At 39.0% G+C, this 72,089-nt stretch overlaps 1 protein-coding gene across 1 annotated transcript; it reads left to right on the top strand.

The window, feature by feature from the left end:
• Positions 1-28,891: 28,891 nt before the first annotated feature.
• Positions 28,892-30,289, top strand: LOC133801433 (non-specific lipid-transfer protein 1-like). Its single transcript, XM_062239638.1, has 2 exons — positions 28,892-29,354; positions 30,077-30,289. The coding sequence occupies exons 1-2, from the start codon at positions 29,008-29,010 to the stop codon at positions 30,084-30,086; spliced, it is 357 nt and encodes a 118-aa protein (XP_062095622.1). The 5' UTR covers positions 28,892-29,007; the 3' UTR covers positions 30,087-30,289.
• The last annotated feature ends 41,800 nt before the right edge of the window (positions 30,290-72,089 follow it).

Genomic DNA, 72,089 nt, shown 5'->3' with positions numbered 1-72,089 from the left:
ATTGTTTTTGTGAAATAGGTGAAAAAAGTATTCAAAGATTATCTTAATTAGATTTGTGATTATCTTGATCGACGGCATAGTGATGTATTCTGGTTGGAACTTTGCCAAGGTCAAGGAATGCCTTGGGAGTAAGAGTTTCCTTAGATAGGCATGGTAGTACATGTATTTGGGTTGAGTTCTACGTCTTTTTACAGATTAGAATCAATTGGTGAGTTGCTATGACACTTCAAAGATAGGAGGAAATGATGGTCTATGCATGATGTTGGTTAAAGGATCCGACCAGAACTAGAGTGGAGTTTCTAGTGGGCTTGATAGCCAGTTAATACTTGGAATTATTATCTCATGAAGGGTCAAAGAAAGACAGTTAAGGAAATCCTAGATAAAAGGAGTTAAAGGAAAAATCTTAATTGGGTTAGCTAAGGATTTTACAGTGTCATGTATAAGTTTATTGTGATATAAGGATCAAATCTGGACTCTGATGGGCACCGAAATTACATGGAAATTCTGGATGAATCTCGTACAACTCTCTTGATCTTTTCATCCAGATATCAGGAAAAAGGTACCATAATTTAAAGGTTTTGTATTGGAGGCCTAGGTGGAGAGGAATATAATGAATGAAGGACAAAACTCTTAACCTGTTAACAGGCCAGGACAAGGTATTAGAAACCGATAAGGCTATTGCAACCTTTGAGTGTGTTATAATAGGAGTAAGGAAAAATCGTGATGGGTATCGCAGAGAGGCTGCCAAGACTGTTGGGTAATTATGGACCAGCATCTGGGGAGAACTTGTTTTTATTAGTAAGGATAATTTATACAGCTGACCAGTAATCAGAACTCTAAGCGAGATGGATGGTAAGTCTCCATGGAATCCAGGGTTAATTTCATTGAATGAGGACTTTATTTTACTCTCAAGTCTTGGGAGGATTATGGAAGGCGATGAATCGATGATTGGAGTCTGGTGAATTTTATTATTTTCAGACTGATGGTAAATCAGAGAGAAAGGGGGGTCATCCAATTATTGGAAGAACATTTGATAAGATGGAGTATAATAAGGAATGTATATCATCCATTCGTTGGAATGAAATAAGTGAGATGTTGTATTTGGATCCTGAGGTAGTTCAGGGGATCATTGAAATTATTAAAAGGTTAGAGCATGGAAACTCACTTTTCAAAGTAAATGAAAAATCTTTACTGAAATGGGAAACATGAATATGAAGTTCCAAGTAGAAGATTGTATCTTCCTTGGGATATCACCAAGGATAAAGGGGTGAAGAGCTAGTTGGACCCCAGGGTATTAAGACCGTTTGGATTCGGAAAAGGATCAGTGAGGTTGTTTTAAGTTGATCACAGTTTTGGGCACTGTTAGCTGTACGCTGTGTATTTTGTATTCCATGTTGAGGACATGGGTTGGAGAAACTCATGTGTTGATTGATAGGAATTTGCAGTTAAAGATGGAGTTATTCCATGTGGAGTGACCAGTTCAGTTATGAGGTAGGAAAGAATAAGGTTTTAAGGAATAGGATTGTATCTTGAGTTAAGGTAACACTCTAGAAATAGTAAGGTCAAGGAATGACCGGGGTAACTGGAATCAGTTGTGCGGAATTTATATTCCGGGCAGTACAGATAAAATTTCGATGACGAAATTTCTGTAAGGAAAGGATAGTTGTAACGACCAAAATTTCCTAATAAGATTTAAGACCTTGATTAGGAGGCCGGGAGGGCCATAATTGATTTATTGTGCTATTATATAATTATATGCATGATTATGTGGGTCATATTATTATATGATGATAAAGGCATGCATGGGGTTATATACTCTGTTGTGAGGGTATTTTGGTAATTTGGCTCATTGAGAGCATGATTGCATACTTGTGTGTGTATTGGTAGGCTAATGTTGAGACCACATTATTATGTGGATATGTTTGCAGCTTGTGACTCAAGGCGATCATAATAAGCGGTTTAGCGGGAAAGTCACAGCGAGGATTTATACCCAGCACGGGGTGAGTCTGGGGATGTATCTGGGAATTTGGAGAATATATTGGAGACGATTTGATATTGAGAAATATACATGGTGATTAGTTGGGTATCGGAAAGTAAGCGGTAAATATTAAAGACACTAAAGGAATTAGCGTGAATTGGGAGTAATGACCAAATTGCCCCTAGAGTGATTTAAAGGTTTAGTTATTATAGGGAGGGAAAGGTGGTCATTTGGCTTATTAAAGGATAGGTTATATTCTGCTTTATAATTTTAGTGGAAGTTGTAGATAGACTCAGAAGCTTAAGGAAAAGAAAAGATGAAGGAAGGGGAGAAAAACAGAACACTTAGAGCTATTACTCTCTCTCTCTCTTCCGGCTAGGTCATCTCTTCACCATTGTTTGTGAGTTTTGGAGCTGGAATTCCAGAGTAAGCTCAGGATGGAGCTTAGGGCTAAAGACCTTGGTGAAGCTAGAAGAACTAGCAGGGTTTAGCCAGCCAATTGAGGTAAGTTTCAAGGTTTCCTGATGTGTTTTTCTGAGTTTTAATGAGATGGTTTCTAAGCTTGAGTTTTATATGGAATAAAGGGATATGAACTTGAGGGGTTGAAGGGCTTGAGGCTGGTTGGATGCTAGAGATAACCTAAGGTCATAATCCTCCATAGAAGGTAACAAGTTCTGGCTTTGATGTTCTAAGTTTATGGGTTTCTGGTTGAATCTTTTAGTTCTTGGGTTCAATTTTTGTTTTTCTAGTTTGATGATGCATGTGGTTAAGTCTTGTGTTATTGAGTTGTGTGGGGTGAGATATAGGTGGTGGTAGACTCAATTTGGTGTATAGTTGAGGGTTGGAAGGGTTCTAAGGGGTTTCGGTTTGAGGAAAATCGAAGAAGGGAAAACAGAGTGTTGCTGGTCTGTGACTAATGCTGTAGCGCTAGCCTTTGGTTGCTACAGCGCTAGGCTAGGGCTTTCTGGGCGTTTTGGTTTTGTTTGTAGTGCTATAGCGCCCTCCTTAGAGCGCTGTAGCGCTACCCTGTTTCCAGAAAGGGGTTTTTGAGTTTTTCCTTCGAGCGCTGTAGCACTACCCCGTTTGGTGGAATTAGGGCTTCCCGGGGGCTCGGGATTGGTCCCGAAGCTAGGTTTTGGATTTGAATTTTGGTGGTGATTATGACCTATGGCTGTGACTAGGTGCGCGCTAAGGTCCAGACGGGATCGTGCTTGAGGATCAATTGAACGAGCAAGCGAAATCTAAAGGTAAGAAAGTTGCACCTGATTATGTGGTTAGGTTGGGACTAAGTGTTCCCTATGTTTGTATGCATTGTTATGTGAATGTGATTTACCATGTGAACATTACAGAACTAAGAGCTCCCTATATTTTTAGATCATGTCATGAGATGGTATTATGCCATAGGACATGTGATAACCAGCCTAAGGGTGTCGGAATCAATATTTGCGCACAGGGTGCAGTTCAGCCACTGGTAGCTGAGGCAGCTTATTTATCAATGAGCTCGGTTAAGCTGGCTGGAGTCAGTGGGTATAACACTGGGGGCGGCCTAAGTGAGCCGAAGGCAGTGGGTTAAATAGAGGGTGCGACCTAAGGGCGCCGACCCTGAATATTATTTGATGGATGTGATAAACTGTTGATTATGAATGTGAATATTGTGTTATGGATATGATTTGTTGATTGTCTGGATGACAAATTGTTAATTTGTTGAGTGTTATCACTGATTGGATAAATGTTATGAATTGTCGAATTCCTGGTTATGCATTGTGGAATATTTGGCTATTGATGTTGATCTTGCTATGATATCATGCTTTCTTGCTGGGCCTCGACTCACGGGTGCTACGTGGTGCAGGTAAAGGTAAGGGTATGCTGAGTCAACCATGAGTTGGAGAGCTCTGGGGCGAGGTGTACATTGTTAGCTGCTCGGCCGCCACGGTCGAGGAATTGTATAGGGACGGAAACCTAAAATGTGTATTTTGCCATTAGAGTGGCTTGAACTATTTATAACTTTTGGAATTTACTGTAACTAAGTCATCTAAACCCTGTTTTGAGTTTCCTTGTATTAAACTGTCATTTTTAATGAAAATAGCCTGTTTGTGACCATAATCTTTTATTCCTAATCTGTTAATGACGTTGGATTCACATTTTGTTTAAATGACTTGGTTAGCAAGTCTTGTACTACTTTAAACACATAGTGTAACGGTCTTGGTTACCCAGGGCGTTACAATAATAAACATTGTCCAACGTAATAAATTTATTATTATCAAAATCTAGGCGAGGTTTTCCAACTTCAGCTATCGAGATCTCCTGACCACTTCCAACTCTCATGGTCACCTCTCCATGAGCCAGCTTCCTTGAAGTACTAAGAATCTGCGAAGAGAAAAAAACATGGTTAGTGGCTTCAGAATCAACTATCCAAGATGATAAATCACTTTCCACTAAGCAAGATTCTAAAACAAGTAAATCAAATTTACCATTCTTTATGTCTTTCAGTCATCCAGGCACTTAGGACAATTACTTTTCCAATGACCATCAACTCCGCAATGAAAGCATGCTCCATTCGGTGCCTTCTTTTTGGAGTTCTTTGTAGAATTATTCTTCTTGGAAGACTTGTTGGTCTTCTCTGGTTGTTTATCCTCTTTCTTATCCTTTCCTTGGCCACCCTTCCTCTTCCTAGAATTACCATTTGAAGTGGAAGACTTGGTTTCAGCAACATTTGCCTCCTCAACTGTAACGCCCTGGCTACCCCAGAACAGTTACGGTGAACAGTGAACCGAAAATTTGACTCGCTACCTGAGTCCTTTGGTTAAAAACGTGATCTAAGTGTTATTATTAGGTTAAGCTGAAAACCAGTAAAAAGGAAAGGATACATTTCATTAAGAAAATAAACTGCTCATGAGCCTTTCAAAATGTTTACAAGCTGTTCATAGTACAAAAGAGTTACTACTGTTTTAAATTTACAGACCCCGCCGGCCTAAGCGGCAAAAATAGGGTAAGCCCCTAGTCCCTCTGAGAACTCCCTGACTGTGGTGGTCAAGCGGCCCAATATGTACACAACATCGCCCAAGCTCTCCACTCAGGGTTGGGTGAGCTTCTCTTTTCCTTTACCTGCACCACATAGCACCCATGAGCCAAGGCCCAGCAAGAAAACACAATAAAGCATGATATAATATCAACAATAGTCATAATAATTGTTCAGGATCAACAGTCCAAGCAGATAGGTGACAATAGCCAAAAGTCACAATAATGGGTACAGCTCCCTCCTAGCCATGTGACGATAGGGTCACCAGGGCTTAACCGATAGTGGTTCTTTCATAAGTTTGATCAGGACAGGTGCATGGTGATTGGTCACCAACATAACCTTCCTCCCGACTCTAGAGTCGTAACTATGGACAGCGTCCCCTAGCCATGTGACAAACGGTCACCGGGGTCATATACCTTGGCTATGAACATCTGGTCTTAGACCAGGCAAGCGCTTATAAGTTCTTCGACCTTAGGGTCGGTCCAGCATTAATGCCATAGAGTCATTCAATGCATGTATCTCGACCTTAGGGTCGATCCCTGACTAGTCAGTTCCATAAACAGGTAATCAACATTCTCTAGCATTTAATATGCAATCCACGTCCACATATATCAACCAACATGCTTCAGTAACAAACCATGCATGTCATATACATATACAGGGTGCAACTGTGTCCATACACTGTTTTCTTACCTCTGGTTCGAGTGAGAATTATTATATGAACGACCCCTGAGAACGATCAACCTTTAAATTCCTTGACGGTCACCTGGTCATAACCAAAATATAGGATTCATCAATAAAAATGATAACTGAGGATTCCCAAACCAAAACCCAGCCTCTGAGACATCAAGCACTACCCAACCGGGTACTAAGTTCAACCCCGAGGCCTAAGGTCTGAATCCCCAAGCTAAAAACATGATTCTGGCCAAAATGACCTTAAGGGCCGCGACCCTCCCCTGCTGCGCTGCGGCACGCCCTCCAGACAGAGAGGGCCTTCCCTGCCAGATGCCAAGGGCCGCGGCGCACCACAGCCGCGGCGCGGCGCCCAGCCCAGACCAGCCATAAAGGCTGCACGCACCAGAAATTTTCCCCTGTGTTTTTCCTCTCAAACCAGCCCTTCAAACCAACCCAAAACCTCCTCCAAACACCCATTTTAATCTCTAAACACCACCCATAACTCACCCTCATCAAAACCCAAACTTATCATCAATTGAAACCTCTTCAAATCCAATCATCCAACAAGAATCAAAACTGAAAAACTAAAGAGAAAAAACAGAGCACAACCTGAATTAGTGACTAGTAATCACCTTGAAACCAGATTTGAACCTTCCTCAATAGCTAAACCAGGTCCACTAACTCAGCCCTTGGATTTCCTAGCTTGAAACCCCACCTAGAGCTCAAAAACACCAAAGGAAGAATGAAGAGAAGTGATGTACGGGGAAGAGGAAGAGAAACCCTGTTTTTGTTCTGTTTTAATCTATAACCTTCTACAGCCAACTAAAGGGTAGTATAAATCCTTTCAAATGACCAAAATACCCTTAAGTCACTTTAAGCCTCTAAACCACTCTAAGGGTAAAATTGGTACTTTCCACTTATCCCGTTAATCATAATTAACGCTTCCCAATTCCCGCTAATCTCAATATTCTCAAACACCAATATTTTATATCCCGTTACCCTAAAATCCCCGGTAACGCTCTAACCATAAAAAACACTCCAAGACTCACCCCGAGCCCCGAGCTCAAACCTGTTATGACAAAACCGATAAATCACAATAAAAGATCGTCTCATTCCGAAATACTCGAACCAATCCACATTATAATGTGGTCTCACAATATATCATTAACATACAAACAAATATACAGTTATACCCTCAACGGGCCAAATTACCAACACACCCCTGTAAACAAATGTGGACTCACATGCATGCATTTAACATCATATTATAATATAATTCTCATAAACATGCATAAACACATTTAATGGCATAATTAAACAATTATGGCCCTCCCGGCCTACTAATCCAGCCATTAAACCATATTAGGGAATCCGGGGCATTACATCAACCATAGTGGAAGTTTTGTTTAGAGATTCAAAAGTTTGCAACTCATTCACCACTTGGGTCATATTGTACTCCAACTTGTTCACAACATAGTTGGTAGTGAATGCCGCAAAAGCTGGTGTGAGAAATTCAAGTATCACACTTACTTGAGTTCTCTCATCAATGGTTGCACCATGAATTTCTGCATCATGCAATATGCAATATAGGACATGTTCTCTAACATAAACATTTTTCTTCATTTTCATATTCACGAAGCTTCCAGTAGCATCATGCCTGCTCTTATCAGACAGCTGGCCAAACATGCCTTGTAGAGATTCTCAAATCTCATAGGTTGTTTCAATAGTTTCAAACTTCTTTATGAGCACATCGCTCTTACTAGCAAGCACATAACATTTGGCCTTATTGATAGATAAGATCCAATTGTCATATTTCTCTCTTACAATTTTTGCAATAGTGAGATGTAGCGTCTTGGAATTTTACTTAGCTAGATAGTAGTAGTAGTAGTAGTAGTAGGAGCAGCAGCAGCAGCAGCAGCAGCAGCAGCAGCAGCAGTAGTAGTAGTAGTAGTAGTAGTAGTAGTAGCTGTAGGATTTTAGTTTTCGTGGATATTGGTCAAAGCCGTGATTTAGTTAGAAACTCGTAGAAATAGTTTTGGATTTTATAAGTTTAACCTATGGTTTAGAAATTTTAATTTTTAACATAAGGTTTGATTAATATAGATAGAATAATTAAGAACGTGACACTTGTCACATGTATGATTATTAAGGATTTAAGCATTTTTTATGAATAAATTAATAAAGGATAGATCTAGAAGGTCTAGAACCTTCCCTCATCTATTAGGATCACATTTTACTCAGTCAAAATGGTTTAAACAAATTCAAGTGTGCTGAAAGTGTGCAAAAACGTGTTTGAAATATCAGCGTTTGCCAATATATTGCCTACAATTTATACGGAAAACACGTCGACTTTGCACGAACGAAACCACGGAAGCTCAGGGCATCGGTAGGGGCGATATATTGCCTAGGGTAGGCGATATATCGACTCTTGGAGTTCAAATTTTTGACCGAGTTCTGGGCATCTGTTGAATCGAAAATTCAAATTTATTCAATTTATATTCATTTATTTATTCATTGAAATGGGAGTTAGTTTCACTCCTTGAACTTTATAAATAGGACCCTTCACTCAGCCATTCTCTTCTTCATTGAAGCACATTTCAGAGCCTTCAAGCTACTAAGTTCGTTCTAGAGAGAAACACTAGGCTTTTGGGGTTAAAAGCTTTCAAATTTAAGATTTTCTAAACATTATGTTGATGACATGCTTGTAAAGTCTCAACTTAACAAGAACCATGTTGATGATCTCGAAGAGTGCTTTGGCGTACTCAGGAAATACAACATGAAGCTAAATCCTCAGAAGTGCACTTTTGGGGTATCTTCGGGAAAATTTATGGGCTTTATTGTCAACTCTCGAGGGATCGAGGCTAATCCCGACAAAATAAAGGCCCTGATTGATATGCCTTCACCTCGGAAGCATAAATATGTCCAAAGCTTGACTGGCAGGATGGCCGCCCTGAGCAGATTCATCTCAAAGTCAGCGGATCGTGGCCTTCCATTCTTCAACTTATTGAAAGGAAGTAAGAAGTTTGAATGGACAGAGGAGTGCGAGATGGCCTTTCAGCAGCTCAAAAAGCACTTAGCTGAATCGCCCATCCTATCGAAGCCTGAGACGGGAGAAGTATTGTTCCTATACCTCTCAACTACCAAACACGCGATAAGCGCGGTGCTCGTTCGAGAAGAAGAGAAATTGTAGAAACCCGTCTATTACATCAGCAAAAGATTACTGGGGGCAGAGTCAAGATATCCATTGATGGAGAAGCTTGCCCTCAGCCTAATCCACTCATCTCGCAAGCTCCGCCCCTACTTTCAAGCACATCCCATCCATGTACTGACAGATCAACCACTTAGGCAAGTCCTGTCTAAACCAGAGGCGTCAGGTCGGCTCCTTAAATGGGCTGTTGAGCTCGGACAGTTCGAGATCACTTACCATCCAAGAACGACCATTAAGGCACAAGCCTTGGCAGACTTCATAGTGGAGTGCACTGGTATAGCCGACGACGAGGTAATAACCACAGCCCACGAGCTGTGGAAACTTTACTTCGACGGCTCGTCAAATGAAAATGGAGCGGGGGCAGGAGTTATTCTGATCACTCCTGCAGGGAGCAAATTTCACTCTGCTTTAAGATTTGGTTTTAAAGCATCTAATAATGAAGCTGAATACGAGGCTCTACTTGCGGGACTACGAATAGCAAAAGAGCTCAAGGCCAAAGCTATACATTGCTACAGCGACTCCCAGCTCGTGGTTAATCAAATCTTGGGGGAGTACCAGGCTCGTGGCACAAGAATGGCAGCTTATCTGGCGAAGGAAAAATCTGCATTAGAGTATTTCGAATTTTATGCAATCGAACAGGTTCCCCGAGAACAAAACTCAAATGCAGATGCCTTAGCTCGGCTCGCCACTTCCGCCGAAAATGAAGAGCTGAATGTTATACCCGTAGAACACCTATCAGCACCCAGCATTACTGAGCCAGACGAGGAAGATGTGTGTATGATTGAAACAGAACCAACCTGGATGAGTCCAATAGTTGATTATCTCGAGAATGGAATTCTTCCAAGAGATCGAAATCAAGCTCGAAGGTTGATGTATCAACTTCCTCGTTACACCATTCTGGATGGAAAGTTATACAGAAGAGGGTACTCCATGCCGCTGCTTAGATGTGTAACTCCTCCCGAAGCGAAGAAGATCATTGAAGAAATTCATGAAGGGTTCTGCGGAGACCATACCGGGGGGCATAGCCTGTCCAAGAAGATTATACGCCAAGGATATTTCTGGTCAACCATTAAAACGGACTCTTTCGAGTACGTGAAAAAGTGCGACAAATGCCAGAGATTCGCCACGATACCCCGAGCTCCACCTTCCGAACTGACCATGTTGACATCCCCATGGCCTTTCGCGGTATGGGGCATCGACCTCATAGGCTCACTCCCAACTGGCAAAGGCGGAGTAAAATATGCTGTGGTCGCCGTTGATTACTTCACAAAATGGACAGAGGTTGAACCATTGGCGACCATAACTTCGAAAAAGATCCTTGATTTCGTGGTAAAGAACATCGTATGCCGATATGGAGTACCAAGAAAGATTGTATCTGATAACGGAACCCAGTTCGATTGCGACTTATTTACCAACTTTTGTGACAAGAACGGTATAATAAAGAGTTTTTCATCAGTGGCTCACCCTCAAGCGAATGGTCAGGTCGAAGCCGTTAACAAAACCCTCAAGAGTTCTCTAAAGAAAAAGTTGGAGGAGGCAAAGGGACGATGGCCCGAGGAATTACCTCAAGTCCTTTGGGGATATAGAACTACAGCTCGGACATCAACGGGACATACCCCGTTCTCTCTAGCGTACGGATGCGAGGCAATGTTGCCCATCGAGGTCGAAATCCCAACGATTCGAACTCAAATTTACGATCAGGATTCAAATCACACTCGGCTCGAAGAAACCCTAGACTTGATCGAAGAAAAAAGGGAAGAGGCTTAGCTGAGAAATGCTGCTTACCAGCAACGAACCACAAGATATTTCAATAAAAGGGTTCGAGATCGAAAGTTCGGAGTGGGAGATCTGATATTGAGACGCGTATTCTTAGCAACCCGAGATCCAGCAGCTGGAGTGCTCGGGCCAAACTGGGAAGGACCATACCAGATAGAATCAGTCATCCGACCTGGCGTATACAAACTTGCGAGATTAGATGGGAGCCTGATACCACGAGCATGGAATGGCGAACACCTTAGACCATATTATCAATAGTGTAGGAAGTGTTGCCTGTAACCATGAATTTCTATCTGTACTAGTTTGTTTGTTTGTTTCTGAATTTCATCAAATAAAAGGTCAGCTTTGTTTCACATGTAATGTATTTTTATTTTTGCAATCTCTCTTAATTTAATAACCTATGGTCACACTCATAGGATATTAAGGGGGCATCATTGGTATACATACCACCAGCTTAAAAAATAAAAAATATATATAAAGTATTTGGATGTAACCAAGTACGCGATTTAGATAGTTCGGACATAACCGAATTATCAAAAACATAAAGTATTTGGATGTAACCAAGTACGCGATCTTAGATAGTTCGGACATAACCGAATTATCAAAAACAAAGTATTTGGATATGACCAAATACGCGAGCTTCGATAGTTCGGATATAACCGACCATCAAGAACCTAAAATATTTGGAGTTAACCAGATGTGCAAACACAACAGGTTTGGAACAAACCAGCCAAATTATCGATCGATGATAAATGGGAGCCTAAACCTATTGCGAAATATGTCGAGATCGAGGCTGGAATATCTTAAAGAAAAATAGTTTCGAACTCATAACCTCGGAGCCAAAATACTGAGGATGAGGAAAAGTGACTAAAAAGATAACCAAATCATTCATATTACATACCATATAAGTACTTTTCAGTTCATGGTTAAAGTAATATCCGACCTTGATAAATAACGAGGTCGGAAGCGGATAATTCGAATAAACTATGCATAAGTGCATCGAATTTCGAGCCTAAGTCCAAACTATGTTTGTATGAATAAATAAACATAACTAGTTCATCAATATAGAATATGCAAAATATTTCGAGCCAAGAAATGTAAAGCATATAAAAGAATAGTAAAGGAAATTGTATCAGCCCCTTGGGCATAAATTAAAATAATTATAGAAATAAGGGGACGCAGCCCCGATAACTAATCTCCCCGAGGCCAGATTCAAGGAAGAGGAGTCTCCTTGGCCTTCTCAGCATCAGTAACACTGGACCCACCAGGATGAATAGCATGACTATCCTCCTGAGCTTCCACCGAAACGGTGCCCGGAGCAGCACTTTCTCTCTCGAGCTGCTCAGCCTTTTCCTTCTCGAGCTGTTCAGCCTCTTCTTTCTCGAGTCGAGCGTTCCATCGCTCAAGAAGCGGCGCCTCGTGGGGACCCAAGAAGCTGGTGTCCAGCTCTTCGTTATAAGCCCACATCCGGTACATGGCTGAGTCGACCGCCTTTTCCTTCTTTTCTTTGTACTCGGTAGTAAGGCGAGCTTTGACATCCTCTATGAGGTCGAAGGTGGCGGTCTTGTCCTCCTTGAGCTTCTTATTGGTCTCCCGAAGCTGGGTGTTATCTTTCTTTTGCTCCTCGAGTTCAGTTTTCAGCTTTCCGAGCTCCTTGGCCATATCCTCACGCTCCTTAACCACTGCCTCGAGCTTAGCATTCGCCACCTTCAGATCATCGTTCGCTCTAAGATGGAGGTCCTTCGCCTCTTGGGCATGAGTCCTGCTCGAATGGATCTCGTTATTAAGCTCGTAGTTGAGCTAGGCCGTGAAGGCAAGAGCCTGAAAAAAGGAAGAAACCACCATTAGCCTCAAGACAGCATGGATATAAGCGAAAGAAATATGGAAAAATACTTACTGCAGCGGTGTGCTCGATACTCTTCTCGTAGAGAACAGTGCGGTCTCGGGTGCCAGTTAGACACTGCCACTGGGGAGCTTCAAAACTGCCGTAGCTCTGGCCGATCCAGGACATGACATCCGAAATCAGCGTAGATCCATGAGGTCCGGCAGCGTTATCCACCACATATGAGTCCATATGGGTGGAGATGGTTAGCTTCTGAGCTCGAGAAGCAGAAGGTCTCTTGGCGAGCTGAGCTAAAGACGTTTGACCCACCACAGGAGGTTGGGACTCAACCACGACAGGGGTACCAGCCAGCGAGGCCGGTGCCACCGCAGAGACGACGGCCTGCGAGGATGGCATCGTCGTGGGGGCGCTGATCTGGCCAGTCAACGCAGCAGCAGAGCTCGAAGCCGGCGGGGTAGGAGGAGGCGTTTTCTTAGATCTCTTGGAGCCTTTCCCCGGCTGGCTGGTTTTCAGTGACCTTGCCCTGGGGCGTTTGCTCCTCTTGGCACCCGCATTGTCAATAAGGGTGTCAAGATCGGAGTCCATCTCGCCTGCACAAGTCAGCACAGTGAGTCAGTAAAAGAGGTGTATAAGTTACTTCAGTATCACAGACGTATAGAGTGATGGTAGAAAAAACCTAACTAGAACTTTCCCCCGAGCTCGAGCTTGGGGACCATGAAATTCCCCCGTCTTCAGAAGACGCGGGGGGAGTGCCTTCCCTATAAGTTGGTGATAACCTCGAGAGGTCCCTATAATCATTGGTCCCATACTGCACAGCTATCCCATTCCACACCTCGTCCGTGGTGTACATAGTGTCCTATTTCCCGAGCCCACTATCAAACCTATGGACACAGTCGTCTACCCAACTCCATATGTAGAAGTGGTATCTATCCTCTGGGCACGAGACTAACCTATTGGGCCTGTGTTTTAGCAAAGTGGGGGACCACATTCTCGAAGTAGGAAGGGTTTTACCTTCATCTGAGTCCGAGCTCAAGGCGTCGTCGTTGGCTTCATTCCCAGAACGCGGACTCCTCAAGCGAACTGGGAGAGATGCCCTCTTTTCTCTCCTCGGAAGAAGGGTGCTTGTGGGCTGTGGCACCTCCTCCCAACGTTCGTATTTTTTGTTAGACCAGTCAGAGGTTGACTGGCCTTCTCCCAACAACCCACAGGCTCGGAGCTTGCCCTCTTGAAGAAGATACGAGAGAGACCTCCTGCCATAAGGAAGTCGGAGCAAGGCCTCTCTATGCTCCCTCATTGCCTTGGTGGGGGAGGGACGCTGAAAATTAGCTGAAAGGCGAAACACATTTCAGCTAAGTATGGTCTTAAGGGCTAAAATTCCGAGCTAAAAAAAAATATATAATAAAAGTAACAAGAGTACTTACGAATCCGCCTGAACGAACGATGTCGAGACAGGGACAGACCGTCTGTCCAGAAAAAAGCCTTTTTGGAGTCAGGAGGGTGGTTTGGAAGATCTTCAAAAATCTTCGTCTCTTTGGGGTAGCTCGAAAGATAAAAAAAAACCATCTCCTCCCCGATCTCGGGAGGGGTTACTCTTCAAACAAAAGAGATATAAAATCTCCTGGGGTGAAGGTCCTGTCCACCCCAGCTCGTGGAACAAGGACCTCAGGGCAGACAGCACCCTGTACGAATTGGTGTTGAGTTGGAAATGAGCCAACCCAACAAAATCAGTGAAGTCTCTGAAAAAGGACTTCAAGGGCAGCAGAGCTCCTGCCCTTATATGTTCCTGGCTCCAGGCCGCATATTTCACACTGACATCGCGGCCCCCAGGGGCGAAACAACTCCGTTCATGACTAGCCGGAGCTCGACACTTTAGGGTGTCCAACGAACCAAGGCCATGGAGGGCCAAAATGTCAGTTATTTGGTCGGTGGTGGTAACCGAGCTCTGGTAGAGCTCGGCTTCAAACATCTCTCTCCTAGGCTGCGAGGACGAAGGTTCCGCCATTAGAGAAAATTGGAGTTCCTCTGGATGATATGCAACCGTGACTTTTAACGCAGGGTCGAGGGGAATTGGCCTAGGTCCTGGGTTGGGCTCCGGATAGATGGCCTCCCGAAGAACTCTTCTCTTCTTTTCAATGACCTCGTCTATCTGACGGCGATAGTGGGCTCGAATGTCCTCTTGCTCGCACGCAAGCTCGTATTCTTTTATCCGACGCTGATTCCGGGCGAACAGCGATTCTGGGCTCAGAGATTTAGGCTCGTAAGGGATGGCTCGCAATAACCCCCACCGTCTTTCCAGATTCTGTGACATCTAACAAGAAAGAAAAAATGGTGAGGGCCATGCATGCAAGAATCACGAGCTCGATGGTATGAGCTCGGGGATTTAGGAACAAGAAATTAAATATTGAGACCCTTACTAAAGAGTCAGAGCGTGTGTTCCACGGGAAAGAAAAGGAGCGTGGAAGATTTTTTGAAAATCCCAAGATTCAAGGGAAAGAAAGGTGGCGGTTAACCAGAAAGGGTATTCTTGGGTTTCGTGCATTTGTCAAGGACAAGGGTTTTTACCCGAAAACTTAGTAGACAAGAAACATGGCCTAAAATTTTCAAAACCCAGAAAATTGAAACTTCGCTCAAACGTTAAAACTGGATATAAACCAGTGATGCGAAATCCAGCAGGGGAAGTCTAAGAAACTTGAAAGCCTATCGAAACGAAACCCCCTATCTTATTATGCTAAGAACGTAAACTAGCATACACAATAAGAACAGTAGGGATAAAAAAAAACTGAAAACAAAAATGGCATACTTACACAGTGATGATGATTGCAGAGAAATCGTCGATTGGAGAAGAGGTTGCAAGAAAGAACTCACTGACTCGAACAGAATAGGATTCCTGTGTTTCTTTGGCCGAGAAAACATGCACAGAGTAGAAACTGTGGCAAGAGGTTTCTGGGTATGTTTTTCTTCTTCTCTTGCTTACGAGGAACAAAAGTGAAGGAGAAGATGAAGCGGGGTCTTGTATATATAGGTGGGAAAACGGAATTAATCAGGAGCGTTGAATAAAATCCTCACTAGATCGAACGGATGGGGATCAATGACAAGAAGGCGCCGAAAAGTTGCCAGACGGACGATCGTGGGCGTGTTTCCAAGGTACTCAAGTACCTAAAGTGAGCAATACCTAGCTGACGCGTGTCCATGTTCGAAAGTGTATGACGGTGCGGGTCCCAGAGAAAGTAGTTCAAAAGTTTCCTTCTCTTAGGATTCGAACAAATACTTTTGAGGGGGCAAGATGTTATACCCAGATTTTGAGCCATGGTAAATATGACCTCGAAAGTTGGATTCGCAAAAAATGGTCTCGTAAGGATTGAAGTATGCTCCAGGATTGTATATCGAGCCTGCAAAGTACGATATATGACCTCGAATATATGAGCTCGAAACGATCTCGATCTCGAAAGGTAGCTCCGAGAACACACTCATCTTCGGGGACGACTTCGGATCGGGGGTCTCGAGCTAGATGTACGTACGATCTCGAAAGACACGTGATCTCGGGAGATGCCATTAGCTCGAACAATGACGTGAGACCTGAGATGCTAAAGCTTTAGAGATACGCGATAATCACCTTGAATATCAACAAGTATTATAAACAAGAGATGTAATATTCATTTATTGATGTAAATCCCCAAGAATTGTGGGATATTATTTAGTCAGTTAATGCGCCCCCTGATCTTCAGGGGACGTTTCCTTTTATATCTGATTAAAGGCATTTAACACCATTTATTTTATTCACAAACGAGTAACTACCCAAAATATGTGGGATAGTATTCTGCAGCCTTCTCTATAAATAGAGAGGCCATGCACCATTGTAAAGGACCGAAATTCTGATCCTTGAGAGAAAACTCTGGAGAATTCATGCTAAAGAATTTTTCAGAGATAATCTTAAGATTAATAACAGAGACTCGTGGACTAGGTAGATTTAACTGCTAAACCACGTAAAAAACCGTGTGTTTGATTTGTTTGTTTCGTTTGGCCATTGTCATTCATTGTTTTTGTGCTCTTCTTTTATCTGTTGACGAAAAACGGCGTCAACAATATTATATATAATCTGATATATATTATATATATAAACTAATATATATATTTAAACCGGTATATATATTTATATTTATATATTTTTTTTATGTTTAGAAATGTATATGTATATTTATATTTATGTTTTTTTTTCTGTTTTGTATTTTCTTATTTTTTATTTATTTATTTTTATTTTATTTATTTATTTATGTTTATATATGATTTAATTTTTAATTTTTATTTTATTTTATTTATTTTTATTTTCTGTTTTAAATTTTAGAAAAAGAGGTACAAGAAAAAATCAAATTTTATGTTGTGCATGATAGTAAAGTAAAAATCATTACATTAGATAATCTAATATAATCTCATAATTAGAAATTAATTTAATTAGTATTCGATTAATCTTAAGATTATGAGATTAGATTTGGTATTATAATAAGATTAAATTTTAGCAATTAAAAATCAAATTTTAAAATATTTTAGAAATTTTAAGTAAATATGCGTTTATGTTGTGCATGCTCTGGGAATATTCTGTATATTGATCTAGTAATATTATGTATATTTTTGTGTGTAGTTTGCAGGTTTTATAATTTTGGGATAGTTTAAAATATAGTTGTTATGCTGCCCAAATTTTGTTAGTCTTAGGAAAATTAACATTAATTACAAAAAATATAGCCGTTAACATTAATTTTTATTTTAATGCTTTGTATGTATTTGTTTCTCTTACTAACAACTATATTTAAGTTACTTTTATAATATATGTTTTTTGTATTTATTAATTTTTTTTGTAAAATTTAAAAAACAGATTTGAATATGTATTTTTTTTATTTTAATGTGTTATATGTATTTGTTTAATTTTGCTTGTAAATATTTATTATATTGTATTTTGCGATATATGTATTTTAGTTAAAGTATGAACTTAAAAAAACCAGATTAATAATGTATGTTTATATTTTTAAATTGTTTTATATTAAATGTGATATTTTTGTAAATATGTATTTAATAATTTTTTTTGTATTAATAAAAAAATCAGTTTTCGTATATGTTTTTTTGTGGTTAAATATTTGTATATATGTAAATTGATGTATTTGTTAATGTATATATATGTTTTGTATGATCTGGGAATATTCTGGGTATATATGTGTTTAATTTGTATGTTTTTCAATTTTTGGGATAGTTTGAAATATTGTCGTTATGCTGCCCAAATTTTGTTAGAGTTAGTAAAATTAATAAAAGTTTAATAATTAATTAAATAAAAATTTAAGTATAATTAAAAATTCATCAAAAAAAATAATTTTTAACTATAATTTAAATAAAATAAAATTACCAATCATAATAATTAATTTTAACATTAATATTAGATGTTTTATAGTTAAAAAAAATTAAAAATATAAATGATTTAATAAAATATAATTAAGTAAAATATAAATATAATAAAATTGTTATTGATTAAGTAAATAATCCAATACAAATTGAAGAATTTAATAAAAAATTACAAAATGAAATTAATGTATAATTAAATTAATTTTAAAATAAAAGTAATAAATAAGTAAATGTTAAAGTTGATTAGTCAAAGGACACGTGGTACTACATGATTTGTCCACATTGTTATTATTCTTAAAATAATTTTCAATTTATTTTTCAATTTAACAAAAAATAAAATTTACATTTTTTTAATAAAAAAATCAAACTTTTTTTCAATTTAAGATTAAGTATGAAAAATAATTTTTTTTTAAATTTAATTTTTTATTGTTAATATCCTCAAATTTTTTAATTTATTATTGTTATTATTAAAATCTTCCTATTTATCATTTTGTCTACTTTTTTTCAATTAAAGATTAAGTAATTTTGTTTAAAATCCAAGCAATAATTTAAGATTAAATATTTTTTTTACTTAATCTTAAATAATTGATTAAAAGCAACAAATTTGATTTTTTTTTTTTAAATGAGAAAAAATTATTTTTTGTTACTTTTAAATTGAAAAACAATAAATTTGATTTTTTTTTTTAAAAATGAAAAATATAATATGATATTTTTTATGAAAAATTATTTATAATAATGTGTACCAATCATGTGGTGCCACGTGTCATTTAAGTGTTAGTAAGTTGTAAGTTTGAGTAATTTAGCCGCAAATATCCCTATAAATAATTATTTTTGCCAGAGATAGGATATTATTATCAGTTAGTGATAATTAGGGAGACAAACAGTCATGAAATACTTTGACTATCATTTCCCTCATTTTAAGACAATTATTAATATTTTCTTAATTATTTCGATTAAAGATGGCGAGCGACAAGAGCTGGATGAGTGCGAGGAATCGTTGGTCTCTAAAGTATAGAAATGGTGTTAAGGAGTTCTTCAATATCGCCAAAAATTAGTTGAACGATCGGGGTTTGGTTCGCTGTCCGTGCAAGAAATGTGGGAATGTTAAGTTCCAGCCTATAAAAGCAATTTCGATGCATTTATTCAACAATGGCATCGTACAGTCCTACAAAATGTGGCATTACCATGGAGAGGCACTACCGTCTCCACCAGCTGTGGTACGAGATCATGATAGAGATGAGATAGCGGATATCCTAGAGGATGTTTACGCTGAAGATGACGTTCCCGCTGGAAACTATAATGATCCTCCCCAAGATGATCCTCAACATCGCGACAAGTATGACAATTTATTTAAGGAGATGTCAAGTGAACTGTACCCGGGTTGCCGAAAGTATTCCGCGTTGAACTTCTTGGTGAAGCTGATACATCTGAAAGTTATTAACAAGTGCAGCAATCATTACTTTGATGGTTTGCTGGAATTGTTAGTCGACGCTATGCCTGACGGAACAATTTTACCTAAGTCTAACTATGAGGCGAAGGCAAAGTTGCGGAGTATTGGATTGGGATATGAGTCCATCGATGCTTGCAAGCATGAATGTGCACTGTTTTTGAAGGAGAATGCGAATTTGGAATTCTGTCCGGTTTGTGGTGAGTGTCGCTGGCAAGATAATTGTGGGAACGGGAAGAAAGTGGCCCATAAGGTCATGCGGTACTTTCCGTTGACGCCGAGATTGAAAAGGTTGTACAGTTCCAGATATACTGCAGAGGATATGAGATGGCACTATTCTAAAAGGCCAAGGGAAGATGGTGTGATGAGGCACCCCGCTGATAGTAAGGTGTGGAAGCACCTTGATGAGTTGTACCCATCTTTCGCAGCCGAACCTCGAAATGTTAGGCTTGGGTTGGCTACAGATGGTTTCAATCCTTTTGGGAACATGAGCAACTCTTACAGCATGTTGCCTGTGATACTTGTCCCATACAACTTGCCGCCGTGGAAGTGCATGAAACCACAGTCATTAATGTTGTCTATTCTAATTCCAGGTCCTTCTTCACCTGGAAAAGATATTGATGTCTATATGAGACCTTTGCTTGACGAGTTGAAGGAGTTATGGGTGAATGGTGTCGAGACACAAGATGCATACAATAGTACCTTGTTCAATATGCGTGCAACAATCTTGTGGACCATTAACGACTACCCAGCTTATGCTATGATGTCTGGGTGGAGCACAAAAGGGTACAAGGCGTGTCCCACATGCAATGAAGAAACTCCCTCTGTAGGGATTAGAAGTAAAATTGCATACATTGGCCATAGGAGGTTTCTTGATATGGATCATGAATGGAGGAGCAAACGAGCACTATTCGACGGTAACAAGGAACTCATGCCACCACCGAAAGATTACTCCGGTGATGATGTGTTGAAGCAATTAGAGAATTTGCAGATTAGACATCCTGGGAAACACAAAGAATTTGGTGGTGTGAAACGCAAAAGGGCTCCGATTGAACTTAATTGGTCGAAAAAGAGCATATTTTTTGAGCTTGATTATTGGAAGGAGTTATTGTTGAGGCATAACTTGGACGTAATGCACATTGAGAAGAATATTTGCGACAGTGTCTTGGGAACTTTGTTGAACTTAGAGGGAAAATCTAAAGACACTGACAAGGCAAGACTTGATCTAGCAGACATGAAAATTAGGGAAAAACTCCACCTCCACAAAGAGGGAAACAAGTGGAAGAAACCGTACACCAGTTACACCCTCAGTGTTCCGGAGCGTCGAGTTTTTTGTGAATTTGTGAAGTCAATTGAATTCCCGGACAGTTTTGCTGCAAACCTTTCGAAGAATGTTAATGTCAATGATGGAAAAATAACTGGGCTGAAATCACACGATCGCCACGTGTTGTTTCAACAGTTGTTGCCCGCCGCAATTAGGTCGTTTTTGGTTCCTGAAGTTCGGAAGCCAATTATTGAGTTGTGCGGTTTTTTCAAAAAACTTTGTGCACTTTTGAATGTGAAAGACCTTGAGAAGATGGAGACAGACATTATCACCATTTTATGCAAGTTGGAAATGATATTTCCTCCAGCATTTTTCGACATTATGGTGCATTTGGTTTTGCATCTTCCGAAAGAGGCAATTCTTGGCGGTCCCGTGCACTTTAGGTGGATGTATCCCATTGAACGTTCGATGGCAGTTTATAAATAGTATGTAAGAAATCGTGCACGTCCGGAAGGTTCAATCGCAGAAGCTTACGTGGTGAACAAGGCCTTAACCTTTTGCTCAATGTACCTTCGGGGGGTTGAGACTCGATTCAATCGACCTGAGAGGAATGAAGATCGCGTTGAATCCCAACCAAATCGGGAATATTCTATTTATAAGGTTGTTGGTCGTCCATTTGGTAAGAAATCAAGTATGCTTCTCAATCCGCAGTTAAAGCAAAAGGCTGAGTGGTATATCTTGAACAATTGTGCCGAAATTAAGGAGTACCTTAGGTGTGTTTTCTAGTCTTTTTTCAATAATGATGTTTGGTTTATATACCGAGTAAAGGCCAAAATCATAATATTGTTGTCCATTTGTAGTGAGCATATGGATGAATTAAGAAGACGGGGGGGCTCGAATCTTGAAGTTCAATAAGAAACTGATTTTCCTCAGTGGTTCAAAGAAAGAGTATGTATATTAGTCAATTCTTTTCCGAAACCCCACTTAATCAATCCAAAACTAACTTTCAATGTTAATGTTGATAGGTGAACGGTTTGCATGAGTCAACACCTACTGAAGTGAATAATGAATTGTATGCTCTCGCAAGCAAATCAAGCTGCACCGTGTACTCATATCCAGGGATGATAGTGAATGGTGTGAAATTTGTGACTCGTGGTCGTGATATGAAGCTTAAAACACAAAATTGCGGAGTAATGGTGCCAAGTGAGGAAGGAGTGAACTACTATGGAGTTTTGGAAGAAGTAATTGAATTGTCCTACTTGATGGGTTACATTTTTGTCCTATTCAAGTGTAGATGGTTCAATACAAGTAGAATTTAAGTGGAATCCAATTTTACGAACGTATATGTGAAGGAAGAATGTTATAAAGATGATCCTTTCGTTCTCGCATCTCAAGCGAAGTTGGTGTATTATCTTCGAGATGTGAAAAATGGGGATGATTGGAGGCTCGTTAATGAATACATTCCGAGGAATGTATGGGATTTCTCAAATTCCGATGTTGATGATACTGAGACCACAAATGATATACCAATATTGCAAGAAGTTAATTCTTCTTCATTTCAGTTGTGGGTAGAACTTCCAATTTTTGATAATCTTCAGTATGATCGGGTTGATGTCAATGCCACTAAAGTGTACAACGTCGATGATTTGGTTGGCAAAGGTTCAAATGAATTTGTTGTCGATGATGAAGTTGAATTTGAAGACGACACGTTGGCCGAGTATGAAGACGATGAGGATGGCGATAATGTTCTAGTCGATAGTGATAGTGATGTTCGTAATGATGTTGTAGTTAGTGATGATGAGGACAGTGATATGTAATTTAAACAAATGTATGTAACTTTTTATTTAATTCAATGAAAACTTTCTTTATTATCATTAATTAATGATAGTATCAGAGATATAGGTACACACGCACCTATTGGATGCCTTGGGGATAGTCAATGTATTCATGTACTGGTACTCATTTTTTCAAGATATTTGATGAAATATTTTGAAAAAATGGGTAGTCGCACATGTCTGCTTACTATCTCCATGGGATCTACTAGGTCGGAATAGGGTAGGTTGGGAAAGACAATAAGTAATAAAATGTTAATTCAATAACAAAAAACAATAGTGATGCACCTAGTGGATGCCTTAAGGATAGTCAATGTATTCATGTACTGATACTCATTTTTTCAAGATGTTTAAGAAACATCTTGAAAAAATGGGTAGTCGCACATGTCTGCTTACTATCTCCAAGGGATCTACTAGGTCGGAATAGGGTAGGTTGGGAAAGACAATAAGTAATAAAATGTTAATTTTATAACAAAAAACAATAGTGATGCACCTAGTGGATGCCTTGGGGATAATTATTGTATTCATGTAGTGGTTCTCATTTTTTCAAGATGTTTGAGAAACATCTTGAAGAAATGAGAATTACTACATGACTGCTTACTATCTCCAAGGGATCCACTAGGTCGGAATAGGGTAAGTTGTGAAAGACAATAAGTAATAAAATATTAATTTTATAACAAAAAATAATAGTGATGCACCTAGTGGATGCATTGGGGATAACCAACGTATTCATGTACTGCTCCTCATTTTTTTTAAATGTTTGAGAAACATTTTTAAAAAATGAGGAGAAGTACATGACTCCTTACTATCTCCAAGGGATCCACTAGGTCGGAATAGGGTACATTTGGAAATACCATAATGAATAAATGTTAATTTTATAACAAAAAATAATAGACATACATAATTTGAATTAGTTAATTAATGAATATTTTAATGTAGAATGGTCAAACCATGTAATGACACAGGTGGTGGCTCCAAGAGAGGTAGGGGAGCTTATTACGGTGCCAATATCGAGAAGGAGCTGGCCACCAAAAAAGTTAGTCATTTGAAAGTACAGTTTGATGAACAAACTGGAAAAGCTATTCAAACGTACGGCAAGTGGTTCAACAATTCCATGGCTCGTTATTTGTGTAGCACCGTACCCCCAACTACACTAGCTTGGGAACAAGTAAAACCAGCTGATATCCAAGTTATTCGAAAGAGGCTATCTGTAAGCATTTTTTAAACCTTTAATAACTCACTATTAAATATTTTCTCTATCTTCATAATATTTTAACAAATTCTAAATTTAATTGTGATTTTAGGAAAAATTCATTTATCCAGAAGACAATCCAGTAATCAACGATGCCATGGTAAGACAAATGCAAAAACATTTGACTGATTGGCGCCACACGATGAAGAAACACTCGATAGATGTTGGAGGAGAGGTGGACAATGAGAGAGTGAAGTCAAAACCTTTTGTGTCGATTACTTCTTCTGATTGGGCAATTCTATGTGATTTTTGGGCTTCTGATTCTCACCAGGTATGTCGTAGATTTTACATTAATTTTTAATTATAAAATTACAATCTAGATTAATGAGTACTGTTTTCTGTTTGAAGGGTATATCGAAGAAAAATAAAGAAGCTCGAGCAAAAATGACCATACCAGGAGGACACGGTTCCAAATCCATCGTTGCCCATGTTTATGATCACGTAAATTATAATAACCTATATCCTTACATTTACGAAAATATTATAAATGTCACAATGTTTAAATAATTTGCTTTTTTAGATGGACCCATCTACTGGCGAGCTCCCGAGCATGATCGACACATTCGAGCACCTCCACAAGAAGAAGGATAAGTGGATTAGTGATGCAGCGGCGACAAAACATGTAATTTGCATAACCTTAACTAATTTATGATCATTTTACTTTAAAAAAGTTTAGTAAATAATTAATAAATATTAATTATTAATTGGTTGTTGTCAATTAGTAATTATTTATTATTTATTAATTAATTTTTTAACAATTAAATCTTTATAATCTATGTGCCAATATTTTTATGATTAATGATTGTGGACTAAGATAAAAAAAGAATGTAACTAATGTTGTCCCCGTATCAGGGAGCTTGTGGGCTAAAGTAAATTTGGTCATGAAAATCCATATCTTAATGAAAGACATGCAAATGTAGTTGATGTATATGTTTGGACACGTAAATTCCCCATTAATGGAATTAACCGCACTTACCGTATATATCAACAACATCTTCATGACTTTCATTCAAATATGGATTTTCATGACCAAATTTACTTTAGCCCACTTGCTCCCTGTTACGGGAACAAAATTAATTACATTCTTTTTCAATCACTGGTCTGCAGTCATTAATGATAGGATGTTGGCAGACAGATAATAAAGTTATATTTTATATGTCGTTATATTAAAAATTTATAAGTTAGGTTTTCAAATAATATTATATTGGAATTCGAGATACGTGCTTTTTATTGTGCAGACTGAGATGACCGAGCGTCGAGCATCGCAGAGTACGGCCCCTGTATCATCTGCTGCTTCTTGTGTCGGCGATAATGTCGACGGTCAGTTCCTGCCTGATATGGATATTGTCACGGATGTCCTTGGACCCCGCTCATGTTATAAGAAAGGGTTTGGGGGGTTGCCTAGGTTGAAGGCAATTGGCGCAAAGAGGGCAGCATCTTCGTCAACTTCTCAAATGTCCGGGCAATTGCCACCTAAAATGGACAGCCTTTTGCAGCAAACTGAGGACATTATGCTAGAAAATCATAACCTAAAAAAGCATAATACTAAACTTGAGAGTCTTCAACGGCGTCAAGAGCTCCTGCTCAATGCTTTATTGAAGCAGGTTGGTGAATTGGCTCCTGGTTTTACTGTTGACTTACCAGACCAAGATCTGGACGAGGATGATGATGCTGACGGGGGTCGGGATGATGAGGCGGGCAGTACTCATTTGTAGAAGTTTTTTTTATTTATTTAAAGTTTAATTTATGAGACATTTATTTTACTAAACTACTTTTATATTTTCATGTTTGGTGGAGACAATAAATATTAATAGTTGTAATTTTTTTTATTTATTTATTTATAAAATTTTAATTTTAATTTTATTTCTAATTAAATAATATTACTAAAAAATTAAATAATTATTAATATATTAAAATAAAAAATTATTAATTAATATTAATATATTGAAAATAAAATTAGTAATTTAATCAAAAATATTATTTAAAAAATACTTTTACCAGCGCAAAATTACGTCGAAAAAAGTTTCCATCCTCACGGCATATATACACCTTTCCCGGCGCAAAAATGCGCTACTAAAAGAGTCAACTTTTGACGGCGCATTTTTCCCCCGCTAAAAGTGTTTTCCACAACAACGTGACAAAAAAATTTGTCGGCGCATCCTTATTTTTCCCAGCGCATTTTTTCGTCGCCAAAAGATACCATTGCCGACGCATTACATTTGTGTCGACAAAAGTGAAATTAGCAACGGGGGTACGTCGCGGTCCTTTGCCGGCGCAAAATTGCGTCGGCAAAAACTACCTGGGTTTTGCCGGCGCAAAACCTCACTTTTGTCGGCGCAAATTTGCGCCGGCAAAAGTGCCGTTTTTTGTAGTGAAGGTTTCTACTAGGAAGACATTGAGTATTTTATAATTGTAATGAGAGCCTAGTTCATCTTGTACTTTGTGAGATTAGTGGATTAGGCAAAGGGAAATACCACATACAATCTGACCGAATTAAGTAAATCTTGGTGTGTTGTGTTCTTGTTCCCTTTATTCCTTCTTGTTATGTTTTTGAGCTCATTTGATTTATAATTACTAGATAGATTAAACCAATCTAATCCAGGAAGGTTTATTACATGAAACACTAAAAAGTAGGCAAGTCAAATAATTTCAATTAGCTTAAGGTAAGAAAAATATTATACTAGTACTACCTAATAAGAACACTCTAATCTTTCAAGCAATAAATTGGTTGGAGCATAACACTAAAATTGACCAAAATGAACAACATAATAGAGTAATTGAATGGACCAATAGGTAGTTCTGTATTCTAGTAGTAAGGAAAACAATCATTATAGATTACAAAAAAGGCCAACCATCAAAGTCAAGTTAACCCAAGAGATTGAAACTAAATAAAGATAAACAAATAGATTTTGTGTCCCAACTCCTAATTTGGAAGAAGTAAATAAATATTAAAACTCAAGTAAAAAGTATTTCTTTTAAATAAATATAAATACCCTTACACATATTATATGTGTGTTTCAGTGTATGTCTTAAATCTCGCTAAAAATCCAAAATTTCAACCACAGAGAAAAAAAATCATCAGCCAAATTTTTTCAAAGAATACAAAATGTACATGTTTTTATTTATTGTAAATCACTGAAAAAATGTCAGCTTGAACAGACAAAAAACTTAAAAATCATCGAAAACAATACTTGTGTTTTGAGTTGATATTTTGTGAGCATTTTTATCTTACCTTTTTCATCGTTTACCCAGAATCCAAACAAAGAAGAAGAAGAACAGGATTAAATAAAAAAAATAAAATTAAAACCCATATAAATAGCTACATATATATTTATATAAGCAAAAAAAAAAAAAACAAAGTAACCTGCTGGAACCGTAAACCAACAACCAGCAGAGACCCATGCTGAGAAGCATGCCGTCGCCGAGAGTGATGGAGCCGAGAACCCGCACCGCCGTCGAGAGTGCTGGAGTCGAGAACCAACGCCGGAGAAGATTTTCCTGTCACTGTTCCTATCAACGACGCCGAGAGTGCTGGAGCTGAGAACCCAAACTTGCTGGAGGCGTTCACCACCGTCATCGTCGCCGTTCACCCAGCTGCCGCCGAGCCGCCGTTCACCACCCAGCAGCCATAGATCGTGTGATGAATAAAGCCCCAAATGGCTGATGAGTTTTCTATTTTGTGTATTTTAACCTTATAATTTTGAAAAAAATGATAGTTTTTTTATGCTTTTTACTTAAAAATTTTAAGAACTTACTTTGGGAGTCCTTAATACTCTTTTAGGACTTGCTTCTAAAAGAATATTAAGGACTCCCAAAGCAAGTCCTTAAACTTTTTAAGTAAAATACTTATTTTTTAGCCTAGATTTTTTTAGGACTCACATATTCTTTTAGGACACTCATTGCGAGTCCTAAATTGTGTTTTTTCAGGACTCTCAATGAGTGTCCTAAAAACTCCATAAACATTTTTAAGGACTTGCATTTAGGTGCGTGTCCTAAAAAAGTGTCTCGTAAAGTATATTTTGTAGTAGTGAATAAAGTTCTATTATTTTATATATATATCCGAAAATAATATTTGTGTCTTTAAATTAGTCGAGTCTTTACAAACATAGAATAAATTATGATAAAATATAATATTTTGGTCATCTATCACAAATTATTATTTTTAATAAAAAAAATGAAGATTTTTTGTGGTTCTCCTTTTGTTTTATTAATACAAAGATATGGCATAAAATGTGAGGATAATATTTTCTTTGAAGCCAAAATAGACCAGGGCTGTGAAAATTTATGAAGTTTAGTTTTCATATAATTTGAGAACATTAAATTGTTGTGGGACCTGAATTTGAAAATTGTACCAATATAACATGCTTCAACGTAGTCTCAAGGTAGTACTTGTCTCATTCCCTCAACCGTAAGCAACCATGATTAAGCCATATAGGCATATATATAGTTGACTTATCATCACTAATTAAGAGGGTATCAAAATTATATTACTTTACAAACTAAAATCGAATTTCACCAAATATTAATCTTAATCATTAATATTTTTAATTGCAACAACACAATATTTAATTATATGATTGAGACTAATTATAAATCATGGTATATAATTTGAGTGTGTAAATTGAGACTATATCTATCATTTAGTTATATGATTAAGATATTACATATCAATTTGTGTAATTTGAGAGTACAAATTAAAAATGCATCTAATATTGGTGTTGTTTGGTAACACTTAAAAAAACAGTTTTTTATTTAATTAATTAAAAATTTGACAATTAAACATAAAATGTGTTTGGTAACTTTATTTTTATTTTTTATTTTTTTAAATTTTAATTAAAATTTTGAAAATCGAATTTTTTCACTACAAATTTTTTTAAACAGTTTTCAATTTTTCCTTTTTTTTTTCTTCTCTTCTTCAAATCAACACATCATATTATTAAACAAAAAATAAAAATAAAAGTTATCAAACGTGTTTATTATTTTTTGTTTTTAAAAACAAAAAACAAAAATAGTTACCAAACATATTTTTATTTTTTAAAAATAAAGAAACAAAAATAAATAATATTTCTATTTTTGTGTTTAAAAAATTCAAAAATAAAAATTTTACTTTTGCCCCAATTATTCTTTAATTAAAGCATAACTAACACCAACTAACCATTCCCAAAATTAATAACAACTACCCACACTTTATTTGCCTATAAAATATGAGGACAAGGTGGTATATATTCTCTCATAACTACCCACATCTTACTACATACACAAAGACATTGCTTCTTTTTGTACTAGTCCACAAAAATATATCTTAATTAATATATAACCATTACAAGAATGGCAAGTTGTTCAGTTGTGAAGATACTTTGCTTGGTGGTATTGGCCATGGTGGTGACATCACCAGTAACACAAGCTGCCATAACCTGTGGACAAGTGTCTAGCGCGGTTGCGCCATGCTTAAACTACCTAAAGGTTGGTGGGGTTGTCCCGGCAGCATGCTGCAACAGTGTTAGGTCGTTGAACAGTGCAACCAAGACCACAGCCGACCGTCAAGCTGCCTGCAAGTGCCTGCAATCGGCTGCCAGCAGCATCAAAGGACTCAACCTCAATTTTGCCTCTGCACTTCCCGGCAAGTGTGGCATCAACGTTCCTTACAAAATCAGCCCCTCCACTAACTGCAACAGGTGACATATACTATGTACCATGATTCTTTTTAACAAAATTATGGGTTTTTAAATTGAAATTTTTTGTACTATTCACTTTCATCACATCATTTTTTAAAAAAAATAAGTGTATAATTAATATATACAAATATATATATATAAACAATTTATGAACAAGAATTTAATTACTATTGTTTTGTAAATTGCTAACAATTAATTTTTTTAGGGCTTATATATCTGTTAAAATACGATGGGTTTATACCTTTTTGGACCCTGTATTTTGACAAATTACTTTTTGGATCCTATGTTTTATAAAATGGTTAAAATAGAATCTTAAACTCAATTTTGATGAAGAAAAAATTGAATATAACAACACAGTTTTTAAGCATAATAATTTTATTTGTCATCTGAATTGTTAGTTTGGTAAATTATTTGTGATTTTAGTTGAGAAAACATTAACCAAAATCGGGTTTAGGATTCCATTTTAACTATTTTACAAAACATAAGGTCCAAAAAGCAATTTGTCAAAACACAGGGTCCAAACAGGTAATGAAAAAAAACACAGGGTCCAAAAAAGTATAAACCCAAATACTATTTATTATTATAGTTGGTAATCCGGGAGTTACATAATGTACACTACTTAATTTCTTGTTAATTTTTTAACAATTGTGTATGGTGATTTATACGTACTATGCTCTCTAATAATTATGGTTTTCGCTTTTTTTTTTTTTTTTTTGATGCAGTGTCAAGTGAGCTTGATGGAGCATATCGTGATTTTCCAGCTTTATATTAGTATATAATATAAAATATGAGAATAAAAAAGTACTGTGGGTGTCTTATGACTATATAGCTCACATCCGTACTTTTATTTGGTCCTCTCCCTAGAGAGTCGCTTTTTATTTGTAGCTGTAATATCATGTTACGTTTTTATGATGAGTAAAGAAGTTATAATGGCATATTTATTTTTAAATACTTAGATGAATTTATATCCTGTGCGTGCTTTTAAAAGATTATATATGTGTATAAATATATATCCAAACATATTTATATGAGATTAATATCCTGAGAAAAGCGATTACGAGAATATGCATTATCTATAATCCTCCCTTTGATAATATTCTTAAGCTTTGAATAAAGTGACAGTTAATTGAAGTACTTTCTCTCTTGAGAAAAATTTATATATAAATGTTTTCGTGCCAAAAATTATTTTTTATACGTAATACTAGAGCTAACCTTCACAAGTCCAGGCACAAAGACGACACGACACAAAAAATATGAGTTTGGGTAAGACACAACACAAAGTTGCAAATTGGCACGACATGACATGACAAGCCTGAAGGCATGACACAAAAATACAAACAGACTAACCCAAAAGCACGAAATCATAAAAAGCCCTATATTTTGACATTAGTAATGCACAACCCAATTTATTCGAAGCTACGAAAATATAAGTTGTGCCGGGCTGGACCGACCTACATTTACAACTTTATGTAATAAACAACTGGTAAGATAATTAAAGTTTCAAAGTCAACTATTAAAAAGTTATCATAGTTAAAAAAAATTTTATCATTGTGTCAAAATATTGATGATATAATTTATATAATAAAAAAATTAACTTTTAAGCCAACACCTAATACATAATAAAAAAATATGTCATCTGGGCATTATGACGAGTTCATCCTTGTACTACTAATATATATTGTTGACCTAAATTTTTGTCAACTCAATAACAAGAAATAAAGGTGGTAGAAAAAATGATGAACACAAGATTTTTACGTGGTTGGGCTGTTAATGAGGCCTATTCCGCGAGTGACTTGTATTGCAGAAATCTCGCCGGAATCACAGGCTTCTAGGGTTACGACTTGGGCAGAGGATTGTCTTGGTCCAAGGTAATTAGGAGTCCAAAAAGTAGGGTTTAGGATCTTTACTAATGATCCCCTCATGTCCTATTTATAGTTGGCATGAGGGGTGAGTGAAAGGTTGTCAGCCTCTATTACAAAGCAAATTCTTCCCTTATTCTTTGGGGAATATTGAGAGTACAAAAAGGTATATTACATGTGTCATTTTACCACAGGATTATCAGGGTGGTGGTCTAGCCTAAAAAGTATGTGGTCCCGAAATCTCAATGAAAAAAGGCACCTGGGACCACCTCCGAGAAAAGTGGTCCCCCAAATCACCGAGAATCTGGCGGAACCATTATGGAAAGTTCTCAACCAATCGAGCAGTTACCATCAGAATGTCTGACCTTGGAAACCTTTTAAGAAGTCAATCGTCAGGAGCTTGTGGAGGAACCCAAGATCTCTCCTTAGGGACCAGGGAAGTGACAGTTCACTTATATTACGTTAGGTGGTCTCCCCTTCAAGGACTCTTCAGAAAACCTGCCTTACTCACTGCCATGTTTCACCAAGGGCAGACGTGGTCGGCAAGCCGAAAATGGCCTGGAACATTTGCCCCCAACTCTCTGGCGTACTATACAGTGGAGACTTCTCGGTACCTAACATGTGGCAGAAATTATTTGTTTGCTTAGTCGGTAACTTTAGGCTCAGTGGGACACGTGTCAGGCATGACATTCACCTCGAAAAGCTGCGATTGCATTTAATGTTGGAACACGTGGCATTCATTCAGTGGTTGGGTCTCTGCGAGAGCATTAAATGTTGAGGACACATGCCACCTTCTGACTAGTCGGGACTCTGCGACTTCCTTTGCCAGCCTATCCCAAGGAGTAGGTTGTCAACTCAACGGACGTCTTTAGATGGTACCTCTCTCTGCGAACCGTCGGATACTACTCGAGTACTTGCAATTGTAATCCGACTGTTGATTCAAATTTTGAAAAACCCTATTTAAAGTCGGGATTCTTCTCATTTTCCCCCTACGCCAAAATTTTTTAGCCTTCTTCTTCCCTGTTCGACTTTCGAATTTCTTTCCATTGTTTCCGACAAGAAAGCTACCTAGCCTGCTATTCTTCTTAGAGCCCATTGGTTACCTCAATAGACCTGCAAGGATATTTGAAATAGGCGGATACCGATTCATTCGAGTGAGGACTACCTACCACACTTATCGATGCTTCTTATTACGTAAGTTTCTCTTTTCCTTTATGAATAGCCTAGGGCATATAAGTATTCCTTAGGCTCAATAATCATTCGGTAGATGCTTATGATTTTTGTAGTTGGGCAATTTTTTAGGGTTTGTATCCCTCGGGCCGCCCATTTCGAATTAGAAAGCATCGTCTGTCCAATATCTCAAAAGGACCTATAAACCTGGGACTAAGCTTGCCTTTCTTCCCAAACCACTTCACACCTTTCATAGGAGATATCCTTAAGAAGACTTGATCTTCGACTTTGAATTCCACATCACGCCGCTTGGCATCCGCATAACTTTTCTGACGGCTTTGAGCAGCAAGCATACATTTTCTAATCAACGCTACTGCTTCCTGAGCCTCTCTAACAGCTTCAGGTCCAAGTCGTTGTCTTTCTCCTACCTTGTCCCAATGTAACGGCGATCGACATCTCCTTCCATAAAGAAGCTCATAAGGTGCCATCCCGATCGTTGACTGGTAGCTATTATTATAGGAGAATTCTATCAACGGCAAGTACTTACTCCATGATCCTCCGAAATCAAGTACACAAGCGCGCAACATATCTTCTAAAATCTGTATGGTACGCTCGGATTGACCGTCTGTCTGAGGATGAAATGTTGTACTTAGACTTAACTTGGTACCCATGGCTTGCTACAAACTTCCCCAAAATCTCGATGTAAACACCGATCCTCTATCAAATACTATTGTTTTAGGGATTCCATGAAGTTGTACTATTTCTTAAACATAAATGTCTGCGTATTGTTCTACTGTATAGGAAGTCTTGACAGGCAGAAAATGAGCTGACTTGGTTAATCTATCTATTACTACCCAATCCGAGTCGTGTTGCTTATTCGTTCGAGGCAAACCCGTCACGAAATCCATGGCTATGTCATCCCATTTCTATTTTGGAATGCTAAGTGGCTACAATAAGCCTGAAGGCCGCTGATGTTCTGCTTTCACTTGCTGGCATACCAAACATTTAGACACGTACTTTGCTATATCCTTCTTCATTCCTGGCCACCAATACATTGCCTTAAGATCGTGAGTCATCTTGGTCAACCTTGGATGAACTGAGTATGGGGTGCTTGGGACCCCGAGCATTAGGATTTAGTTGAGGTTACTTAAGCTTGAAGTAACCTGTTAGAAAGAAAACTACGTTCAAACACCTTTCTCTGGCACCCGTTATCCTTTTTGACCGTTCGTTGCAATTTCAAAGGAAGCTTGGGTTTTAGGAGTCAGAATCAAGCGAGGATCAAGGCATAGCGATCCTAGGAAAGATTAGAAGCTTCTTGACAGAAGGATTTAGCGAGAAATAACTTAATCAATGGTAATCCAAGCTTTAAGTTTTGAGTTTTAGAGTTTCTAGGCTTTGATTTGGATTTTGTGTGTTGATGAATCTTTGATTTGTTTGAGCCTCGGGATGTGATGATTTTGGATCATTGGTGTTGACCACGGTTTTGGCCAACGACGAGTAGACAATAAAACTACACTAAACCTTCAAGAGAAAAAACGACACTGACAATTTTTATAGTGGTTCAGCCCCAATGTGTTGGTAATAGCCTAATCCACTTAGAATTATGATTTATGGATCTACACTAAAGATTAGATGAACCTGAGTTAACTGAGTTTCTTCAGTGTAAATGAAAAGAATACAATATTTCTCTCAGAATACAAATACTCTCTTAGGAAAATCAAAATTCGAATCCCCTCCATGATGCCATGAGCTCTGTATTTATAGGCCCAGGATCGTACAAACTGAAATCCCTAATAATCGGGATATTTTCATTACTCTCATAATATTTAATTAATAATAACATTTAAAATACAACAATATGCGACTTTTTTGGGATAATCTGAGAGATTCCTGCGTAGGTATGACTGGTTCTAGACGAAGTCGTTGCTGGAATTTCGCTTGCATAACAATAATCTGCTTAATCGGTCAACTTCACTACTTGAAGAAAAATTGTTAGCCCAAACACTTGACCAGTCGGCCAAACACTTCACTGGTCAACCAAGCACTCTACCGGTCGATCATGCACTTCACTGGTCGGCCAAGCACTCCACCAGTCAGTCAAGCACTTGATTGATCGGCCATGCACCTCACTGGTCGGCCAAACACCTATCTGGTCGGCAGGAGCAGATGACTGGTCAATCAAGTATCATTTCCGGTCGGATAAATCACTTCCAAGCAAAGCTTTGACTCATCCATTTCTTGCCACGTCATCGTTTTCAAATTTTGGGGATAACATTTGCCCCCCAAGTTTATTATATGATATACTCACATAATAAACTTTCTTCTCCACTGCTGACGGCATAAAAAAAAAACTAACTTTACACATTCTCCCGCCTTTGCAACAAACCACGACGTCATACCAGACCACGATCACTGTAATTAACTGCTCCCAATCGTGGGGGAGAGAATATACCCAAGAGAATTCCAAGAGTCTAAGAATAAGTGACAATTTCTACTTTTCCCTTTAAATAGACCCATAAGTGTGCTCACAACTCACAAGCAAAAAGAAAACCAAAAAGGCTCCCAAACCTCTTCATTTCCCCTTGGCCGTGACCTCCCAAAGCTCCTCCCCCTCTTGGCCGAAAACCTCCAAGAACTCCAAGAAGGGCTCCAATTTTCTTCAAGCAAATCCAAGGGCTCCTCAAGAAATCAACATACTTGGGTAAGCTCTTCTTCCTCATCTCCATTTATGTTTTTTTTTCTTAAAGCTAAAAAAAAACTTGTAGGCCGAAACCCTCATTTAAAATACACCCTTGAATTTGTGTATGAATCTTTGATGAATGATGCATAGTGTGGCTGCTTTGATGTTGTTTAGGCTATGGGTAAATGAATTTTGTCTCCAATTTCATGAAAATTTGAAGAAAAAGTAATTTTTCACCCCAAATTGCATATTTGTGTTTATGGGTATTTGATGAGAAACTAGGATCCTTAGAACTTTATAAACCTTTTAAATCCCACACTTTGATCTTGTTGTAGTGTACTTTGAATGATGAAAATGTGTTTGTGTATATGCCCTTTGAGATTTAGGTTTTCTCGAAAATGATCTATTAGGAAGTAAGCATATGGCCGATCGGTCATTACCCCTTTTTTTATTTTCGGACATTTCCCAAAATTGATTGGACACCACACAACTGCTCGGACACAAACGCATTTGGCTTGAACTAGAGCCCCACCAATCGGACACCACGGACTAGCCCAGCCCCTCGAATGTGCACGTCATCTACTTGGATCATCACCTAGCCGATAAGACCAACACCCAGCCAACCGGACATCACGCAATGGCTCATCGGACGCGCCCTGTTGTAGCTCCTCGGACACAAGGCCCAGCTCTTCGGACACCATGCAGCAACTCCTCGGCTGCGCGCCTGTACAGCTCCTCGAATGCGTGCCAGCAACCCCTTGGCACCCTCTTCTCGGACGCACGCACACGTAGCCACCCGATTGGATCATCACACCATTCGCCCAGATACTACGCGCATCTGCTCGGACACCATGCGCGTCTGCTCGGACGCATCAGCCACCTGGATGCAAGGATTGCTGCTCGGACTAGCCCAGTCGCTCGGGTGCACATAGATCCACCAAGATGGCCTGTCTCTGTAATGCCCCAAATTTCCTAATAAGGTTTAGGACCTTGATTAGGAGGCCGGGAGGGCCATAAATGATTTATTATGATATTTAATGATTATATGCATGTTTATGTGAATTATATTATTATATGATGGTGAATGCATGCATATGGGCTCATATTTATAATGCAAGGGCATTTTGGTAATTTGGCCACTGTGGGCGTAATTGTATGTGTTGGGTGCATGAATGTGATTAATTAATATAGCCACATTATAAGGTGGATTGGTTCGAGCTAATCGACATGAGACGATCATGAGATGTAAGTGTTCGGTCCAGTCATAACGGGTTTAAGTTCGGGGCTCGGGGTGAGTCTCGGGGTGAATTTAATGATTAGAGCATTACCGGGAATTAAAGGGTAATGGGATATGATTTATTGGTGTTTGGGAATATTGAGATTAGCGGGAATTGGAGAGCGTTAATTATGATTAACGGTATAGGTTGGAAAGGACAATTTTACCCTTGAAGTGATTTTAGAGGCTTTTGGTGGCTTAAGGGCATTTTGGTCATTTAAGGTTTTGGATATATATAGCATAGGAGGGCTGTAGAAGGACAGAACAAAAACAGAGGCTATCCACTTCCCTTCCCGTACACTACCTTCCCTTCATCCTTCTTTGGTGTTCTTGAGGCCATCTTGAGGTTTTGAGCTAGGAATTCAAAAGGCTAAAGTTGTGGACCTGGTTAAGCTATTAAGGAAGGTTCAAACTGGTTGCAAGGTGAGTTTTAGTCACTTGTTTCAGGTTATGCTCTGTTTTGATCTTTAAATTCTCAGCCTTTGATCCTTGATGGAAGTATGGATTTAAAGGGGTTTTGATTGATGGTATGATTGGGTTTTGATGATGAGAGGTTATGGGTGATGTATGGGGGTTTAATTATATGTTAGGAAGAGGTTTTATGATGATTAGAATGACTGGTTTGAGAGGAAATAGCACAGGGGAAATTCTGGTGCGTGTGGCCGACTTGGCTGGTTTGGGCTGGGCGCCGCGGCGCAGCAGGGGAGCGCCGCGGCCCTTGGCGTCTGGCAGGGGGGGAGCCTTTCTGTTTGGAGGCGCGCCACGGCGCAGCAGGGGAGGGACGCGGCCCTTAAGGCCATTTTGACAAAAAACATGTTTTTAAGCTTGGGGATTCAAGCCATAGGCCTCGGGGTTGTACCTAGTACCCGGTTAAGTGGGGATTGATCTCCCAGAGGCTAGATATTGATTTGGGAACTTATGTTGATCATTTTTATTGATGGTACCTTATATTTGGTTATGACTAGGTAACCGCTAAAGGACTAAAAGTTGATCGTTCTCAAGGGTCGCTCTTTTAAACGTTCTAGCTCGACTTTGAGGTAAGAAAACTGCACCCTGTGTATATGAGACATGCATGGCTATTATGATGCATGTTGGTTGATTAATGGGTATGACACGCGTGGTTAGTGTTGATGCATGACGGCTAATTATTATGTATGACATGCATGGCTACTCTTGGTTCATGTTGGTTGACTATTAAATGTGACATGCATGGCGGTTATTTGTGCATGTTGGATTGCTGGATATGTTGCATATGATGCATGAGAAACATGTGTTTGGGACATGCTTTATATACTGAGTATGATACTGTTCAGAGCTTGAGCCTCTGTGTTTATGCATGGCCCTAATAGCACTACTACCTGTTTGGTAAGCATGCTAAATGCCTCGTTTATGGATAAGGAACATGTGATATATGATTGGTGGCATGTCTTACTTGTGAAAGACACTGACTAGTCAGGGACCGACTCTAGAGTCGAGAATTATGCATTGAATGGCTCTATGGCATTAATGCCAGACCGACCCTAAGGTCGAAGAATTTATAAGCACTTGCCTGGTCTATGACCAGATGTTTATGGCCAAGGTATATGACCCTGGTGACTGTTTGTCACATGGCCAAGGGACGCTGTCCATTGCACGACTCTAGGGTCGGGAGGAAGGTTATGTTGGTGACCATTCACCATGCACCTGTCCCAATCAACTTATGAAAGGATCACGTATCAGTTAAGCCCTGGTGACCCTATCGTCACATGGCTAAAGGGAGCGATGCTCATTACCGTGACTTTTGGCTATTGTCACCAATTTGCCTGGACTGATAGTCCTGAATGGTTATAATGATCGTTGTTGATATTATATCATGTTTTATTGTGTTTTCTTGCTGGGCTTCGGCTCACGAGTGCTACGTGGTGCAGGTAAATGCAAGAGGAAGCTGGACCATCCTTGAGTTTGAGAGCTTAGGTGATGACGTGTACATATGCAGCTGCTCGTCCGCCACGGCCGAGGTTTAAGTGGAACTAGGGTTGAACCCTGTTTTGCCGCTTAGAACGGCCTGTTGTAAATATTTTCTGTAATAAACTCTTAAACTTTATTTTCGGGATCCCAATGTATAAATTAAACGTTCTAGTGAAACGTTACATCTTAACCAAAGTTTTTAATCCCTAAACCGCTAATCATACTTAGTTCACGATTTTGGCCAAATGACTCGATTAGCGAGTTTAGCACTGTTTACAAGGCACACCGTAACGGTCCCTGGAGCTGGGGCGTTACAGTCTCCGCTCAGACACTACGTGGAGCAATCGGAGGACACGCCACACCAACCACTTGGCTTCACACGGACCACTCGGAGGCACGCCCATCCGCTCGGGCATACATATCCATCCGATCAATCATTCACATGCATTTGCTCGGACACATGAATGCCCCCAAGCATTTTAGGCATCAAAATTTCTTTTTCCCTCATGCACTTTTATTTTGGGGAGTATAATATATTTTTCCTTTGCACTAATTAATTTGTGTTTGTTAGGGTACTCACCTCCCCATACTTTCTGTTTTGTAGATGAATCGATTAGACTATAGGGGAGGTGACAACCATACAAACTCTGACACTTCAATTCAGCCATCAAGTGACACTCCTCGAAGTAGCGACTCTTCATCCAAGTCTCCTAGCAGTCGCACTCCCAAAGATCGCCTTCGCTGCCTTAAAAAGATCCTTCCCCGGTCAGCCTTATATTTCCTTCACGAAGAACAGTTTCTCAACCAACAAGTTGAACATCTAGAAATGAGGGTGAAGAAATCCAACCGACTTCCTCAGGACCAAGACCCTCAGGTGGCTCGCAGAGCGGCACAGAAGGTAGTGGAACGTAGTGAAGTCCAAACTGCGACTTTTTCAAGACCGCCTTGTGATGCGTGTCGTATGCCGTATCAAATTTAAATATTTTTTTTTATTTAATGCGTGTCGTATGCCGTATCAAATTTAAATATATATATATAGTTTTTTTTTGTTCACTTACACCAGCTACTTCAGTACAGCGGTAAATAAGGGGTTTTAGTTTTAATAGCTGAAAACATATAATGATATAAATATCAATGATTGATTAACTAAGGATATAATGATATTAAAGAAATAGTCAAGAGTTACTCTCCACCTTCAACAATCAATCTATCAACAATGATGAATAATATTCCCTATTCCCAATTAAACTATTAACCCCGTAGATAACACTTAAGCAGTCAATTATCCCAGTTTCCCTAATATAATTAATTAAAGCTAAGCGCCCTTAATTAACCATTTTTACCCAGCAATAAACTCATTAAGCATGCAATCTATTTAACCTAATAAAAGCATTACACTTTGTGGAAACAGGTTAATCTAGGCAACAAATTCATTAAGCATGCAATTCATTTAACCTAGGTACTATTTCTCATCACAATTAAAATACCCGTCACAATACCTTAATTGTAATTTATCACTTTACTTAGAATTAGGGCTGACAATTAGTGTAAACGTGTCAAATTCGTGTCGACACGATTATGACACGACACGATTAAGGTAAACACGAACACGACACGATTATTAAACATGTCAAAAATACGAACACGAACACGACACGATTATTAAACGGGTCAACATGATAACACGATTATGACACGATTAATCATAACTATACGAAAAAAATCATAAAACCTATGTAAAGTATTCGTGTTATCGTGCTGACACGATTATGACACGACACTATTATTATATGGGTCAACACGATTATGACACGACACGATTAAGGTAAACACGAACACGACACGATTATTAAACGTGTCATGTTCGTGTTTACCATAATCGTGTCGTGTCGTGTCATCATGTCGTGACCCAAATTGCCACCCCTACTTAGAATCCTAAACTATTAGGTGAATACAAATCCTAAGATGATAGTAGAACAATGCAAAACCTTAATTAGTGGCCATCTAAACAAGATTTTACAAGATCCATGACATTCAAATAGAAAAATAGAAGCAATTTAATATAAGGGAATAAAATGAATAAAATTCGTCAATGCATTCAAGATCTCATGTCTAAGGTTTTGAAATAACCCTTAACTATAAAGAAAACTACTCCATAATCATATTCATATTCATAAACATAAATATTCAATGAAAATAAAAGAGTTTTGAGAAGAAAGAAAAACTAGATTGAAGAATATAGATGATGATGTTTTTTCCTCCTCCTCTACTGCCCTAGCCTCTAAAAATCGCAATCCAAAGTTATAATAAAAGTTAACCCTAATCCCTTTTATAGCCCCCCAAAAATTACATTTAAAAATTGAAATTTAAGAAAAAATCGATCGTCGGTCGCAGCCAGTGATCTTGGTGGCCGCGGCCACTAAAAAAATGTATTTTCCAGAAAATCGGGCTCCGGCCGCGGCCACTACGTTCTGTCCCCCAGGTCGCGGCCGTAGCAAGTTTTCCCGTTTTTCAGTTTTCTTCTACTGCAATGACGAAAAGTATTTTAAGCATTACAATCAGTCATGCTCAGCACCGAGCAGTAGACTACAAGGAGTTTATCAAGTTGTTAATTGATCAGCTGGTGGAAGCCCAAACCAAAGTAGAAACTTTAACTTCCTCTGAAAAGGATCTCAGATCCAAGGTTGAGCAGGTGGAGAAGACCATTGCCGAGCGGGATGGATCTCTTAGGGAGCTGGCTAATGAAAACCAGAAGTAAATTCAAATCAACAAGACGCTGACTGGTCAGGTTGAAAAACTGACTTGCGAGAACGAGGAGCTGAAGCGAGAAAAGGAAGTCGATCTCGCTCGCTATGAAGAAATTTGTTTCAACTGCTTCTACTAGGTATGGAAGTTGAACAAACCCCTCAACCTTAACTTTCTCACAGAGGAGGCCAAGGCAGAAGAACTTGCCAAGGGCGAAGCAAAAGCCACTGAGGAGGTAGCCAATCCCGCTGGTGTTACACCCTTTTCTCCTACGTTATCGTTCCGACCGGAAGAAGTCACCGATGCTGAGGATGGTGTTGATTAACCTGAGTGACAATCCGACCAGGGAGTCCCATAGCCGACCAGAGAACTCCTTATCCGACTAGTAGACATTTATTTTATATCTTGTTATTATACTTTGCTCGTATGGTCGAGCTATTGGCATGAACACTTTACTTTTTAGACTTGAGTCATTTAAAAGTTTTATTATGACAGATGCCTTACATTTTCATATGAGTACTTAGTTTTCTAACTTAGAAATTCTAAACATTTCATAAGTCACTACTAAGTATGCTTTCTCACATTCTTATTGCTCTAACTTTTTATGAGCATATCATTTTGTTTACACACGAATAGTTGTTCTTAACTTAAAATTTTGAAAAAATTCCAAGTTACTTAAGCTTTGTAAAACAAGTTAGCTTAACGACCTTTTTTGACTTCAAAAATTTACAAGTCAGCCTGAAAACAAATATCTTTGCTCGTGTTCTCATTGCTTGTGTTGAATTATATACCAGTATACCCTATGTGCCCCCCAAGTGATTGAGGGTTGAAAAATCCTTGATCACTTGCTACTTGACCGAATTTGTCCAAGCAGTTATTACTCATGAAGCACATTGAATATAAAGAGGATATTTCAGTAGTTAAACACTGCAAAACATTCGACCATTTAAATGCTGGCCATTTATCTGATGGAGATCGACCAGTTGAACACTGGCCAATTTTTTTTTCCAATGCACTAACAGTTGAACACTGCCAAAGTAAAAATAATCAACACATATGCAAAATTTGTAGCAAGATTCGACCGCGCTGCGTGTTATCTCTTTTATTACTCGTAAAAAATAAGGACAAAGCGTGTCTAATTACAAGTCTCAAACAAAATAAAATTATTCAAAAATAAAATGACTGGTTAGCAAATAGCTAGTTCATAAACAAACTTAAATAGCAAGTTAAACACTTGAAACTAAGCTACTGCTTTGTAAGCAGTATTTATTGATAATATTTCCTCAAGTGCTTGCCTTTCCAATAGTTCCTGATCAACTCTCCATTCAATCGAGAAAGTTTGTAAGTGCCGGGTGGTAGGACTTGCTCAATCTGATGTGGTCCCTCCCAATTTGGTCCTAGCACTCCAGTCGCTGGGTCTTTGATGAACACCTTTCTAAGGACCAAATCTCCGACCTGGAACTTCCGATCTCTAACTCTGGAATTAAAATAGCGGGCCATTTTTTGCTGATGGGCAGCAACTCTCAAGCTTGCTCTTTCTCGTCTCCAACAAAATCCAAAGATTCAGCTAACAACTGGTGATTCTCCTCCTGGTCATACGTGGTTCTCCGATGAGATGGTGGGTCTACTTCGACAAGCAACATGGCTTCATATCCATATGCCAAGGAAAAAGGGGTATGAACAGTTGCTGTCCGGGCAGTAGTCCTGTATGACCAAAGGACCTCTGGCAATTCTTCCGCCCAAGCACCCTTAGCTCGTTCTAGATGCTTTTTTAGAGTATCCTTCAAAGTCTTATTTATGGCTTCAACCTACCCATTAGCTTGCGGATGAGCTACCGAGGAGAAACTTTTCGTAATGCCATGTCTAGTGCAGAAATCAGTAAACAAGTCACTATCGAACTGAGTGCCGTTGTCAGAGACTATCTTCTTGGGCAGACCATAGCGACATATTATATTCTTAACTACAAAATCTAACACTTTCTTTGAGGTGATCGTTTCTAGTGGTTCAGCTTCGGTCCACTTGGTGAAATAATCCACAACAACTACTGCAAACTGTATTCCTCCTTTTCCTTTGGGCAGTTTCCCGATCAGATCAATTCCCCATACTGCAAAAGGCCATAGACTCTGCATCTGCTTCAAGACATTCAGAGGTGCCCTGGGTACTTTAGAAAATCTCTGGCATTTATCACACTTCTTCACATACTCCACGGAATCCTCATTCATTGTAGGCCAGAAAAATCCTTGCCGCAAAATCTTTTTGGATAGACTCTGCCCCCCAGCATGATATCCGCAGAACCCTTGGTGCACTTCGGACAATAAGTTTTTCGACTGGTCGGGTGTTATGCATCTAAGCAGTGGCATAGAGTACCCTCTTCTATACAATACCCTATCCATCATAATATACCTAGCAGCTTGCCTCATAATCTTCTTGGCTTCATTACGATTATCTGGTAGGACTCCTTGCTCAAGGTAAGTAATGATGGGTGTCATCCAAGTGTCAGCTATTGTGATGGGCATGGCTTCTCGTTCATTAATACTTGGTTATGCCAAGTATTCCACTGGTACTATATTCAAAGTTTCAGCATATTTTGCACTAGCCAATTTTGCTAAAGCGTTTGCATTGGAATTCTGCTCCCGCGATACCAGTTTAATAGTATACTCCTCGAATTATGCTAGCAGGCCCCTGGTTTTATTCAAGTATGCCATCATGCGCAAACCTCTTGCTTGATATTCCCCTAAGACTTGGTAGACCACCAATTGGGAATCACTGTTTAATTCATGTTTGCTATCTGGACTGTAATGACGAGGGGGTCATTATGAGGATATCTCACATGTCATGCATCATCTTCAGTAAAAGTGAGAGACTCACTTTCATACCATGGGTTCTTCGGAGGTCTCTCCTCTACAGTCATGACTTCAGACGTCGACGCTGCGTCCAACTCATGTCAGAGTGTTCGAGCATATCTCTCTCTTGCCTTGTTGCTATCCCCAGCCAGATGTGGACCTCCACATATAGTGTCCAGAGTGAAGTCCACAGGCTCGGGTTGCAAGGGTGGAGACCGCTATCGCTTAAACCCAGGATTGTTGTTACTTCCCTCTCCTTGGGTCTTTTCTGCTCGATACTTTTCTAATTTCCCCGACCGGAGGAGAAACTCTATCTCATATTTGAGATGATTGCATTCATTTGTGTCATGACCATAGTCTCCATGGAAATGACAGAACTTATTCAAGTCTCTCTTACTCATCTCCTTCCTGATGGGTGGGGGTTTTTGGTAGGGAACCTCTTGATGACTCGCCAGATATATCTCTGCTCGGCTAGCCGAAAGAGTGGTGTAATTGGTGAACCGAGGTTCATACTTAGTTGGCTTGTCGTTTGGTCCCGACTTAGCCTTCTTTTCCTCATGGCGGTCAGACCCGTTATTTCCACGTTTCTTACCACCACTTTGTCCATTTCCACCATTCTTAGGAGGATCAGTTGATCCGCCCAGATTGTTTAGGCCTTTCTCTCCTTTCTCAATCGCGTCATCCAATTTCATATATTTGTCCGCCTGGTCAAGAAATTGTTGTAGCGTTGAAATTGGATTGCGATGAATATTTTCCCACAAAGGACTCCGATAGATTATACCAGAAGAAATGGCAACCATCTTCCCCTCATATCCAACCGCAGTTGCTCGGTTGGATTTTCTCATGAACCTCTGTATGTAGTTCTTGAGAGATTCATCTTTCCCTTGTTAATATCTACCAAGTGATTGGCATAAACCGGAGGGGTCCGAGCAGCGCTGAACTGCCTACAAAATTCTTTCCTGAAACTCTCCCAAGAAGTAATAGAGTTCGGCTTAAATTTCCAATACCACTCTTGGGCGGTATCAGATAATGTAGTGGGGAAAACTCTGTAGCGACAGTCATCGCTCACTCCGAGCAGCTCCATTTGGTCTTCGAACTTCCCCACATGACTTATCAGATCTGCCTTTTCTGTATAAACTGGTAGTACCGATGCTTTATACTTCGCTGGAGGCTGGGCTGCTTTAATTCGAGCACATAATGGGCTACCACTTCTGTGATCTACCAGATCGATTGCAGAAGGTCATTTCGACAAACCTTGAACTGCTGCCGTTAGCGCATCAAGCTGGGCCTGGATGCCTGGGGCCACTGCTGGGGGCTCAAGTTCTGGACCTCCTGGTCGGGTGCTCCTATCTGGCGCACCATCATCAAGTAATTCTACTTGACTGGTAGGTCGACTCATATCTCGCCCTTTGACCGGGACGATCCTTCTTCTGTCGGCAATGACATCCCTTAAATCTTTCTGAGAGGTATGCCTCCCCAATCGATCAAACACTGTGCTCCGAGTTTTTTCAGAAGGCTTACTGCGCGAGACGTGTTCTTTCCCGCTGCGCTGCTGGTTGGGATGCAGTGGTGGCCTTCTTGTCTGCGTCGGGCGGTCTTTTCCTCCTCGCTGGTCATTGTTATCTTTTTCCTTCGACTGGCCGGTGTGATGGCTATCAGCTTCATCACGACCATGCCCATCTTTGAATTGCGAAGCTCCTTTATCTCGAGGAGTTCTGGTTTGTTCCTACCCGGGTGGAGTCTTTTTCCTGCCCGATCGGTGACTCCCGGATCTAGAAGTTTCTGATCGGTGGCTCCTAGAGGGGGTTTTTGAGTTCCCCCTTTGAGTCGAGGCAGTGCCAGATCGGACCCCATCATCTTCCCAACCAGGAGGGTTACTCCCGCTTCTGTTCGGTCCTCGAGAATTGGGTTTGTCAGTGGTCTTTCGACCAGCATCAGTAGTCCTTGCTCCTCATGCTGCAGCTTGGGCATTGGCCTAGGTCAACTGCGTAGCCGCCTCCAGAGCGAGTGCAGCCTCGCGGTGTCACCTATCGGCCTCCTCCTGCTGTTGCCTGATCTCTTCGCTCCTGGCGTCCATCTTCCGTCTTTGCTGCTCAAACGTAGCTTTCTGTCTGGCCATCTCTTCAGCGAATGACTCCTGCCGGGCGTTGAATTGCGTCATCTCCTCTTGGAAGGCCCCCATGGCTTCTTGGAGTTGTTCAACCTCTGGAGTCATCTCCTCAAGAAAGACCCTGGGCTCATTCTCATGGTCTTGAGGGCCAGGACCTTCTGATCTAGCAGGCTCTTTAGATGAACCTGGCTTCTTGGAGGCCGCATTGGTGTTCTTAGGCGCCATAATAATACGGTAATTGTCAGGTTTTTCTCTTCAGGCTCTCAATGAAAGCACCAAAATGTTGACCACAGTTTTGGCCAACGACGAGTAGACGTCAAAACTACACTAAACCTTCAAGAGAAAAAACGACACTGACAATTTTTATAGTGGTTCAGCCCCAATGTGTTGGTAATAGCCTAATCCACTTAGAATTATGATTTATGGATCTACACTAAAGATCAGATAAACCTGAGTCAACTGAAGTTCTTCAGTGTAAATGAAAAGAATACAATATTTCTCTCAGAATACAAATACTCTCTTAGGAAAATCAGAATTCGAATCCCCTCCGTGATGCCATGAGCTCTGTATTTATAGGCCCAGAATCGTACAAACTGAAATCCCTGATAATCGGGATATTTTCGTTACTCTCACAATATTTAATTAATAATAACATTTAAAATACAACAATATGCGACAATATGCGACTTTGCTGGAATTTCGCTTGCATAACAATAATCTGCTTAATCGGTTAACTTCACTCCTTGAAGAAAAACTGGTCGGCCCAAACACTTGACCAGTCGGCCAAAATAGTTGACTGGTCGGCCATGCACTCTACCGGTCGGCCAAACACTTCACTGGTCAACCAAGCACTCTACCGGTCAGTCATGCACTTCACTGGTCGTCCAAGCACTCCACCGGTCGGTCAAGCACTTGACTGATCAGCCATGCACCTCATTGGTCAGCCAAACACCTATCTGGTCGGCTGGAGTAGGTGACTGGTCAGTCAAGTATCGTTTCTGTTCGGACAAATCACTTCCAAGCAAAGCTTTGACTCAGCCATTTCTTGCCACTGGTCACTTTTATTGCCACGTCATCGTTTTCAAATTTTGGGGATAATAATTGGGATGTTTGAGAACTTTGATTTTTGGATTTGGAGATGTTTAAGTAGGTTTTTAGAAGGATTAAAAGGTGGAAAATTAGGGTTATGGCTGAATTTCCAGGTGGGGCCGCGGCCCTATTCTTAGGGGCTGCGGCTCGAGCATGGTGCAGATGGGCGGTGGAGTTGAGGGACCTGGGGGCCGCGGCACTGGGGAAGGAGGTCCGCGTCGCTTGCTTCAGGCGCCTCTGTCTTGGTTGGGGGTCGCAGCCCAGAGAGGTGGGGCCGCGACGCTTGAGGGTTTTTGTGACCAAAGTAGTGTTTTGATCATGGGAACTCAAACCTTAGGCCTCGGGATCGTTCCTACTACCCGGTTTAGTAGGATTCGATGTCCCGAAGGCTAGGTTTGGTTCAGGAACCTTTGTTATTCATTTTATTAATGGAATCCCGTAATTGGTTATGACCAGGTGACCGTCAAGGAACTAAGGGGTTGATCGTTCTCAATGGTTGTTCTTTTATCAACTCTCGCTCGAACTAGAGGTAAGAAAACTGCACCCTATATATATGACATGCGTGGTTATTATTGAGACATGTTAAGTGTGTAAATGTGGACGTTGATTGCATATTAAATGCTTAGCAAATCTTGCTTATTTGTGAATGGCACTGACTTACTAGTCAGAATTGGCAATGGTGTCAAACCATCTGTGAAGCTATGACTTACTAGTCAGAATTGGCAATGGTGTCAAACCATCTGTGAAGCTATGACTTACTAGTCAAGTTCGACAGCGGTATTGAGCACTGGTCGTATGTTACTGACCTAAGAGTCGGGAACGGCATAAGCGTCAAGAACACAGAGCCGATAAAAGATGAGATCTAATCGACATCTGCATTGAATGACTCATATGGAGCATTAATGCTGGACCAAGCCTAAGTTCGATGAAAATTATAAGCGCTTGTCTAGTCTATGACTAGTTACTCAGAGCCAGGGCCAAAGGCCTAGGTGAATGTATTGTCACATGGCTAAGGGAACGGAATCCCACGTTAATGACTATGGTCACTCGGTAGGTTTATGTTGGTGTCTATCTCATCAGATACCTATCTTGTTTAAGCTAGTGAAATAATCACTTATTTGTAAAGGGAACGAAACCCACCTTAGTGACTTTTACAACTGTCACTCTTCTATTTAGGGCTAAAAGCCCTGGATGATTATTATAATCATCGGTTGATGTTATATTCTTGCAGATTTGAGTTTTCTTGCTGGGCTTTGGCTCATGGGTGCTATGTGGTGCAGGTAAAGGGAAAGAAAAGCTCACCCAGCCTTGAGTGGAGAGCTTAGGTGGTGATGTGTACATATGCGGCCGCTTGACCACCACGACCAAGGAGTTCTCAGGGGAACTAGGGGATTTACCCTATTTTTGTCGCTTAGATCGGCGGGTTGTAAATTTTATACTGTAATGACCATTTTGCATCGTAAATAACTTGTAAATGTTTTTATGGGCCCATGAACAGTTTTATGTTTTAAATAAAATATATCCTTTCCACCTTAACCTATTAATAACACCTAGAATCACGTTTTTAACCAAATAACTCGGTTAGCGAATTAAGCACAGTTCAAAGTTCACCGTAACTGTCTTGGGGGTAACTAGGGCATTACAGTTTATGGATCTTTCTTCTTCATATATGTCTTTCATCTTTAATATCTCATATTTTGGATTGTTAGATAATATGCACTTTGTTCTTCATTTTGCAAAACATAATATTCTTTGTGTAAGATGTGTCATTAAATTGTACACATCTAGTGCTTAGAACAAAAATATTATGTTTTGCCTTATAAATAATGTTATTTGATTTTTTGTTGTTTCATTAGGTTGATTCACATTAAATACTTTATGTTACACCCAGATTTCGAGATGAGAAATTATGACCCCGAAAACTGGGCTCGTCAGGTGTAAGCTCGAAATAAACAACGATCTCGAGGACGTGTAGCCTCGAGAATTCTCTGAGCTCGTAATGGCTTGACAATTGAGTATATTTTTCATCGATTGCCTTCAAGCGAGATAACTCAAGCTCGGGAAGTGCAAGCTCGGATGTGATAGCCTCGTCAGCATCTATTTGCCCCGAGCATAGCATAGGTTAGGTGGCAAGCTCGTGATTGACTCATGGTCTCAACAGACTCAATGCCAATTGTTGATCTTGAAAGATTTGATGAATCATCTGGGATAACCCATTACGTGTGAACATGGTGGTTGTTGTAAAATCCCAATATTTAAGGGATACCATTTAATTTGTTACCCGTTCCCGGTCTTCATGGGACCTTTCCGTGTACATAGGAGATAATGCATTTAATATCCTTATTTCAATTGATTTACATAATATCTTCCCAAAATATGTGGGAATGAATTCTGCAACTTTCTCTATAAATAGAGAAGGAATCACCATTTGTGAGGGACCAAATTTTGATTTATGGAGAGAAAACTCTAGGCAACTCTTCTCTGAAAAGTTTTCAGAAAACTCCCAAGTCTTAATAACACAGACTCGTGGACTAGGCAGAGTTAACTATTGAACCACGTAAAAATCCTCTTGTTTTTCTTCATTATTTATTTGCTTCATTGTTTTATTGTTTAATTTCTCTACAATTTAAGTTGACGAAAAACAGCATCAACAGTTTGGTGCTTTCATTGAGAGCATTAAATAGTACGTGCGTGAGTTTTTTCAGTCGAAGAGCCTCCCGAATCAACAATGGCAGCAAATGATCCCAATGTTCATGAGGATGAAATTTTAGATGAAGCTGACTACCCCCAAAGCCTTGGCAAGCAGCCCATGGTGAACTCAAACCCTGATGAGAGGGGTGGTTCATCCGACTCTCGGGGACCACCGGCCCCTAGGGACGACGATGATATTTACTACAATCCTGAGCGATATGTCCCGATAATGGAGCTCGAAAATCGTCAACTGCGAAAGCAGTTGGTAAAGGCCAAGAATAGCAATGAAGAGCTAGCCAGACTAACTGCTGAGGCACAGGCGGCTCAGGCCCCACCTCCGCCAGAGGCCCACGCTCCACCTCCGCGGGACGTTCATGTTCCTCCACGTAGGCCTAGAGGGCAGCCACGCAAAAATGCTGCCACCCGAAGAGCGGAGCAACCTCCGCCACCAACAGAACAGCTTGCTCCGCCGAGGCCCCGGAGAAGTAATCGGGTTGGAGGTCCTGCCAACCCAACTACGGAGGCACCAGCCAGAGTAGGGAATAACCGAGCCCCCACGGAGGCTCGGACCCAAAATCCTGGTAACGCGCAGAACGTTCCAGAGCCAGATTGAGCAAACTCAGGACCTTCTAGGCCCCGCAATGGATGGCAGCCACCATCACCCACAAGGCACCCACCATCGCCAATAAGGTATCCCTCACCAACTCGGAGAAACACACAATCGACCCAGGGTGATAAGGAAAGGCGAGCTGGGCGAAGGCATGGAAATGGGGAGACTGCTGGGGAGCATAGAGGTACCCAACCCATGAGAAGCCAAATGTCTCGGTCTCACACTATTGAGACGAGGCAACCAGCAAGGAACCCATCTCGAAACAATCGCACAACGAGCCATGTAAGTGAAGGCTCGGGGGACACTAGGTCGATCAGTATGTATGACCTGGGATGTAGAAATACTGGAAATCGAAGGGATCACCCAGATTTACAAGAACACCTAAACCATAATCGGGGGAATGATAATCCATCGAACCCAGATCTAAGGAATCATCTCAATGGGCGCAAGAACCCCATACCGAGGCACGAAACTGGGGTTGTAATCAACGATAACCAGTTCCCACTTCTTCAAGTCAGACCCACTGTGGATCCAGTCCAAGAAAGGATTGAACAATTGGAAAGAGCATTCAGGCTCTTACAAAATGAACGAAGTTTGGAACAAGACAAAGAGTTCGACGAAGAACTCGAACCCTTTGCCCCCCATATTTCTAGCACCCGTTTCCTCAAGGATTCCGAATTCCTCATGTCCCACCATTTGATGGGAATTCGGATCCGTACAGTCATTTAAGTACGTTCAACACAATCATGCGAGCCAGTAAGATAGGTTACGAGCTCAGATGCATGTTGTTCCCAGCCTTGCTCACCTGACCAGCGAAGAACTGGTTTGAGAAGTATAAGAGACATTCGATTGCTTCTTGGGATCAATTATCTAGAGATTTCAAGAAGCAATTCAAAGTCATGGTCGGAATTAGGCCCGAGGCGTCTGCCTTGACCAATGTCCGACAGCAGCCGAATGAAACATTGAAAAGTTGCCTCACAAGGTTTAATTTGGAAGTCGCCTGAGCTCGTGACATCGATGACAGTGGCCATTTAATGGCTGTCCGAGCCGGAGTAATGCTTGGAAGTCCTCTCTAGGAGGATATGTAGAGGAAGCCTGTAAGGTCCTTAACCGAGTTCAATCGACGAGCTCAAAGGTTTGTTAATGTAGAAGAGGTGAGGTCAGCATTAAATATGACCTCTCAGCCCATAACTACAACAACAAACACAAACTTTGCCTCGACCTCGGTGGATCCTATGACCTCAAAATCCCCTAAGGAAAACCCTTCTAAAAGGAAGAAGAATGAAGGGAATAACCACGAGGCGGAAGGGGGAAAGATATTTCTCCGTATACAAAGTGTATACCGAGCTCAATGAGTCTTGGGAGAATATCTACCTAAATAATGAAAACCAGGTCCCTTTCAGACGGCCGAACCCCATGAGGAACCAAAAAGCGAAAAAAGACTCTAGCAAGTACTACAGATTCCATAGAGATATCGGACATACAACCGATGAATGCAGGCAATTAAAAGATGAGATCGAAGGCCTGATCTCGAGAGGATATTTCAGGCAATATGTTAGGAATCAAAACCCCAATCAGGCTTCCACCAGCCAGAGGGCAGTAGCTGCTCCACCTGCCCAGAATAACAACTCCCGAGCAAGGGAGGACGAACGACCCCTCCGATTGATGGAGAAGATGTCATAACCATTTCGCGGGGACCACATATTGCAGGACCGGGCAGGAACACCCAGAAACGATATGTTAATGAACTGAAAACTGGTGACGGGTCTCCTTACGAACCCGAACCCAGAGCTCCAAAACAGCAAAGGGTTGAATCTCAACCCATAACTTTTACTGAGGATGATGCGTCTCATGTACAGTTTCCTCACAACGACCTGCTGGTCATCACCCTTCAGCTCGCGAACAAGAGGGTACATTGAGTCTTGGTTGATAACGGGAGCTCAGTAAATATCCTCTACAAGGTCACCTTAGAAAATATGGGACTCACGCTTTGCGACCTAAAGGCATGTGCAACGACGTTGTACGACTTTTCAGGAGAAAGGATTGCCTGTATGGGATCCATCGAACTCCCCATAACCTTGGGAGACTTCCCAGTCTCGGCAACCAAGATGATGAAATTCGTAGTAGTGGATCTTCCATCGGCCTACAACATACTGCTCGGGAGACCCGCCCTAGTAGGGCTGGGGGCAGTTTCATCTGTAAGGCATCTGGCCATCAAGTCCCTGACTTCTAGTGGCATCGGGACTCTAAAAGGGGACCAGCTCGGAGGGAGGGAATGCTATATCATTTCCGTTAGAGGAAAGAAACAGGCGAGTGCACAAACACTAGTCATAGTTCAGAATAAGGATGGAACCGTCTTTGAGATAGACGAAGAAATTGATCCGAGAATAGAAGAAAGGGTTGATCTCGAGCCGTTATAGGAGCTCGAAGAGGTCAAGCTCAAAGAGATTGACCCCCCGAAAACTGTGAAGGTGGGGAAAAACCTTCCGAAAGAAACGAAATAGCAATTAATTTTCTTTTTGAAAAATAACCAAGACATCTTCGCATGGTCACATTCGGACATGGTGGGGATAAGCTCGAATGTGATAAGCCATGCCCTTAACATTGACAAGAGCTTCCCCCCGAAGCAGCAAAAACAAAGACTCCTGGACAACGACAGAAAGAAAGCCCTGAAGGAAGAGGTCGATAGGTTAAAGGCAAATCAATTCATACAAGACGCCTTCTACCCTGATTGGGTTGCCAACCTAGTGTTAGTTCCAAAACCTAACGGAACATGGAGGACTTGTATCGATTACTCGGACCTCAATAAAGCATGTCCTAAGGACTGCTTTCCCCTACCTCGGATCAACCAGCTCGTAGATGCCACAGCCAGGCATGGACTTATGTCATTCATGGATGCTTATTCTAGATATAACTAGATTTCCATGCATGCCCTAGACCAAAAGCATATGATTTTTGTGACAGATAAAGGACTGTACTGCTACAATGTCATGTCGTTTGGGCTCAAGAATGTTGGAGCCACATACCAACGGCTCGTAAACATGTTGTTCTCCGAACATATAGGTAATAACATGGAAGTTTATATTGATGATATGTTAGTTAAATCTAAACATAACAATAACCATGTGGACGACCTCGAAGAATGCTTCGCCGTGCTACGAAAATACGACATGAAACTCAACCCCCAGAAATGCTCTTTTGGAGTATCGTCGGGGAAGTTCCTGGGTTTCATTGTGAATTCTCAGGGAATAGAGGCTAATCCTGACAAGATCCAAGCGTTAATTGGCATGCCCTCACCTCGAAAGCATAAAAATGTCCAGAGTTTGACTGGACGGATGGCGGCATTAAGTAGGTTTATCTTGAAATCTACAGACCGATGTCTTCCATTTTTCAACCTTTTGAGAGGGGCCAAAAAATTCGAGTGGACAGAGGAATGCGAGCTAGAATTTGAGGAGCTCAAGAAGAATCTCGTGGAGCCTCCTATCTTGTCGAAACCTATCACAGAAGAAACCTTGTACCTATATCTCGCTACAACCGAGCACTCCATCAGCGTTGTTCTTGTCCGAGAAGACCATAAGGTACAAAAGCCAGTATACTATGTTAGCAAAAGGTTACTCAGGGCAGAATTGAGGTATCCCTTAATGGAAAAATTAGCTCTCAGCCTAATTCACTCTTCTCGAAAACTCTGACCTTACTTCCAAGCGCACCCCATCCATGTGCTGACTGACCAACCACTACGACAAGTCTTATCTAAGCCAGAAGCCTCAGGCTGATTACTAAAATGGGTTTTTGAGCTCGGGTAATTCGAGATCACTTATCATCCGAGGACAACCATAAGAGGACAGGCCTTGGCAGACTTCATAGTGGAATTAGGGGTGTGCAGAAACGATCCGATCCAATACCAAACCGACCGATAAAAATTGGATATCCAATCATGATTGGATTGGATCGGATGACATTTTTAAAAATCCAATATTGGATCGGTCGGTTCTTGGATGACATGTAAATCCAATGGATCCAACCGACCGATCCAATCCAATAATGATCCAATACCATCCAATTATATATATTATATTTTATTATATATACTTTACTGTTTACATTACATATATTAAAAACATTTATATTCTAAAAGAAAAAAAAAAGCAAATCCCTACCAAACCTCTCTCTCTATATCGTATTCACATTCAGACCTCTCTCTCTCTATCGTATTCAGACCTAAGCCGCCATCTCCACTCGCAGACGATCGAAGACAGTTGACGACGACGGAAACTCTCCACTCGCAGACGATCGAAGACACCGCAGCTTCTCCCCTACTCGCTGACGACGACGGCATCTTCTCCCTCAGTCGCCGACGAAAATGACACAGCTCCTCCTCCCCGACGACGGCACAACTTCTCCCTCCCCGACGCCGGCACAGCTTCTCCCTCCCCGATGACGGCATAGCTTCTCCCTCGCAAACGGCAGCAACTCAGGTATTTTTAACTTTCTCTTAATTTAATATACACATTTATGGGTACTCTTACTTTCATATTTTTTATATATGTTTTCTCATTAAAATTGATTATAAGAATATCTTCAAATCATTGAAAATTATTGATAAATTTGTAAAAGTTTGCACAGAAGCTCGATTATCGGAAACCAATTAGGTATAACCGTATAAGAGAAGAGTAGCAATAGCAAACAGTGACATGTTTATATATATGTTTTGGTACTGAAAATTTTACAGGTATCTCATTCTTCTATATATACATATCCATCTAATCTGAATATATAACCAAATTAACCAATAAATATTTCAGTAGAGCTCTTTCAAGTAGTCACTGTTGCATATATATTATTGGTTTATATATCAGTATATATAAGTGGAACTCAAGTTATATGTGTGACTATAATAATTACTGCATATTGATTGATATATATATATAATCTTGCCACATTTTCCACCTTTCTTGTCCACAAGAAGTAAAAATAACACTTCTATGCATTGGCTTATGATCACTTTATCAAATGTCAATACATTAATTCATCTTCAAATTTATTAGAATATCATTTAATTTTCTATGGAAACAAGTACCAAATGTGACAGAGACATACATAGAACATTTGAAGCCTATCCATACATAACCATCTTTACTACAAAAATCTTAGTTTTAGTCAAAGCAAATTTATGACTGAAAAATAATAACTTTATTTATGTCAAAGCAAATTTTTTATATATGTATGTATATATATTATATGTATAGCGTTTTTGGTGTATATGCATTAGTATAGAGTTTTAACATAATGTTCTTTTATAAATTATCTTTGCAGGCTTTGATGTATATGCATTACAACATTACTTAGTATAGAGTTTTAATATAAAGTTCTTTTTTTGTATTCTAGATTATTAGAGTGAGGTTGGGAAAAAATTCATCATCACACTAGACACCACTACGGATTCTGCAAGTGCATCTAGCTCGGTGAGTTTAATTATTTATCATTTTCTTCAATTTAGAAATTAAAATTTAATTTAACACTAATATTTTATATTTGAAAATTTTTGTTCACATAGATGGCTTCAACTAGACACAAACCTAAATCTCTTGATGAGGAAGAAGATCCTGGGATTGAGCATATAAGCAATGAAGGAACAGATGCACAAGATGTGGATGAAAGTACAGCACCATCATCTACCACTTTGCCTACTACTGATGATGGGATTGAGGAAAATAAATTGAAGAGGAAGTCAAAACCTTCATCATGGGTTTGGGAGCACTTTACTAAGGTTTGTGTTACTAAAAAGAATGAAAAAGCTAAATGCAATTATTGTGGTGCTGAATATGCTTGTGGTAGTAAGAAAAATGGGACTAGTAATTTGGCTCATCATATTAGAAATCAATGTAAGAAGTATGAGGGGGCTTTGGGAGTTGACAAGAAGCAAAAAACACTATGTTTTGAAATGAAAGGGGATAGAAACTCTTTGGTGACACATAAATTTGATCCTGAAGGAATTAGAGAATATGTTGCTAGGATGATTATCAAAGATGAACTTCCATTTTCTTTTGTGGAAAATGAAGGTTTTAGAGAACTACTTTGGAAAATTGAGCCTAAATTTAGTGTCCCTTCTCGCACTACAATTACAAGGGATGTCATGGATCTTTACGTTAGGAAGAAAAAGAAGTTGAGAGATTTTTTTGTGAGAAAAAAACAGAGAGTTAGTCTTACAACTGATACATGGACATCTTGTCAAAATTTGCATTACATGTGTTTAACTGCTCACTTTATTGATGATTCTTGGATCTTGCATAAGAAGATATTGAGTTATATTGTTGTTCCTAACTCTAAAGGTGACACACTTGGCAAAGCTATTGAACAATGTTTGTTAGATTGGGGGCTTGAGAGGGTATTTACGGTTACTTTAGATAATGCAACATCAAATAATATTTATGTTCAATATTTCATAAATACTGTAAATCAGTGGGGTGGTGCAATCTTGAGAGGTGAACACATGCACTTAAGATGTGCTTCACATATCTTGAACTTGATTGTTCAAGATGGGTTAAAGCAGTATGACCAAAGTATAAGCAAGATTAGAGATGTTGTGAGATATGTGAAATATTCAAGTGCTAGAATGCAAAGGTTGAAGGAGTGTGTTGAGCAGGCTAAAATCACATGTAAGAAATCAGTTTCCTTAGATGTCCCAACTCGTTGGAATTCTACTTACTTGATGTTAGAGGCAGCTGAAAAGTATCAAAAGGCATTTGAAAGGATGGAGATGCATGATGTAGGATATGTCAGAGAGTTTTGCACTTATGAGGAGAAAGCATGTCCCAATGAGAGTGATTGGGAGAGTGCTAGATTATTCATAAAGTTCTTAAAGATCTTTTATGATTGCACCTTAAGATTCTCTGGGTCTAATTATGTAACATCAAACCACTTTCTAGATCAAGTTTCTTTTATCCATAGTCGGTTGGCATTCTGGTGTGGGAATCAGAATAATTATAAACTGACTATTATGGCTGAATCAATGAAGCAAAAATTTGACAAGTATTGGGGGGAAATAGAGAAATTGAACCCTTTATTACTTGTGGTTGTTTTACTTGATCCTCGTTATAAGGAGCCATTTTTGAAAGTATGCTTCGAGATGATGTGTGGTGATTCACTTGAAGCTTCAAGACATGCAAACGATGTTAGGAAGACTTTGGATCAAATGTACAAAGAGTACTCCATCATTGATTTTAATGGTGGTATGCATAATTCTTCTAGTACTCACCTTGGGGAAGAGAGTAGGGATTATGATGAGGATGATGATGATTACACTTGGTTTGATCAACAACGCAAAGAAAAGTTGAAGGCGGCTGAACACTCGGAGAACAAAACAGAAGTTGATAAGTATTTCATAGAAGCATGTGAGAACTTTGAAAATTCTGATTTTGATATTTTGAAATGGTGGAAACATAATGCTAGTAGATTTAAGATTCTTTCGAAGATAGCACAAGATATCTTTGCCATTCCTGTATCCACTGTTGCATCAGAATCTGCATTCTCTACTGGGGGGCGAGTCATTGATCCATATAAGAGTTGTTTAACTCCTAAAGCTGTACAAGCACTCATATGTACTCATAATTGGATTCACCATACAACAACAATTGATATCGCTGGAACAATTGAAGAAGTGGAAGCATTAGAAAATGGTAAATGCATTTATATTTTTACTATATTTTATACCTGTTTTCAATATTAAATACTTATCATTTTTATTTTCAATTTGCAGAAATACTGGCTGGAATTGGTGATATCAGAATTGAGTGATATTGTCACTTTGGACCGATGAAGGATTCTATGATATTCATAATTTGTGCACTCTTGTTTATGTAGCATGTATTATTATAACTCGATGTGAGACTTATGTTACAATTTAGGTTGGATTTATGTTGGACTTATGTTACAATTTAGGTTGGATTTATGTTGGGTTTGTAATGTTTGAACTAATATATTAGTCGTTTATGTGAAAAATCAGGTTTAACTCTTCTAAGGATCGGATTGGATGGATCCAATCAATCCAATTAATATTGGATCAAAAATATTGGATGGATCCAATTCGATCCAATAAATATTGGATCAAAAATATTGGATGGATCCGATCCAATACAGGGATTCATATCCATTGGATGGAAACGATCCAATCCAATGACTTATTGGATCGGTTCGGTTCGGTTGAGCATATAGTATTGGATTGGATCGGTTGGAGAAATCCAACATCCAATGTATAATTGGATTGGATCTAGATGGGTCCAAAAACATTGGATATGATCCAATGAACAGCCCTAAGTGGAATGCACTGGAATGATTGACGACGAAGTTATAACCCCAGCCCGCGAGCTGTGGAAACTTTATGTCGATGGGTCTTCCAACAAAAATGGATTAGGGCAGGAATCATATTGATCACTCCAACTAGAAGCCAATTTCACTCTGCCTTGAGATTCAACTTCGAAGCATCCAATGACGAGGTTGAATACGAAGCTCTGCTGGTAGGACTTCGAATAGCCAAGGAACTCAAGGCTAAGGCGATACATTGCTACAGTGACTCATAGTTTGTGGTCAACCAAATTTTAGGGGAATACCAGGCTCGTGGGACAAAAATGGCTGCATGTTTAGAAAAATCAAAAGTAACTCTCGAACACTTCGAGTTATACACAATAGAGCAGGTTCTCCGAGAGCAAAACTCGAATGCAAATGCCCTAGCCAGGCTCGCCACATCCACCGAGGTCGACGAGCTGAATGTTGTACCAATCGAGCATCTATCGGCGCCCAGTATAAGCAAACCTAAATGATTTACACTGAGCCATCCTGGATGACCCCAATAGTTGAGTACCTTGAAACCGGCATTCTCCCGGCAGAACAGAATAGAACAAGGCTAGAAATCTGATGTATCAGATCCCCAAATACACTATTGTGGAAGGAAGGCTATATCAGAGAGGATACTCTATGCCATTGCTCCGATGTGTGACTCCACCCGAGGCCAAGAAGATCCTAGAAGAGATACATGAAGGATTATGTGGGGACCACACTGGGGGGCATAGTTTATCAAAGAAAATTATACGCCAAGGATACTTCTGGCCCACTATCAAAGCAGACTCATTTGATTACGTCAAGAGATGCGATAAGTGTCAACGGTTTGCGACAATCCAACGAGCTCCACCTTCCGAGCTAACTATGATGACCTCCCCATGGCCCTTTGCGGTCTGGGGAATTGACCTCATAGGCTCATTGCCAACAGGCAAAGGCAGAGTTAAATACGCAGTAGTCGTGGTAGATTACTTTATGAAATGGACTAAGGCCAAACCCCTAGCAACAATTATCTCAAAGAAAGTCTTGGACTTTGTGGTAAAAAATATAATTTGCTGATATGGAATGCCAAGGAAGATAGTATCGGATAACGGTACTTAGTTTGATAGTGAACTGTTTACTAATTTTTATGAGAAAAATGGGATAATAAAGAGCTTTTCCTCTGTGGCCCATCCCCAAGCGAATGGCCAACTCGAAGCTGTGAATAAAAACCTAAAGATCTCAATGAAAAAGAAATTGGAAGAAGCTAAGGGAAAATGGCCCGAGGAGCTACCCCAAGTCTTATGGGCTTATCGGACCACAGCTCATACTTCAACGGGACATACCCCTTTTTCTCTGGCATATGGATGCGAGGCTATGTTACCAATCGAGGTCAAAATAACCACCATTCATAGCCACACTTATGATCAAGCCTCGAACCAATCCCAGCTCGAAGTAAGTTTGGACTTGATTGAAGAACGACGGGATGACGCTCAGCTAAAAAATGCAGCTTATCAGCAGCGAGCCACACGATATTTCAATAAAAAGGTTTGGGATAGGAAATTCAGATTGGGAGACTTGGTTCTGAGGCGTGTGTTCCTAGCTACGCGAGATCCGGCCGCTGGCGTGCTCGAGCCTAATTGGGAAGGACCTTATCAAATCGAATCAGTTATCCGACCTGGCGTCTACAAATTGGCAAGATTAAACGGGGAATTGGTACCACGAGCATGGAATGGCGAACATCTACAACCTTACTATCAATAGTGTAGGAATGATGTCTCTTGTAACCATGCTTGTTTATCTTTACGAAGTTTCTGTTAATAAATTGTTCAATTCTAAATAAAGTTCATCTTCGTTTCAATATGCTGTATTTTTTGCAAACTCTCTTAATTTAATAACCTATGGTCACACTCATAAGATATTAAGCTTGAATAAAAAAATAGCATACACGAAAAGAATAAAAATATTTGGATTTAACCAAATACGCGAGCTAAGATAGTTTGGACATAACCAAACTATTAAAGAATAAAAGTGTTTGGATTTAACCAAATACGCGAGCTAAGATAATTTGGACATAACCAAAATATTAAAAAATAACCAGATTATTAAAAGTAGAGTATTTGGATATAACTGAATGCGTGAGCTAAAATAATTTGGGCATTAAAAGTAAAGTATTTGGATATAACCAAATGCGCGGTCTAGATATAACTAGATAAAAAATGTATAAGTGTATGGATTACGAACACTACTACAAAAAGGGTTTTTTAGGACTAGCATTGCGAGTCCTAAAAATTTTTTTAGGACTCGCGGGGCACGAGTTTTCTATTTGAGAGCCTTAAAAATTGAGGTTTTTTAGGACTCGCAATGGGAGTCCTAAAAAATTGTTTTTAGTGAGTCATAAAAAATCTGGTTGAGTGCCTTTAATTAAGTTTTTAGGACTCGCAATGCGAGTCCTAAAAAATCTAGTTAAGTGCCTTTAATTAAGTTTTTAGGACTTGCAATGCGAGTCCTAAAAAATCTGGTTGAGTGCCTTTAAGTAATTTTTTAGGACTCGCAACGCTAGTTCTAAAAAATCGGGTTGAGTGCCTTTAAGTAATTTTTTAGGACTCGCATCGCGAGTCCTAAAAAATCCCGTTGAGTGTCTTTAAGTAATTTTTTAGGACTTGCTTTGCATGCCCTTAAAAGTAATTTTTTTAAAAAAAAATACAGCTACAATTTTAATTTTGATTTAAAAATATATATCCATTTGAGTGTTGAATATGTATCAAAAGAATTTTGAAAAGATAATACTAAAAAAATGGCAAAAAAATTTTACGAAAGAAATTTAAAATTTCTAAACATGTATTGTAATTAGCTAGCTATAACATCATTCATTTTGCTCTAACCAATTGTAAAAATGACATTGCCCATTCTTCTCGAACTTCGTCAATTTCTTGAGTAGTATATGGTTTGTCGGAGGTGAACTGAAAAAAAAAAAAACACAAATTTAATTATAATTATATTAGTGGTAATAAATTCAAAGCATAAATAAAAATTGTACTAGATTAATACTATTTAGTTGTATATTGTTTATTACCTGTTTCGACAAGAAATGTTTGATATGAGGGGCATTGATAAATACATTCTTCATCATCCTCATAACGTAATATCCGCAGTCGATATTGTTTGGTTGTTTACGACACTATATAAAGATTGGTAATACATGTACAATTCTTAGTATTAAATATCTTAAACATCTTTACGTATACATAAACTATACAAATAGAAACATACCATAGGTTGGAAATACATTACTCCCGATGAGTGTTTGTTGATCTTTTGACGTGCTTTCATTCTTTCTGTGAAATACATCTCAAATGCATCATGGATGGTCTCCTTGATGGCTGTCCTGTTATCTAATGGTGCATTGAGAGGATCGAGAAAACAACAATAATGCCAATTGGGATATAATAAAAATAACATCCAATGCCCCCTGTTGAAAGAAAAAGTATTACAAAGTTGTTAACTTTAAATTCTATTTGTTTGTATCAATGAAAAGCATAATAATTAAACTTACCCATGGTTATAAGGCATAACTATCCAATCATGCTTTTTAGACGTGCAATATAACATCCTATCACATAAAGCTTGAGCACGACTATCTGCACGAGTCATGAAAGTAGAAACCTTATTCGGATTCATAAACAACAATGATCTTCTCTTTTCCTCGTCTAATAACAGTGTCTGGTACAAAATCCTACCAACAAATATAATTAATTAAAAAGAAAACTAAATAGTTGATGAAAGAAAATCCTTACAATAAATATTATTAGCATACCTTATGTAGAAGACAATACATGATTGTCCAATCATCTCATTTCTACAAAATTCAAGTATTTCATCCCGAAATAGAGCAAAGTATTCACAAGCATGGCCAAACACATCAAAGTCAATGGACACTTCAACGGCATAATCATGTTTAGGCCAATCATTGACGATTTCATATACTTGTCTCAACTTAGGCGAAATTGGAGATGGTTGTTGCACCTCTTGTGACAATGACTCCTTAGGCGCTCGTTTTGGAACTAGTTTTTGAGTTTGTGGTGCTAATGGTAGAGAAGTTTTTTTCCCAACTTGATTTCCTTTTTTTTAACGACCTCGTAATAAACCCATAACAAATAATTAATAATGGAATAAGTAAATAAAAATTTAATAGTCTTAAAAGAATTACCTGTGTCGCTCCATTGAAGATGACTAGCGACTTGGGCCAACGTATCAAACTCCCAATAGCTTGTTTGACTGTATAAATCTCACTGTTAGGGATCAGGTTAACAAGTAGAGCATCAGGTTGGTCAGCAAACTCAATTGCACCGCGGTAGTTTTCTCCTATGTTTTCTCCATGTATGTCTGAGCTACTAGCAACTAGAATGTATCCCCTACCAACGATGTTGGTGATAGAGCCTAATGCAAATTTTCATTCAATCATTTTATCCTGCACATATTTAGATATGTATAAATATGTTATACAAGTTCACAAATTTATATTTTAAAAAGATAAAGCTATACCTGATTTGAGCCAGGAGTGGGGATAAACACAGGTGCCTCTTCTGGTTGTGGGGGCGGGGGTGCTAGAGGTTGATGCTGCGATTTCGGTAATGCCTGATGAGATGGTGTCACCTGATCTATAGGTGATCCATAGTTTGGCACTGACGCATGAGAAGATCCTCCAAAGCCACTATGTTGTCCTTTCATCTGTTCCATAAATTGTCACATCATTTCCTCTTGTCTTTTTATCATTTCCTGTTGTTGTTTCATTATTCCTTCTTGTTGACGGTATTTTTCTTCCATCATTGCAAATCGAGCCTCAACTGAGGAAGCCTCAAATTCCTTTCCCTTTTTCCTACTGGATAGTGGGGTTTTCCAGAATTGGCTAGGCGTTACACCGAGCCCAATACCCCTTACTCGCCCTCTGCTCTCAGGGGTGCCTAATGCCATAGTAAGCACATCCTTAGACCCATCAGGTTCAAATTTTCCTTCACTCATGAGCTTATTATAGTGCTCCTGCAAAAAAAATATAGAAATATAGTTATTCTCATTAAAAATAAGTAATCCAATCATATAAAATGTAGTACACTTACTATGTTGCGAGCTACGCTTGTTGCCTCGGTACCAACCGGCTCACCCTTTTTGTTAGAATGTCCCACCAACCACAACTGTGACTTGTCAATTTCAGACACCTCGAGTCCAAAAAAAATTTGTTGCAGCCTTTCTAGTGCCAACAAATACCCACCTGGTGACATATGATGGTTGTGTTTATTTTTTTTTCGATGTATTTTTCTTTTTTTCTTCCAATCATCAGTCATGCGTGAAACACAGAACTCATCCCATTCTGTTTTAGTGATCAACTGTGAGTAACCTCTTGGCATGTTGAATGTCTTGATGGTCGGATTTGCATCAAGTACATCATAGATGCATAGCTTAGTTAGATAGGATTTGAATGATCTCCATCGTTTTGCCGCCCTTGACATAATTTTCTTTTTGCTTTATAGTCTATGTCAAATGTAGCCTACAATTGAAAACAATACATATCGTTAGTCTACATTAAAAATACAAACAACATATATTATAGTGATAGAGAAAATACCTTAATGATTTCCCAAAAAATTTCTTTGTCTGATTTAAGGACTTTATCCTAGCTCGCGTGTGTGATTGAAGCACACCTCTTTATAGTTGATCCGATCATTAATCCCAATTTTGATCTCATTGTACCAATCACTTGTCCATATTCATTGAACTTGATCAGTACCTTAACATCTTCACTTCGCATCTTGGCTATGTCGGGCATGGTACATAGTCCCCTAACAAATCTCACATGCACTATAGCAGTGTCATCATTCTCCTCCTGGCCAACATTATTTTCAAGTCCAGGAAGTGGACAATCATCATCAAGTCCAGAAGTGGACAATCATCATCAAAACCTCCTGGATCAGCCATGGAAATATCTGAAAAGGAAACGATTATAAACAATGTCAATAGACAATCGTCAACATGATAGGAAAATTAAATATAAAATGAACAAATCCAACCTTTAGAAGAAAAAAAAACAAGTCAACAGTTATCACAGTATATGATCAACCCATACACCGTCACCATCAAAACACAAACAAATATCATCGTCATCTACACCATCATCAATAGGGTATTCGGTAGGTTGTGGTTCGGCAATTGTGACAGGTTGTTGAAGGAGTGGTAAGTCATGTACATCATTCTCTTTGTCTCTCCAATCTATCGGTTGAGTAGGAACCACGACTGACCATTGCTTGTCTGATGGATCATTCACATAAAAAACTAGTTTGGCTTGTGTTGCCATTATGAAACGATCATTTTTGTGCCCTATTCGATTTAAATCAACTGAAGTAAAACCTAAATCATCAACCTTTACTCCCTTGTCACTTTCACCCAATCACATAAGAAGACCGACACTCTAGTTGTAGTATAATCTAATTCCAAAATTTCTTGGATTACTCCATAAAATGTCATATCACACTTTACAGGAATTTTGTCCTTTGAAATAGAGATTTGCACAGTTTTTGCTACAATACAAACTCCACTATACTGTGTGGTTCTTACATTATCTCGTTCCAAAGTATTGAATTGAGTACCGTTGACAATGTATGATGGGTACTTAAACACATTCAGAGAAGGACCACGAGAAATCCACTTAACTATGTCCGACACATGACACGACGTGTGGGTCACTTCAATTGCAACTTTTGTTAAAAAAAATGGAATAATAATTAATAACATGTCATGCAATCAAAACAAAAGATTTAAAATTATTTACTCAAATCAATACCTTGTTCTCTAACCAAGTACTAAACGTACGATAGTGTTCATCTTGGATCCATTTTTGGTTCTTTGACTTAGATGGATATTTTTTCCGAAGCCAAACAAAATGATTCATTCATAAATGTATGCAAAATTAGTATGAATCAACACAAATATCACAACAATGTTTTATGATATCATACTGTCTAAGATAACTTACTCGATGTAAGGTTGAATCTCATTAATGTTTTACAATACAAGACAGTGTGCTTCATGTCTTTCATCTTGAGTTATTGAGCATATAACACCACCTTTTCCACCATAACCACCATTACTTTTATTTAATGTAGATTGATCGCCCACGCTTGTCACACCATGCAAGTATTCTGAACAAAATTCAATGGCTTCTTCTGCAATATAGCATTCAACAATACATCCTTCGAGTCTACTTCTATTTCTAACATAACTCTTAAGAATCTTCATGTACCGCGCAAAGGGATACATCCATCTTAAATAAACAGGTCCGCATAGTTTAATCTCTCTAACCAAATGGACTGTAAGATGCACCATTATGTCAAAAAAAGAAGGTGGGAAGAATCGCTCTAAGTAACACAAGATTATAGCAATCTCCACTTGTAAATTGTCTAATGTTGAAACATCAATCATCTTACAACATAAATACTTGAAAAACAAACACACCCGTGTGATTATTTCTCGAACCTTTCTAGGTAGCACACCACGAATAGCCACAGGTAGAATGTGTTGGAATAGGACATGACAATCATGAGATTTCATGCCGACCAAATACAAATTCTTCATATCCACCAACGTTCTTATGTTTGAAGAATACCCTTCTGGAACTTTAATATTGTATAGACAATTGCAAAGTTCTTTTTTCTCATCCTTAGTGAGTGTGTAACAAGGTGCCAGTAAAAATGTTCTATTAGGGCCAGCTTTTGGATGTAGGTTTTTTCGCAAGCCCAATGCAGCCAAGTCTTTCCGAGCTTTAATACTGTCCTTACTTTTACTTGGAATATTTAACAAAGTTCCTATTAGACTATCACACACATTTTTCTCAATGTGCATAACATCTAAATTATGTCGCAAAAGTAACTTTTCCCAATATTCAAGCTCAAAGAAAATTGATTTTTTCTTCCAAGGACTTGTAGACTCATCCGCACTAGTCAAACTAACTTCAGTCTTATCCTTGCCAACACTCTTTCCACGACCCTTCTTCTTCTTAATTGGACAAACAATAGGTTTTCCTACCTTAAACTGAATTACAGATACTTTATTAAGTACTTGATTCCCAATCAAAGGAACTGGAGCCAAACCAAACTCTTGTTCACCATTGAATGCATTTTTCCAAGTTCTAAAATAATGTCTCCGAGGCAAGAATTTTCTATGTCCCATATAGCACACCTTGCGGGAATGTTTCAAATATTGAAAGAAATTCTTCTCCCCACAAATAGGACAAGCTTTGTATCCTTTTACACTGTAACCAGATAAATTTCCATAAGCGGGGAAGTCGTTGATTGTCCATAACAACACCGCTCGAAGGGTAAATTCTTCTTTTTGGTATGCGTCATAAGCCCTAACTCCTTCATTCGATAAAGTTTTCAAGTCATCAATTAGGGGAGCTAAGTAGACGTCAATATCGTTACCAGGTTGTTTAGGTCCAGATATCAGCAAGGTCAGTAAGGTAAACTTCCTTTTCATACAAAGCCATGGCGGTAAATTATATATGACTAGCATAACAGGCCAACAACTATACTTATACTGAGAGAAGTATGAGGATTAATTCCATCAGTAGAAAGAGCTAGACGAATATTTCTAGGTTCATTGGCAAATGAAGGCCATTCAAAATCCACTGTCTTCCACGCTGGTGAGTCAGCAGGATGTCTAAGTCTACCGTCCTTTATTCTCTCATTTGCATGCCAAGTCAAATTCTTAGCATGATCAACATTTTGATAAAATCGAATCAAACGAGGAATTTGAGGAATATACCACAAAACTTTTGCTGGTACTCCTTCCTTAACTTCCTCTAAATTCCTTTTCTTTTGCCATCTAGACACACCACAAGTAGGACACGAATTCGCATCTACAAGGCTATTCCGATATAATACGCAATCATTAAGACAAGCATGTATTTTTTCACATTGCAAGCCTATTGAGCACATAGTTTTCTTAGCCTCGTAAAATGATACGGGCATCTCGTTTTCTTCAGGCAGTAAATCTTTCAAAAAAACTAACAATTCCGTGAAACTCTTATCACTCCATCCATTTTTGGCTTTTATATTGTACAATCTAAGAAGGACTGACAACTTTGAAAATTTAGTACAACCAGAGTAAATCGGCTTTTCAGCGTCATTAAGAAGATTTTCAAACTTAACGGGATCTACTTCTGATTCATAATATGCATCGTCAATCATTTCATCTAAATTATCCTCACGATCCACTTGCCTATAATTCCGATCTTCATTCATCATAGGAGGGTCCGGAGTAACATGAAGTTCTTCACCATGCCAATACCATATTTTATAACTTTTGTCTATCCCGTGGAAATATAAGTGCTCTTTTATTATTGTGGCAGTCATCTTTTTCATATTTCCACACTTACTACAAGGACAACAAATATAGTTTGGATCTTTGGCATGATCCAAACTAAATTTAAGAAACTCATCGACCCCTTTTATATATTCTACTAACAACCTATCAGCTGACATCCATTCTTTTTCCATATTGCGCCTATTTTTTTTAATAAAAAAATTAAAATTAAGAAAATAAAATAAAATAAACATACAAAACAAAACAAAACTAAGTACAAGAAAATCTATAGAAAATCAGACAGCATATCCCCTAATTTACTAGCCTAGCCATCTGTCACAATCAACATCAATATGTCAAACAAATCAAACAACACACAGATTTTCATCCATATATCACCGCAGCACACAAAATTCTCAGAACCTACTTCACTAAGACATGCAAGTTCTCAATCTTCCGTTATCACCACAGCACACAGAATTCCCATACTTCACTACGGATGAATATCTAAGATATTCAAACTCCACTAAAGTAGTACAGTTATCATTCAAAATTGTAAAATATTAAAAAAAATTAAAACTAAATCAAATGCAACATACCTCTTGCAATTAGCTACCAATTCAATGCTTTAAGACCAATCAAAATATTAACCTATTCATTTTAATCAACATTATAAAAAAAGACAAATGTCAGATGTTGACATGCTCTTTTAAAAAGGTTAAAATCAACACAACAAATATATGCATACATACTTGTATATTCTTTTACATGTCACACTTGTATCAACAACTATTATTTGTCTAATGACCACTTTAAGAGCTTTAATTATTTAGACATATTTTCTGTGTGTGTGTCTAATTATATTATATATTTAAGGCATGCAAAAAATTGCTCGTTTGTTAATAATAATGGTTTGTGTTTATATGCATTGATTTCAACAATACTAGAAAGATGAATAAATGTAAGACACAAGTTACATTAGCTTCATCATTATTCCACTTAAACTAAACAAAGCAAACACTTAAAGAAATTTCGTTGATGTGATCAAATATAGATCCTTGATCTCTCTTCTCTTGATATATATATACTAATAATGAATGATCTCATAATATTACCTAATCAAATCCAAATCCAATTTTTTTTATTATGTTTTTACCATGCAATGCATGAAATCATCAAAATTTTGTGATAAATAGGATCCAAATCACAATGAGTGATTTGGATTTTAAGATCCAATAAATCACATATATACCAACTAGAATGTGATTACCAAATTTAATGTAATAGTAAAATCATAAAATAATTCTAAATTTTTAATTGGACAAAGATATAAATTTTTGGTATCATATAATTTCACTCACATATATACTTAGTATCTTATTATCAAATTTTGTACACAAATTAAAACAATAATTAATATATAAGTATGCAAACATATGTAATCAATCCATAAAAAATAATATATACTAAATTGTATATTAATATAGGAAACCAAACCGTAGCTTATCTAAAATAATAAACCAAATAGTATCCAAGCACTCACACCACTCACATCACTAACTCTTTTGGAAGAGAAAGGATGAGGATTTTGATTTAAATTCTAGAAAGACCTATACTGCAGTTATAATCTCGAAAGCACAAATCTGTGATCACATAGTTACTCTAAATCGACTCTTTTGAGGCTCGGATTAAGCAAATTTTGTGATTAGTAGCAAAATTGAAATTCAACTTAATTATTAATTAGACGGTCAAATGTTAAATATCCGAATCACAAATTTATCATTTGAGTTACGAGGAACAGCCGGTTAGCATCCTAGATAGAGGGATGAAGAAATCATGGTCTAAGAGTATTCCGATAGTCAAGGTCCTATGGAGAAATAGTTCTGAACGAGAGGCAACATGGGAGTTGGAGGAGGACATGCAAGCTCCGTATCCGGAATTGTTTGGTAAGTAAATTTCTGGGATGAAATTCTTTGTAGTAGGGGAGAATTGTAGAGTCCCATAATGTTTACTTAGTTAGCTAGTTAGTAGTAGTTGTAGTATTTTAGATTTCGTGGATTTTTGTTCAAACCGAGATTTAGTTAGAAACTCCTAGCAATAGTTATGGATTTTATAAGTTTAACCTATAGTTTAAGAATATTAATTATAACATAAGGTTTGATTAATGTTGCTGGTCATAAATATGATATTTATTATAACCTAAGATTTAGATAGAACCAATAGGAATATGACACTTGTCATAAACATGATTATGAAGGAATTAAGTATTTTAATGATAAAATAAGGAAATATAAGCTTTAGTGTAATGCCCCGAAATCCCTAATGCGGTTCAATGGCTGGATTAGTAGGCCGGGAGGGCCATAACTGTTTAATTATGCCATTAAATGATAATGTGCATGTTTATGTGAATTATTTTATAATATGATGTTATATGCATGCATGTGGGTCCACATTTGATAATTAGGGTGTTTTGGTAATTTGGCCCGTTGAGGGCATATTTGTGTATTTAGGTGCATATTGTGAGTTATGGATGAGATCCCATTATTATGGAGATATATTCGAGCTATTCGGCATGAGACGGTCTTATATTTCAAATTAGTGGTTTTGTCATAACGGGGTCTTTTATTGGGATATTGAGTAATGGGAATGTTATTTGATGATAAATTGGGAGTTATTGAGATCATGAGGAAATTCTGGGAGTTTTGACTATAGTGTCCCCGGGGGTGTTTTCGGGACCCCGAGCACTAGGTTTTATTTGAGGATACTTAAGCTTGAAGTAGCTTGTCAGATAGAACCGTATGTTAGAAAACACTTTCTCTCTTCCCGTTAGTTCCTTTTACCGTTCGAGGCAAATTCGAAGAAATCTTGAGTTCTAGAAGTCAGAATCAAGCAAGGATCGAGGCATAGCGATCCTAGGAAAGATTAGAAGCTTCTTGACCAAAGGATTTGACGAGAAACAACCCAATCAAAAGTAATCTAAGTTTTAAGTTTTGAGTTTTTAGAGTTTCTAAGCTTCGAATTGGATTTTGTAAATCGTTGAGTTTTTGGTTCGTTTGAGCCTCGGGATTTGATGGTTTTGGATTATTGGGGAGTTTGGGAACCTTGATTTTTGGATTTGGAAGTGTTTTTGGAAGGTTTGGGATGAAGGAAATCGGGTTCATGGCTGGTTCTGGGTGGGGGGCCGTGGCCCAAGCTCGAAGAAGCAGCTGGAGGCTTTTGGCATGTGCTGGGCGCCGCGGCCCTTGCTCCTGGTGTGGCTGGGGGCCACGGCGCAAGGTGCTAAGGTCGCGGCTCTTGGGTGGTTTTGAGGCCGTTTGAGTGTTTTGACCTCGGGAACTTGGTTTTAAGCCTCGGGAGTGTTCCTATTACCCGGATTAGTGGGGATTGATGTCCCGGAGGCTAGATCTTGGTTTGGGAACCTTTGTTATTCATTTTATTGATGGTGTCCCATATTTGGTTATGACTAGGTGATCGCTAAAGGACTAAAAGTCAGATCGTTCTCAAGGGTCGTTCTTTTATTAATTCTCGCTCGAATCAGAGGTAAGAAAACTGCACCCTGTGTATATGACATGCATGATTATTGTTGAGGCATGTTGGTTGATAAATGTGGACATTCATTGCATATTAAATGCTTAGCAGAGCTTGCTTACTTGTGTATGGCACTGATTAGTCAGGGACGGCACTGGTCGCATATTACTGACCTGAGAGTCAGAAACGACATAAGCGTCCTGAACGCAGGGCCGATTAAAGATTAGATCTAATCGATATCAGCGTTGAATGACTCTATGAGCATTAATGCTGGACCGACCCTAGTGTCGATGAAACTTATAAGCGCTTGACTAGTCTAGGACTAGTTACTCAGAGCCAGGGCCAAAGGCCTACGTGACAGCTTGTCACGTGGCTAGGGAGCGGAATCCCATGGTTGTGACTCTATGGTCACGAGGTAGGTTATGTTGGTGACTAGTCATCAAGCACCTATCCTGTTTAAGCTAGTGAAAGGATCACTTATCTGTAAAGCCCCGGTGACCCTATCGTCACATGGCTAGAGGGA

The sequence above is a fragment of the Humulus lupulus genome, chromosome 9 (assembly GCF_963169125.1).
Source record: "Humulus lupulus chromosome 9, drHumLupu1.1, whole genome shotgun sequence".
In the NCBI taxonomy this organism is placed as follows: Eukaryota; Viridiplantae; Streptophyta; class Magnoliopsida; order Rosales; family Cannabaceae; genus Humulus; species Humulus lupulus.
This window is presented reverse-complemented; position numbering and strand designations above follow the sequence as displayed.

Excerpts from the sequence above, each read along its gene's own strand:
- LOC133801433 (XM_062239638.1), top strand. The coding sequence starts at position 29,008 with ATGGCAAGTTGTTCAGTTGTGAAGATACTTTGCTTGGTGGTATTGGCC.